The sequence below is a fragment of the Nymphaea colorata genome, chromosome 6 (genome assembly GCF_008831285.2).
Source record: "Nymphaea colorata isolate Beijing-Zhang1983 chromosome 6, ASM883128v2, whole genome shotgun sequence".
Lineage (NCBI taxonomy): Eukaryota > Viridiplantae > Streptophyta > Magnoliopsida > Nymphaeales > Nymphaeaceae > Nymphaea > Nymphaea colorata.
This window is the reverse complement of record NC_045143.1, coordinates 305,097-358,981: the sequence shown is the minus strand read 5'-3', so window position 1 is coordinate 358,981 and position 53,885 is coordinate 305,097. Positions and strand designations below refer to the sequence as shown.

Here is a 53,885-nt window from a genome sequence, read left to right as displayed (position 1 = left end):
CCCCAGGCAATTGAAAAAAAAAAATTAAAAAATTTGAAAATTTTTAATTGTGTTATGTATTATTTGGATTTGGGTTCAGTTTGGTACTACTCAGATCTAAAGGTCGGACTATTGGCCCACCCCTAAAAGAAATCCTGACTCCACCACTACTTCCAACACGATCGAAATAGTCGTGGAAATACTTGTACGATAGAAATAGTCTAGAGACGACTTCTCTGCGATGACCTCTCCATTGTAGAAAGAATGTGGAAAAAAAATTATCGCCTGTAAAACTGAGGGCCTCCTGATGGTTACGCACTATCATTCTCCTGGGGTAGCTGATTGCATGAACTATTTCATTTTGATGTAAAAGTTCAAGCAGAAAACCAATGCGACTTGGTCAAGCCACTTGAGGCTCTTCACCAACCTTCATTGAATCCATCAATTTGCAAAATATTAAAATATGAACCCCAACATAATCATCACGATGAGAAATGTGAAAGTTGAAATGTAAGCCACTAAAGGCGTTAGATCTTATATGTGAACCACTAAGGATGTAATATATTGTTACAATGGAGAGGACTTTAATACCCAAACATTCCATCTATAATTTCATAATGTTATAATATCATCAGTTGTTGTCAGTTAATTATGACATTCCAATATCACAGGTGAAATGAGATAAAATTAAAAGGAAATTGCTCAAATAAGTCAAATAAATATTGTTAAGAAAAAAAAAAGAAAATTCCCAAAGCTTGTTTATTTTTCAAAATGAGGAACTTGAGATTATGCTGGGCATAAAAAACACTATTTTTTTATAAAGTTGTGGATGTTCTGTGACCAAGCTCGAAGTATTGTAATTTTTTGTGAAATCATTTATGAGAGCCGAATAATTCAAATTTGAAACGATCATGTGAAATTGGAATTTTTCCATGAGCCGTATATATAGCCTTTTTTCTGGACCGGTTGAACCTATTCCCACATTAAAACCTTTGGGCTTTTTCATACGTTTGAATTCGTCCATGCCTCCATTTGAATTTTGGAGAGTTAGAAAATTCAACGAGTTCGTGCCCTTCAACTAATGTAGAATGGAACCAAATTTCTCAGCCGCCCGTAGCCATTCATTCGGATAAATCTGAACATGCTCGATGAAACATAAAGATAAATTGATGGAAACTTGTCAAATGACTGATTCAATGCTATAAATTGGTTTATATATATATAAATATAAATATATATATATATATATATAATATAATTTTTATTTTTTTTTAACTTAAAATAATTTATTTATTTTCGAATGAGAAACGGGAAGCCAAATGGATTGCTTCCCATATGGATCGCCAGCGAAAGGTATGGGCATCAGTAACGCCCCCATGCAAGTTCACGTGAGTCTGTCGTAGCGAATGGCTGCAGACCAGGGTGCAAATGCATTAGTTTTAAACCAGACATATAAAGGTTGGTGTAGGCAATTGCCTACATCAGCTTCTCAATTTTCTTTCACTTTTACATAAAATCTTTTAATATTTAAGCGCCTCTTCAAATATAAAAACCTGTGAATCTATCATTGTTTTAAACTGATACCCAACCCGAAACTGCTGAACTGTTTTTTCAATATTTGGATGGTGAAAGTGAAAACAAATTGAATCTGTGGATCTGACCCATCTTTTAAAATCAGGGGCGGAACCAGCTGATCATGTCCGGAGGCTGTTACTACTCATGCAAGAATTTCCTTCTGTGGATCCGATCATACAAATGCTCTGATCTGGGGTCTAGACTGGGACCGTGGATCAAAGAGTTTAGAGACGTTGGTTGTGGTTCTGGAGAGGGCTTCAACGTGCATGGCTTCCTTGAATTCATCTGATTAAGTTTGGATAGTTATAATATAGGGTTTCATCAATATCACTTGCCACAGTCAAGGCTGACAGAGCAAGGGCTGGTGGGAGTAGCAGGTTAATATCTGATTGAAGCTCGGACAACATCAAATCTTTATGTTATAAAGGTATCGATATACAAGTTGAAGCATTGTGCGAGGTATTTTTGTGAAAACTGACCCGATACCCTGAAAAGTTTGGGAGAAAAGTGGGGGGCTTCGGCTTTCTTGTTAAGTGGTAGAATAAAATACTCCTCCTTTTCATCATCGAATAATATGGCTTCATATTAGATTGGTTTGATATAACCAACACCTATTTTTTATGCTTGAACTCCACTAAATTCGCACTAGCTTTGGGATATAGTTCCAGATTCATACACCTCTGCTTGAGTCATTCACCAGGTGGACAACACATGGCATTATTACAGTCCCCCTATCCACATGTTTGAAGCCCAGCAAGAAAGTGGGTGTCTATGTCAGAGACTCCACTTGAGGCAGACCATCCAATTTTGTCACCATGACAAGGAAAACCACCAAGCTTTTTTGTGGCAATTGGAATCCTAATTGGGAGCTGCATGTTTACCAAGCTTTATCTAGTTGCTTCTTTTTCTCTTTGTCATGTTTGGAAAGTCACTTTGTTACTTTGGGCTTGTGGCCAGGGATGCACATCATTGGAGTCTTTAAAAGCCAATTCAAAGTGATAATAATTGGACATGATGTTCTTGTCTTACTAGTTCCACTTTCGGTGCTTAATTTCTAGCCATCGCTCATTTTATCAGACGTGTGTTTATTCGAGAAGCTTCTTTAGTTCTTATGCATAAATGCAACTCCAAGTGATGGTGGTAGAGAAAGAAAGAAAGGATCGAGTTTCTGGATAGTTGATGATAACAGACAAATGACAATTGTGGCACAAGAAATTAAGAGCAAACACATTTAATTCACATACTTCCAAGCAAAGGAGACACAACAAGAGATCATGTTGCTACTTGCACTTTACTTTCATAGCACATGACCATACATATGAAAGGAGATCTCAATGATCAGGCAGTGGCGATGGGATCCATTTGAATGGTCTCCACGGCCTTCAAGGCCAGGAACCTTGGCTCCTTGGCGTGGAATTTCTCCCGCGCATAGAGCTTCATGTAGTCCTCGAACACGAACTTGGGGTACGTGCTCAGGCAGCTCCTGCTCTTCTCTTCCTTTTTCACCAGTTGGGGAGCTGGGTATATGACTGCATCGCTCCCCGGGTTGTAGAAGGAAGCGATGGACATCCTCTCTCCGTCTGTCTGCGCGATCACCCGGTGATCCACGCTCTTGTACCTTCCATTTGTGATCACCTGCCATCATACAATTTCCGAACAAATCGATCAGAAGAAGAAAGATGCTTGAATCGAGTAGTCAATTGGCGTACTATCGTTCATAAGAACACAGAATCTTGTGGGTGGGTTTTTTTAACAGTAGTTGGGTATGATCCACATGCCCATCAATTCTTGTGTTTCTATATGGAACAGTAATGAGCTACTCGATTCGAGTACTCCAACATCACTTCAACTAGCTTACGTTACCTCCAGTTGGTCACCAATGTTGACGACGATGGCGTGGCGCATGGGGGGAACGTCTATCCACTCGCCGTCCTTGAGGAATTGCAGACCGGGGACCTTGTCGTCCTGGAAGAGAAGGATGACGCCGCCGGCATCGGTGTGAGACCGGAGACCCTTGACGAGGTCGGGGCGAGGGCAAGCCGGGTAGTTGCTGACCTTGGTACCGAAGGTGGGTCCATTCTTGCTCCAGAACATGTTCTTTAGGTACCCCTGCTCCAGTCCAAGATTCTCGCAGAAGAGGTCTAGGAGTTGCTCTGCAACCGCCTGCAGTTTCTTGGCAAAATCCTTCATGGCCATTCTGTTCAAGAAACAAAAAAGTAGTGACCTTAAGAAGAGCCGAATGTTACATTATAGCTAGCGCTTGGTGAAGAGAGCCGTCCCAGCTTTCTTTTCCTTCCTTGGGAAGGATGAGATCAACTGTTCATGACCACAGGAGTATGAGATCAACATTCCATGACACCAGATGTAAATGGATTGGATATATCTAATTAACCATCTGTTTTTTAATTCATTTAACTAGTTCTAACAAAACAAAAAAAAGGATCCCTTTGCTAAACATATTGAATTTCAGCATGTAGTTTCATAATCGAATCTTCATCGAAGTCTCCTATCTGATCGGAATTTGATAAATATCTGACCTCATTAGATATAAATATCCGAGATCATGTTACAGTAAAATTAGAAACCAGTTTTAAAAGGTAAGAAACCTGACCCCGCAGGCCGCATACGGTTCTCATCAATGGCTTTATCAAGATTTGGTGGACTCTTACATCTCGAATCTAAAGACAGCGGAAAACATAGAAACTGGCTCACTACATTTATTTTAGTGTTTTTCTTTCGTAAGGATCAAGGGAAAGTGGGTTGATTAATTACCTGAATTCCTGGCTGAGATTGGGGACATCAGACATGTTCGAAACGGGGAGGTGGCGCAGGAAGAAGGTACTCTCCCAATCAACGTCATTCAATGGCTGATCCCCTTCTTCTAGCCTTTTGCTGGAAGCGAACTCCTTGAACTTCTCCTCCATTCTCAACTTGTAATGCTCCCTGAACAGCCTCTGCACCTCGTCCATCAGTTCATGAGGAATGCCATGGTTCAGTACCTTCACAAAAGCCAAAAGCAAAGTACTTTGATCAGCAATATATGAATGCACCAACCATATTTTATATGGTTCTCAACTTTAATTTAACTTATTCTACTCTCTCTCTCTCGTTCTCTCTGATGATGATGAGTTAAAGCATCATAACAGGTAGAAGAAAATACATCTCCATTTTATGGTTGATTATGAAATGCAGAATGAACAGAGCGAACGGTGAAATGCAAAGAATTAGGTTCCTGTATAGCCCTCTTAAGAGGATAGTCCTTGAGGCAAAATCTACTGAGAAAAAGTGCAGTCCCCAATGGATCATGGAGTGCTTAAATTATATACTGTTTCACAAGATCGATCCAGTTATGGCGGCCATGCAGCATTTGGATAGCTGAGAGCCTGCAGATGGACATGTATATACCTCGAAGAATCCCCAATTCTCACAGGCATCTTTTATGAGCTCCATTGTAGCTACCTTCTCTTTCCCATTGAGCTTCCCCATGTCAACAATTGGGAATGTTTCCATCTCTCTTTCTCTCTCTCTCTCTCTCACTCTCTTGATTGTTAACTACAGCTGGTGATAACTCAAGGGTGGCGGCCCAGGTCTTTATAGACTTTGGTGAGGAGAGAGAGATTGTTGGTGGCAGTTGCTATTGAAGAAAGAGATGACATCATTTTCCTACCTTGTTTTCATGAGCAGATCAGGTGAACTGTATACAACTCAACTGATATTCATGCTCAGTTTCCACCACATGTCTGTGCTTAGCATAGACCTGTAAGGGACCGCCCTCCAACACCCCGATTGTGGTACCAAATGGATCAGTCATTACTAGGTAACACTACCAGCTAAACACATATGGTAGTTGGATTCGGTTCGGCCCCGGCAGTGTTCTTGGTCATGAAGCAAGTAAATATGGCAATACGAAGGTGGGCTGCTATAACAGAGAGGGAGAGAGGGAAGTTATATTACTCGAACCCAGCAGTACTTTCAGTACATTGCCCTCCATTAGTAGCACAATAATGTCAATAACATTGCACATTGTATTTTTTTTAAAAATCTTTTTGACATTTTTAGAAGAAAATTACTTTTTTTGAGGGAAAAAATGAACAGCCTCACGATGAGATTTTGATGTCAACATTTAGTTTCTGTTGTTACCTTTCTTTTTGTATTCTTTTATATTTGGTTTACATCTTGATGCATTTATGTTCAACAATCCTTTCCTTCTCGATAACCGGTCAAATTAGTTCCAAAAACCTCTACCATAAGATTGCAGAAGTAAATATTCCATTTGAAAGGAAAAGCAAGGTGACTTGCATGCATATATCCTCAACCTGCTCTATGGCCAGCAGTGATTAGGAGGTGAGCATTCTTATGATTCATTTTTCTTTTCTTTCGGTTCATTCCTTGGCATTTCTGCGTCCACGTACCAGCTCCGGACAATGGTCCGGGCTTCTTTCGGCTTTTTCAGAAACAGCAAAATCGGTCCCACATTTGCACCAGAAAATGAAAGTCCGGCGTCATACATGCATCTTGACACGTAATGTTGCTTCATTCGAGATATTCGTGTAATATGTAGATCTATGCAGGTTCCAGCAATATAATATTCCAATAATCAACAGTAAGAAAGCTGCCTGGCATTCCAATGATTTGGCAACTTTAATATGATATATAGAGCAACATTGCACAGCCACACAAGTAAAAGGTGAAATGAAGCATTAAGGAAGAATATTTTTGGATATTAATCTCAACCCTTCGATGCATATGATTGAACAAACTAATAAGTCGACATGCTTAAAGTATAAAAGATCAATTACAGTAACCTAATTAATTCCATTTGAGTTGGTAATGTAGCCTTTATAAACATCGATCTAGCACAGTCAAATAATCGAGATAAGTGCACAACTAATTCTTGTATTTTCATTTATCAAAAAGTACTCTCTCTCTCTCTCTCTCTCTTTTATATATTATATATATATATATATCAGCATTGTGGACTTTGGGATAAGTTTTCGATTGGATTGATGGCTCTGTCTAGGTTCATGAACTTACCCATGCAAAGGAATAGGAGAAATGACCAAATGTTCTGAACAGTTCGAGTGCTTGAAAAGACAAAAACACATCATCTATAATATAAAAGACCGACGAATAAGTACAGCCCTCCTAAGGACAAGACTGTAACACCAAAAACTTGTCCTTTTCACATCTGACGCTGTATCTGACGACGGGTGTAAATGGTTTGCAGGTGCAGATTGAAGATTTTGAGTTTCTTCGGCTGTATCAATCTAATTCAAATATGATTTTCTATGTATTTGGCTGTCGGAATCTGATCACATTTAGACTTCTACCCGTAACACAACTTTTACTGCTAACCAGAGGGAAAACTTTTAAAGTGCGTGTAAGAGAAATGTGTGGACGCATTGACGATGGAGTAGCAAGCACAAAATGGAATCAACCGATCACTTTAATTCACTTTGATGCGAGTACCAAATTTGTTTGTGAAACTTTTCCTGAAGGGTGGAGTAGAAGTCCGCAGGGGCTATATGGTTCTTTAGATTGGTTGAGTGGAAACCTTAGGTAGAAGGAATGAAGTCTATGAATATTCATTAGCAAAGTCTTCGTCGACCATTACTGTAATAGGAAAAGGATGAAGAGAGTCTCTTGTAAACAGAAATTTTACATCAAGTGGGAGCTCAAATAAAACAGGGTAAGCCTGCAACTTCTTTAGGATCAGCAGACAGCAAGTATGACACGTCAATGGTTTCCACCATAATGGGAAAGAAAACCAATGAAAGTATGTGAGGATAGTAAGAGAATGTGGAAAGATCACAGGATAAGATAAACTTGAAATTGGCATTCTGAAAAGTGCTTCGGTTCTGAGGCGCAAAAACCAAGCAGGAAGAGGACAAAGTGCAACTTCCCTGGTCCAGGTTGCACGGCGTGCACAAACAGTAGTGCATGAATCTGAAAGGACTGAAGATGGAATTAGCACCAACGAGATCTGTAGGGGCCGAATGCTTGGGCGCTTGTGCAGGTTCATTTCAAATGGGTTTGTCTTTCCTTTCTCTTTTCTTTTGAGAGAGAGAGAGAGAGAGAGAGAAAGAGGAAGTCTTATTCTCTCATGCAGTAGCATATAAGTTTAATCCTAGGCTGTCCTGATTGGTATCTCTCTCACTATAGATTACGAGTCTCTCTCTCTCTCTCTCTCTCTCTCTCTCTCTCTCTCTCGTTTGTCTGTTGTGTTGTTTTGAGAGTTACCAGCCATGCACGAGTGGCTGAGACATGGGATATATATATATATATATATATATATATATATCATGACTTTTGTTCCTGATGCATGGTTTGAGACAAACCAGATGCATAATTGATAGTTCCACTGCCACCACGGCATCCCATGTCTCAGCCACTCGTGCATGGCTGGTAACTCTCAAAACAACACAACAGACAAACGAGAGAGAGAGAGAGAGAGATGCCTGGATCCATGCCAACTACAAAATAGTGACCACAGAGCCTGTATTCGCTTTCATTTGCTCTCACCTCCTTGTCTGCATTGTTCAAGATTTTGACCTGTTATCCACTGAATTGGGCTCTCGCCAAGAAAGAATTAAAGAAAAAGAACCTCACTATGACGTGTAAAGCAAATCGATTCATAGATATGTTTTGGCATATCCGCCGTCTCCAAATGCATGGTCAATGTCCCCTCATGCGACATGTCAAGTCGTCACCGCCGACAGTCCTGGGGAGGATCCATTTGCCGTTTGATAGGTCATCGTCTCATGATGTGAGTTGTTCTGAAACTATATATGGTTTCCCCGACAGATTCTTCCACGCAAGGAGTTTTATATTGCAATCCTTATTTTCCTCCAAGAATTTGGCACATATGAGTGGATCACACACCAAGTTTAAAAACTAAACAAGACCTGCCCACATGAAGTAATGGAAAAGATTCATTTTCAGTATGCGATTCAGAGCTGCTGCAAATGCGTACAAAAACAATTTTTTTAGTAAACAGGCAAACATCAAGCTGGAAATCCACAGATTCATGCAAGAAAAAAGAAAGATGTACTCAAATCCAAATTGAATGAAACGCGTTCTTGTGTCTCTTTACGTAGTTGTTTGCTGCTGGAACAGAAGGAGGGAGGTGGAAAGTCATCTCTGTATGCAAATGTGAAGATCTTTGCAAGTTAAGAGGGAAGAAGTATGGCACAATCTATTAGGAGTCTGTCCAACGTTCAAAGAGAGGAACAACCATGGGGGCTCAAAGGACGACCATAAACTTGAATAATCCACGGTCAAGTTGGACTGAGTGGTTCAGGGAGATGAACAGTTCCATGGCAGCGGCATCTGCATCTGGGCACGTCTTGGTTCTGTTCATAAAGTTGCCAAATGAGGCAGAAAGCTGAGAGGATGGAGAGAGTACGCACCAATAGATCAGAGCGCTACCGACTGTCGTTAAACAGTAGCCATTTTGGCATGTCTTTCATTTCCTGCGTTATAGGACGTTTAATTGAATCAACCACGAGAAAGGGAGACATGCTCTGACCAGTCAGATTTTCTACAACTTCAAGGAGGTCTGCACAAAAAAGGTTGATTAATCTGAGCTTCAACTTAGTTGATCGAGGCCATAGCTACAGAAAACTCCCTTTTCAAAAAAAAAAAAAAAAAACTCATTAAATGCATTAAAAACAGGTCAGCGGAAAAAAGTGTTAACAAACGTAAAAACACATTCTTTCAGGTTTTTTTTTTCATTTTTCAAGTTTTTTCTTTTTTTTCGCACTTTTTTACTGTTTTTATTTACCAGACTTTTGTTTTTGTATTTTTCGAATTTTATTTTTGAGATGTTAGACATCTTTTTCTCTTTTTTGCCAAAAGTTTTAATTGTTTTAAAATTTACCCATTTTCCTTTTGAAAAAAAATATTGTCAATTTAAATTTGAAAAAGAAAACAAAAAATGATATTTGTGGTTATGATGGAGACTTTTGTTGGGCGGTGTAATCACTCCCTTTATAAAGATTATGCATCTCTATCTCTAGTACTTTTTACTCAAATTATAAACAAATTTTACTTCTTCTTCTACAATGTGAAAAGAATAAAAAAGCAACTTGCTTACTCCTTTTGTTACTTTACTCCGTAAAAAAAAAGCTTCTTCAACTCATAGATGTCAGATCGGACTAACCAAAGATCTTGGTTTGCCCTTCTCCTCCGATGGTCCTCCTGGAGACCATTAAGCAATGCAATTTAAATTTTGTGCAGGCTCCAGTAGATTGCTTCAACTTGTTGTACGATCCTCAAGAAAAGTAATTCCAGAAAACGAGCACAACTGAGAGCAGAGAAAGAGGCTAACTATTGGAGAGCTGAACTGGCCCTCTCTCTCTCTCTCTCTCTCTTTCTCTTTATACATATATATATATATATATATATGAAAGTAAAAATTAGAACACTTGAAAAAAAAAAGTCAATAAAATGAGAATGTATATCAAAATTTGATGACAAGAAGTCCTTTAGTTAGGAAAATTGGAGACAAAAAATTTCTTAATTACAGTAACAAACCGCAAGACAGAAACAAAAGACGAAATATACATTACAACTCACAAAAAATAAAAGAAAAGAGGTGAAGAGAGAGTGGAAGGACGGAACGACACCATCATCCAGCCGCAAAAGGAGGATGCCACCGCAGCCAAATAGCAAAATGGACATTTTCCTACACAAAACGAACTACAGACTCCAAGTGCCCCTCAAAATCACTTGGGAGAGAGAAAAAGAAAGAGGGGCACCATAAGAAAAAAGGATACATCGTCTTCATTTCCATCGACTTTAAGTTCTTATTCGATCAGTCTAACAAAGTGAATATGTTAATATAGACTCAAGTCTAATCTGTATTTTAGGTTTTAGGTCTAGTTGAAGAGCATCAATCGGTGCCCGGAAGCACATGTGCCTGTACCTAAACGTACTAAAAAATATGACGCTTACCATCCACATTTCCTTGCCAGCTGATGATTTTTTTTTTTTAGTAAATTCAGCTGTACGAATGTATTCAAAATGTCTGAAAGAGCAAAAAAGAAAAAAAAAACTGATATCTAAATAAAGTTTCATAAACTGAGAACGTTGAACCCGTTAATTAAACTCAATATTTTATAAAAATAGAACCTACCATTTTTTTTTAATTTTGACTTTGAAATTTTTTAAACTTATAATTTTGAGTGTTCCAAATACATCCGTATAGTTTGATTCTTCAAAAAGAACTGTAAATTAATGGCTAAAAATCTTACTTTTTTTTAAAAAACTTTGGCCACTACATCCTTATAGTTTGATTCTTTAATTTTAATTGAACTGGCCTTTGAATGGCGAAGGAAAACCTTTTATGTATTTCCCCACTAATATATGCGGGGGCGGAGCCAGGGGTTCCCCTTAGGCTATCGCTACACTTCAAATTTTTTTTTTTTAAAAAATACGTGTAAATTTTAAAAAAAATTATTTGTTTCATATAAAAATTTTAAAAAAATGATATTTCAACTCTCGTGTAAAATTTAAAAACTTTAATTCAGTATTTTTCATAAAAAAAATTCTAGCTCTGCTCTCAATGAATGCCATCAAATTCTGTTATAAAAAGCAGTTTTGTATATAACACAATCTTTATTAAGTTCTACCAAAATATATAAAGAAAGAAAAGGCCATGGAAACATTCAATTCGAGAATAGGCAGGTGGACCACCAGGTGTATGAATGTGGATAGCAAAAGCAAATTTTATTTAAGGGTGAAACTATAATAAAGGGGATATTTCTGTTCATTTGGTGATTATGAAAGCGAATTGAATTTCTTTGTCGTATAGAATCCATCGTTGTGCCAATAAATAGCGATCTGCAACATCAAGCCGTTAATTTTCCAATAGCAAGATAAACTATTATTTATGACATGTGATATCTCAGGCTTTTTTTAATAAATGAAGCGAAAACTACTCCCAATTTGCATCGTCATATGGCTGACGTTCATTTGGTGCCTTCTTTTTGAGCCCTAGGTGATGTCAAACTTTATCTCTAAAATATCTTGGTTTTAGTCTGTCAAAACCCATGAAATAAATTTCAAAGTTTAGTGGGAAAGAAAACCCAAAGATTTTTTTTTAAAAAAAAGAGTTTCCTTTTTCTTTATCTGAATTTTTTTTCCCTTTTCATGATTCAGTTTTTTTTTTTATTGGAAAAATTACAACAAAGATGTCTAATCGTTTGATTGCTGCTCAACTTTGAAAATTCAGGAAATATTCAACTGTTGAGATAAATCTTGAAAAGGCAGCCTACTAAAAGACAAACAAATTAGCTTTATATATATATATATATAATGATAAAAAAATCATTTTATGGTATCTGATTTCATAAATTAAAAAGTACCACCCTTCCCTTGGTTGAAGAAAAAAAAAATCTTTCCCAGGATTCTAATTTGACATTATTAGATTTGTCATTTTATACGAAAGATTATGACATGGATTTCAGGCAATCTATCTATCATCCGAAAGTGGAAATGTGGATCTCAGAATTCCCATCGCAGCTATCGCCTGATCTTCAAAAATCTCATCCGCTATCATCTTCAAATGGGATGGGACCTTCCAAGCATTTTATCATGATTGGATGTCCTGACACCTTCATACAACACTAGATCTTGCCTACCCATAGTTACTCCATTTATTTTATCTTCTTTTTAATTTTTAGTTTGATGGCTTGAAAATATATTTTTGAAAATATAGGAAATGAAAAAATGAAATAAAATTATTTTTTTTCTGAAAATATAGGAAATGTAAGCAAGGCTGCTGCTACCCATCACATATAATGTGGTTTATAAGATTACTATTTAGATAAAGAAGAGCCCAATAACAACACTAGTTCATTGATGATTCATCTGCATACATAACTATGACGCAACAAGCGGATCAAGATCACAATTTTTTTTTTTCCTTTTTTTTTGTTGGATATTCGACACCACTTTCCTTTTGGGAAGTAGACACAGAATAAGAGGAGGAACAGTACCACAACATATAACGACCAATACACAACATATACGTCGTCATACAGATAAAGAAAGAGATCTCGATCAGGCAGTGGCGATGGGATCCATTTGAGTGGTCTCCAAGGCCTTCAAGGCCACGAACCTTGGCTCCTTGGCGTGGAACTTCTCCCGCGCATACAGCTTCATGTAGTCCTCGAACACGAACTTAGGATACGTGCTCGGGCAGCTCTTCTCTTCCTTCTCCACCAGTTGGGGAGCTGGGTATATGACTGCATCGCTCCCCGGGTTGTAGAAGGAAGCGATGGACATCCTCTCTCCGTCTGTCTGCGCGATCACCCGGTGATCCACGCTCTTGTACCTTCCATTTGTGATCACCTGCCATCATAAAATTTCCCAACAGATCAAACACAAGAAGAAAGATGCTTGAATCGAGTAGTCGATTGGCGTTCTATCTGTTCATAAGAACACAGAATCTGGGTGGGCTTTTACGTTTTACAGTAGTTAGTAAACATCCACATGCTCATCAGTTCTTGGTTTCCTATAAGAAACAGTGATGAACTACTAGATTCGAGTACTCTAATGTCACTCCAACTAGCTCAGGTTACCTCCAGTTGGTCACCAATGTTGACGACAATGGCGTGGCGCATGGGGGTAACCTCTACCCACTCGCCGTCTTTGACGAATTGCAGGCCGGGAACTTTGTCGTCCTGGAAGAGAAGGATGACGCCGCCGGCGTCGGTGTGAGCTCGGAGTCCCTTGACGAGCTCGGGGCGAGGGCAAGCCGGGTAGTTGCTGACCTTGGTGCCGAAGGTGGGTCCGTTCTTGCTCCAGAACATGTTCTTCAGGTAGCCTTGCTCCAGCCCAAGATTCTCACAGAAGAGGTCTAGGAGTTGTTCTGCAAGGTCCTGAAGCTTTTTGGCGAAGTCTTTCATCGCCGCCCTGTTTGTGTTTGTGTGAAAACAAAAGAACATGGCGATTGGTGAAAACCATGTGTGCTTGCAAGCTGGAAAAGTTGTACAGCAAGCTTGAAAAATAAAAAGGAAAAATACCATAAAAATATGCTAAGCTTTGAAAAAAAGTAAAAATGAAGAAAAAATAAAGTAAATGAGAAACTAATAATACAAGTATAAAAATAAGTACACAGATTGGCATTAAAAAAAGTGAAAAAAAAAGCTAAAAGACCCATTTTTTTGCAAAAAAAAAAACAGTGATTTTTAAAGTTTTAAACGGCTATTTTATTTATCATGTCTTTACTTTTAGCCAGTGCTTCAAAAGAAACAAAGATTTTACGTGAATACTGGCCCAGGAACAAGTTTAGAAATGCTAAAATGATAAAAAGAATTGGAATTTTGTGACAAATAATCTATGGGCTTCTTTTCATGGTAGAAATGAAAGACAACTTTTTATATGGAAAGGTTTCAGAGAGTTCAAAGTTTGTCTGTGGAGATTAGAAACTTTTCAGCTTCATCTCCTCCCTCGCTCTCTCTAATGAAAGAGACCTGTTTAAAAACATGTAATGGAGTCGCTAGTACAAGTACTTTAGCATAAATTAAGGCCAACATGCGTGAAGAGTTATATATATACTTGTAGTCATCGCTGAGGTTGGGGATGCCATCGATGTTGGAGAGGGGGAGGTGGCGGAGGAAGAAGGTGCTCTCCCAGTCTATTTGATCCCATTCCCTCTCCCCTTCTTCTAGCTTTGTGCTGGTAGCGAACTCCTTGAATTTCTCCTCCATTTTCAACTTGTAATGTTCCTTGAACAGCCTTTGCACCTCGTCCATCAGCTCATGAGGAATCCCATGGTTGAGCACCTTCACAACCAAGAGTCCCCAAAAAACAAGTTAAGAACCAGTAAAGAATCTCCCGTTCTATCTTCCACAGAGAAATTACCAAGGATCATACAAGATGAATCAGAGCAAGATTGCCGAAACTCGAAACTATAAAAGGAAACCATAAGTAGAAATTAAGTTTCTTTTCATGGGCAGCCTCTATTAATGTAAAAATGCAGGAGTACATCTGAAAGTTTACGTGTTTACTAAGATGTGTCCAAGCAATCCTTTCTGTAAGCAGAAATTAAGCACGAACTGCGAGTATATACCTCAAAGAAACCATAGTTCTCACAACCATCTTTTATGAGCTCCATTGTAGCTCCTCTCTCCTCACCACTGAGTTTCGCCATGTCAATGATTGGAAGCTGGGTTGCCATTTCTCTCACTCTCTCTCTCTCTCTCTCTCTCTCCTTTGCCTGCCTAGTTGCTTGCTGCTGATAACTCAATGGTGGTAGCTCGGCAATTTATAGACATTAGCAGAGGGGAGAGATTGTTGGCAGCAGTTGCTATTGGAGGAGGGGTCGCATCATCAATATTAGAGTTATGTGCATGGACGCCTTCGCCACTGTAATCTTTTCATTTACCGCCTTCATTCTTCACGACTCGGTTCTCAGGGGAATCCCATCAGTATGCGGAAGAAGCAATCTGATCGACTAAGGTGAACTCAGCTGCACTTGTATTTTCCTTTTCTACCTCAACTTTTTTGTTCATTTCTTTCCCATATCTCACAGATCTTAAAGTTATCAAGCAAATGTTTTCGAATTTCCATCGATTCATTATTTTCTTAAACATGGATATTTCTGAATGAATGGCAATGGCTCAGCGGATGGTTGTTATCACAATTTTTGAACTCATTTGCTTTCTAATTCATGAATGAGAAGGGGAAGGCATCAGGCTCAATCTCATGGTTTACATGTATTTCTTTTTTTTTTTTTTACCTTTATTCATTCCTAACATCTAAATAGAGAAGAAGGAACACTTCAGGATACACAATTCCCTTGGATCAAATGATTTTTTCTTTTTTAGTGAACAAAATCTTAAGTAGCCTTCACAAGTCTCTCTCTCACACGTACCAGGTAGCTACTTTTCCAAATGTGATACATATACACAAAATCTTTTCTTTTAACTCTTATTTCTGACGTGCTGACGTTTGTCATACATATCTTCAATATTGAAAAATAACTGTTTTTCCTTAAAGAAATTGTGGTTGCCAGGATGTATATTCGAGAGACGCACCTAGGGTTTTGAACTCAGGATCTTCTTCTACTTAGGCGTGCGCATATACCTATGATATCCTTAAAACCCTTTTATGGAATGTACTTTGGAAGAGCTTAACCATTCTCACTAATCAAATAATGAATTCAAAAACTTGAAAAAATTTTACAATTTCACATGCAAACAATGAAGTTTTTCTAAAATTCTAGCCGCAAATTTTAAGTCCTACTTGTTTGTTTGAAGAACTGTTTTAAAAAGTGCAGCTGAAATTTTTTTATCAGGTCCATTTAGATGCTCCATAAAAATTTTAAGTAGTTAAATTCAATCTCTTAGCCAGGTGGGGAAACCACTTATTCTGAAAATATATTGTATCTGCAACACTAATCAAGGGCGCGTCCAACTATGAGATTTTTCTAAAGGAATCAGGTGAGCATCCAAAACAGAAGCCTACCAAAGAACAGGTTCGAGAAAGTGAGAAGCGGGTTATGTGGTCTCTGCGGTGCACAAAATTTTAGTGCGTGAATACTATAATGGCAAAAATGTCCCTGATTAATAGAAAAATAGAACTGTTTTGTAAGGACAGAAAAAAAAAACCCGAAAAAATTAAAAGACTAAAAAAGCATTTCTTATTTAAATATTTTCCAAAATATCCCAACCCCTGCCTGTTTCCTTTTTGGCATATAGCGTCGTGCACCAACCAGCCCACGCAACTCACACTGCCAGCACTGGTTGTTCCAGTTTTTCAGAGATCTCTCTTTAGATCTTTCTCTTCTTACATTTTATGCACTCAGCTGCTATCGGTAGCAAGTCTAATAAGAATGTAACAAAGTACTGGGTCTTTAGCAATGTTCCATGTGCTTCTTTCTACTGGGAGCTTTGTTGTGGTGTTCATATCTCGCCCTTGAATCATTTGTTTTCATTGGTAATTGATCCCTCTTCTTCTTCTTCTTTGTTCTCCACTTTCCAAATTGCCTTCTTTTGTTTCTTGCTTCTATCTCTCTTTCGCGTTTAATTTTCTTTCTTTGTTTTCTGTAACAATGTTATGGTGTATCCTACCTCCCAGCAATCCATTATTGGAACAATGCGTTAGTTTAGCTTTCTTTTTTGTTAATGCATTCTCATCTTTTTGGCTCTTTCTCTTTTCTTTTTTCTGATCCTTTTTTTTATACTAATATTGCTGTATATATTTTCCCCCTTTTTTGATACCTTTGGAGCTGCCTTGTTACCCATTTTTTTGTTGATTTATTACCATCTTTTCGGCCCGAAACTGGTTATATACATGCATACCGTGCACAGGCCCATGTGCATGACATGTGCTCCCCGAGGTGAACACATGGCATGTACCGGGACTTGTGCGTGGTGCACATAACTCTCTTGCTCATGATTATGAGTAAAAATCAATGATCAAACACACCATGATACCCGTCATTAGAAAAATTATCCACAGATAACTTTTTCTGTGAAACAGACTTGCCCCGAGTATGTGGCCTAAAACTCTATAATAAGCTCTGTTAAATCGAAATTCATTTGGTAATAAAGAAAAACTTATATTAAGTGCGTTGTCAAACTTCTCCACAGTTAAGATCATTTCCCTTTTCCCTTCTTTTTTTTTCGATTTTCGGTTGGAGCAACTTCACATGAGAATGTGGTTCTTGCAAGTAACCTGCAAGAGCCAACTCATACATCAAGAACAGTATCCTACAATGAATGGTCCACACCAGACAATGGAGGACAAAACGCTATCTTGGCATAGCGCTTCACATTTATTCAGGTATATTTGGCCAAGATTATCAAGAAATATGTGGGGTCCTTGTAAGATACATGAGATATTCCTTCAAATCAAGTGATTTGGTTGCTAAGTTAGGTTTTCTAATGAATGACACAAATTGATGGCTCGATATACATGCCCAAACAAATATTCGCATGAAATTGACTCGATGTAGGACATTTTTGGACATGCACATACGTGGGCACAAAGAGACAGACTTCCTGTAAAACCAGTCAAATATTGCCTCTCTTAGTTATTTTAATATAGCATTTATTCTTCTATTCCCTCGTCAGCATTTGCAATTGTTACATCAAAAAACATTTACATCTTCCTCTCTTTCTCGCAAGTAGATCCGCAGGTCGTCATCTTGGCATGAATGATCTCAAAAGTCTATGCAAGAGACGTACTTGACCAACAAATCAAGAATTTATAAATCTGTTCAATTATATTTGAATGGATCTTTGAATTTGCTAAGTTTTTTGACATCCTATATCTGAAGTTATCATAGAACCAACATAAATGAAAAATTTTCCAGCCGGTTATTTTTGTTAATTTTTTCATAATTTGTACCGAATTCCTCTTTTTATGACGCACGACTCACTAATATTCAGCAACATTATGGCCTGAGGAACGAATTATGACTTTAAGAGGGCGTTCTTGTTTGAGGAAACGACGTATCGTTACGCTGAAACCTTGATTGGTAGATCTAAAAATAGCGTCTATAACTACATCGTGCTTTGTAACATAATGTTCTTGGCCGATGATGATGTGTGTTCATTTCGGAGTGAAAGTAGATCCTGGTGGGAGTACATGTACATCCACAGAGAACCGATTCAACAATGAATTTACATGCATTAAGGAGATCAATACTTCATATATCAATGTAAAGAAAGAAGAAGATTTGGTTGTTCTTCAACAATTGACTGTCAAATCGAGTCAGCAATTCTTGAATCATGAAATGACGTGCCAAATGAGTCCATGATTTGATTTAGTCACCGATTGGAACGGCACGATTGCAGGCAGTGGCTGGACCAGAGCCGTCCATGCTGTAGGGCGTGACACTTGCTTGGGGCAATGCGGTAGGCTTTGTTCTCTTTCGTCTACAATTTTGTATTTTCTTATGCACGTAAAATCATGTGATTGTTATGTATTTCAGACAAGACAAGCAACTGTTCTAGTTACTGATAATGGGTAACTTGGCCTCGTCTTCAATATATCTTGAGGAAAAAACTGCCATAGGACAAATAAAAAGTTCTGGGTACAGTGACATTTTGTTGTCTCTCAAGGACAAAGATGCGAAGCAATGAGAGTTCAAGGCACAAATTTTCAACTTTTTTCTTCCACAAATAAAGGGAGAGACAAATTTTACTATTGAAACTAGAAAAAGGTATTCCTATTAAAAACTATTTTGAAATGTTAAACATTACCCAAGTGATTTGGATGTCGATGCATCACCTGGTTGCTTTCTCCTTCATTTCTTGAGAGAGAGAGAGAGAGACAGACAAAAATCATGTGGCCATGTTAAACAGCTTTTACTCTTATAATAGGAACGTAGTTTCTATTTTCCTAGTAAACAAGGAAGTGAGGATATATATATATATATATATATAATCTGACTTTCCAAGTCTAACAAGTTCAGAACTGATCGCCCTTTTCTCAGTTCATCCAAAAGATGAAACGTATTCTAAATGAGGATTGTTGATATACATGTAACTCTTACTTAAATACAAAATGTAAGCAATCTGCATCCAAATCAAAAGCATGAGCAAAGCGCAGGATTGTCAAACTTGCAGAGTGTCGCTTGGAATCTCATACAGGGAGTAGTGGGTGTGATGCATGATGACAAAAGTGTCTCGGTGTGGGCTGCTGTTGCACACTGTTTTAAAGGCGAAACCTTGCAGAGAAAGGACTGCAAGTGGCAGGAAGTACCTGAGCAGAAGAGTACCATCAGGACAGTGGGCAGGTTCAATGTCCGTCCTATGAGTTCCTGTTTTTCAAGGCAGATCCCTTTGTCTCTCTCCCCCCCTCTATTTTGTTGAACCAATTAAGTTTCAGATTTTTTTTTTTCTTTTTCTCCCTTGATTTGGGGTGTGAGAGAGATTCAATTCTTATGATATGTAGCAATCGGATTATCTGCTGATACTATAATTTTGTGATGGAAGAGAAAAGAGCGTCGATACAAAAACAACTACCATCTCATGTAATGCCTGTACTCTCTCTCTCAATCTCTCTCTCTCACTGTGTCCCTTGCTCCCGATGCGTGTCTTGAGACAAACCATCGCTAAGTTGATGGCGAAAGCAAGGCGTCTCTTCCTCAAAAAGTCCACCATGTAGCGTCTCTCTCATCTTAGTACTCGTGGCTGTCAAAGAGAGAGAAGGACGGAGAGGTGCCTGGATCCATGTCTAATCCTAATTGTGACCACACTATGCCTATGGCCTCTTACTGGGGTCGGCTGCCACCATTATAGCTGTCTGCTTTCCTCTCCTTTTCTCTTGGCTTTATCTCTCCTTTCGGGCTTTCCTGTCTTTGATGCTTCGAATTTCTGCGCCAGGTATAGTTGATCCATAGATCTGCAGATCTATAGCGCCTTCTTCATTCTTTGATCAATAGAAAACTCCTCTCATTAATGCGGTGTTAACGCCATTCTGTTATGGACTCTACTTCGTTCCTACGTCTCCAACATGATGCATCTACCAATCCACGAGCTCTAATCACAACATATGTGTTCTGTTATGCATATTTCTTAGTTGTGTTCTCATCAACTTGCTTGATTCTTGACAAGATGTCACATATATGAAGTTTAACGTTTATGTTCTGACTTTGAAAAAATTAGTGGAAGCATGAGACCCTGTCCTAGCTCAGAGTGCTGGCGTTGCACACCAATAATTGTGAGAGGCTTTTCTTTCATGAACAGTCGGCCCACCAGAAGCTAGAATTTTTCAAGGCCCCACAAATCGATAAGGTGGACCATGAGCGAAACTATCATTAAGCACCCAAAAGAAAGGCATATAACATCACCATATATCCTGCTAGGATTTCATGGCTACATGGGCCAACAAGTGTTCCATTTGCTTGATCAAGAGGATTTGACTAATTAAAATATTTTTCTTTACTTGGTTAAAGGAAGTCGAGTTCAGTTCGATGTTCAGTCTCGGCACAAAGATGTTAGACATAATTGTGTCTAAGTTTGCCAATGATAAAAGAAGATGGTAGTCATCATTGTGACTTAGACTTGCATCCTGCACAAGAGAGAGACACCTAGGGAGAGCAGAAACCAGTATATGAATTCCTCCTTTTTCTTCCTCTTTGATTGGCGATCTGGGATTAGACATGAAATCGGGAAACAGTCTGGAGCAAACAGTTTTTTACTGAATTATGACAAGTACAGAGGCACATCGTGTGAAGTTTCTAAATTAAAAAGAAGAAAGATTGAGATGAAGAACTAGCTTTGCATGAGAAGTGCATTCTATCTGGAAGAGGAGACTATAATTCTGTCATTTACAAATACGTAGGCGTTTTATGAAGTTTTTACGAGTGCTGAAGACAATCACAGTTTTAACTTGAAACAATGTTTCCGACGCAAGCAAGGTCTATGAATATCTCGCGAGAATCCTGTGATAATTTAACTACAAACGGCCAATTAAGTCTCAAATGCACTTATACTTCACCTGATCTTGTTTAACCCGTCGATTAGAGTAAAATTACATCAAGGTGAATTTTCTTGGTGTCTTGTCCGTGTTTCAGCAGTTTCTTCATGATAGAGATTCAAATTTTGCTGATCCTGCAATGATACACGCCGATCAAATTGACGAGGGAAAATGGACAAACATGCTTCCTGACTTCAACATCTCTAAATAAGGGCGCATCTCCGTATATACATACCAAAAATGCTTTAGTTCGTCTGGACATCTGAACCAGAAAAGCCAAAAAGGCTTCTAAAATTATGATTAGGTGAATAAAGAAGTCTTACATACTGAGCGTCAAATCATGCAACAACTTTAGTCCAATCCGCTCGAATAGTCCGCCTTTGATGATCAAACACTTGGAAAGCAGGCAGTCTGGTATGCCAGTTTTCGGCTAGAAGCGAGCGCAGACATGAAAAGAAACTCATCGTAATTTGACGGGTAGCAACAGATTCAGAAACCAGTCACGTCTTTGCAAGCAAAAGAAAGTATCTGTCGGAGACTAGTTGTTTATGCTTCCTGAATCACCATGGAGCACTGCCATATCAAGGTGAATAAACATATTGAATACAACCAGATCCGTGATCTGAACCGTTTTGCTTTGTCAGACATGAGTGCTTAGAGTATGTTGAGGTTGATCTGAAGGAAATCTACGAATCGGAGTGTCTTTATGATGAAATACTAGGCTTCCTCCAATTTTACAGTCAGGGCCCATCCACGTTTCCACCAGTACTCAATCATTCATTAGTCAGAAGGGTCACATGTCCAACGGAAATGGGAACACAGAAAAGAACCCAAAGAAAGTAAGGTCAATGATCACTCACCAAATTCACATGTGAAAGTAGGAAGAAATCATGTCAATAAAATATGAAGAACTCATGTAAAGAAAAAAAATTTGTGTCCCATCTGGAAAATTCTCGTGCCAAATATTAACTCTGAGAGAAAGAGAGAGAGAGTTCTCATCTCAGAACTGAAAACTGGATTGGATTTAAACCTCTAAAAATGGTTCTACTTTTCTGGTACAGATCAAGTTTAGTTCAGTATCTTAGGTCGTATCAGATTTGGACCGCAAACCGTCCTAATTGAAATCTCGACATGCAAAGAACATGCTATGTTCTTTTCTACATGATAAACCATGGCCACGTATTTTCCATTCTCGTCCAACTCTAGCTCTACAACTTGCTCCGACCATGACCAATTGACAGTTGCATCTTGAAATAACGTTCAGATCCAATTTTGTCCAATATAAATCAAATCCAACCACAAATTTGTAGCAAAAGCGAATCTGGCCACTAATTGTAGCAACTGGCGATCATGCTTTTCATTTCAGACTCGCATTTGCTCTGGGCTTCGACAAAGATGTGCTACCAACTTTCCCAGATCTTTCTGCAGGCTAGCCTTCTCTAGATTGCCACCCATCGTTCAGTCCTTCAGCATTTCTCATTAGCATGACACCGGAGATGAGAGGGACAACCTGGTTAATTCACTGCACATGCGATTCCTGCACCTCCCCTAAGATTTGCCTCTAGGGTCCACCCTACGTTTGTTACTTGCTCAGAAAGGTGACAAATATAATAGAAAAGAAACGAACATGCGAGCCCCATCCAAGTACAAGCAAGTGCTGAAAGAAAAGAATTTTACCTCACAATTCTCACATGAAAGCTTTTCCTTTGTTCTCGTGCTGTGAAAAATTGAAGAAAGTGAAGGCATTTACACGATAAGTTACTGCATCTCCCAAGAAACTTTTACATGAGAAAAAGAAAGGAATACCGAAAAATTATTCACATTTTTTGAGGCTGACAAGTAGCGTATTTTCACCACTTCCGTGTTTGCCCTGAGCATAGAAGCCATGAGGCTGAACATGGTTAAACGCGTATGTGGAAACTGCTACGTGATGGGCAGAAAATGCCCTGATTCCCTCCCCCCAGCAAGCACGCGAAAGGGACAGCCAGACTTGTCGTCTCAAACAGCTGGGAAGAAAATGCAGTCGAACGCAAGGCACGAAATATCCATTTTATCACTAATAAATTAAGTATTTAAGGCGCGAAACCCAACCTTCCACCATAATTGATTATATTCTAAAATATCGTATGAGGGTATCGTCAAATATGAAAAATAACACATCACCCATGGGAAGATGATACTTGTAAACCTTTGGTTTAGTCTGGGAAGAATGTTGTCAACACAAGACCGCCCCTGCTGCTCAATCTGATCCTTAGCTTTGGTTTTTGTTTTTTTTTTTGGTAGCTCTCCTTCTCTACAAGGCAAGAAAATTTGTGCTTTCATTAATTGCTTCGTTGTGTTTTTCTGTTTTTCTACAACCATGCTTCAATAGGGCAAGAGCCGCTCACATCCACACAAAAACATATATGGCTGTCTAGCTGTTGAATTTCAAAAATTTTGCATTCACGAGGCCCACTGCCATGGACCACCCAGTTTCAGTAAGTCTTCGACCAAAACCCTCTGAACAATCGACTTCAAACACTTCAAGGCGCAGTCTTGTCTCCCCGAGAACTACATATTTCACAGTGCTCGGCCATTAATTTTAGACTTTGCATTATGCGTGCTAGGCACCAGTAATGTGGACAACAATCTTGAGAAATCTGAAACCAAAATCCCTCAACTTCACAAAAGCATCAGCAAGTGTCCGTCGGAAAGATGCAACTTAATCCGCCGCAGGGAGAAATCAGAGCAATGACTCTCCAGGGCTCTCGAGGCCAACAGTTCAGCTCCAGGAAAAAGTAATAAACTGGAGTACCTTCAAGCGTTTAGAACAGAGGCCTTTGTTAATTAAAGAAATAACAGCTGGAAAGCTCTCGAAATACTACTTATATCTGTCGGATTAGAATGGCGATTCTACCACAACAATCAGACCTCAGGTTTTCTTAACCTAGTCCGGACATGTGAAGAGCAAACTCGTGTTAGTTCCACCAAAGCCAAATGAATTTGAGAGAGCAGATCTTATCGGCATCTTCTTGGAGCTACCAAGGGGCATGAAACCATCATAAAAAATTGCATCAGCATCAACAAGATTGAGATTCAGTGGAGCAACCCCCTGTATGAACACACACTCAAAAGATGGTAAAAGAGAACTTTATGGACAGCATGCTACTATGAATTAATTTTTTGCCCCACTCGTTTTGGAGGGGGAAATGAAAGTAGAAAACAGGCAAATGCATAAACATGAATAGATAGACACAGGCGCATATACATGATGCATTGCAAGTACTGTAAAAATGGCTTCCACAGCTCCAGCGGCTCCAAGCAGATGGCCAGTAGCTCCCTATAAAAAAGTATATCAGCAAAGCATTTCTTGCTTAAGGTAACAGTGCTGAACTGAAGAAACCAGTTAGATGCTGTGAAATACACCTTTGTTGAAGAGAAAGCTAAAGCACCCGATGACGCATGGTCTGAAAACACAGCTTTGATTGCCTTGGCTTCTATCAGGTCCCCTGTTAAAACACAGAGCAACTAAAGTAAAACATTTGGAAGGTTTTCAGACAAAATGGAGAATTGAAAAGCATACCCAATGGAGTCGACGTGGCATGGGCATTCACATAATCCACTTGATCTGCATGGATTCCTGACTGCATTATATGAAGAAAAGGAACATGTGAGCCAGAGAAATGCCACAAGTAAAGCAGCAAGTCATTGGAACTAACATATCTATGAAGCAATACAACTTGAACATAAACTGGAAAAAAAAATGTCAAGCAGGTCAGTCCTTTACAAGAACACAAGAGGTACACTAGAAGCATTTTTACCTGCAAACAATTAATATATCAGAAATGTTTTTCAGATGGAAGAAATACTGTACTTATCTTCCCATCATAGTGACTGCCACAATAATGGCATAATTACAATTCTGCAAGAACATGAAAAAAAAAATGCTGAAGATCGTGCATGATAACAGCCTTATGAAGATCCAACTTGTGATCTTTCCCCCATAAAGCAGGCTGAAAATACATCGCTCCAGAGTGAACCAGATAAATCCAGAATCCAGATCTGTCACTTTTCTCACATGGCCTTTTATCTGACAACAAAATGCCCGAAAAGACTGGGAAGAAAGGAAGAACCATCATTTGTCACAAGCTTATGATACAAATGGAGGTGAATTACATCCCATAATGCCTTCACCTAGACAGATACTTCCCTTAACCTAAGGGTTTCCCATAGACAGTATGTAAAAGTTGCCTTCAAAGATTCTCACGGTTTACCTAAAATACTCACCATTGCAGGAAGAAGGCTAGAAATTGGTGTTCCTTTCTGCAAAATATCTTTCAAACCAGAATAACCTTGAACCCCTGAGAAGTTCAGCATTTGAAGTCTCTAGGCAATAGCACAAGGATGTCTTGTGGTGTGTGAATGCCTAAAATCAAGTTCTACTTCATTTAGATGCTTTATCATATATTCTCTCTTTCTTTTCTCACTACTTTGAAGGTTGCTGATACTATCAGGTGAAAGGTTTGCACACAAATAGAGATATTTTAAGAGTTCGCTACATTCTTTCAATTTTTCATTTCATACTAATTTGCAGACAGTTACCTTTCATGCATATCTGACCTTTTCTTTTTTCTTCTCCTTTTTGTCTGGGTAGCAACCAATGTTATCCGTATCGTATGATACGGACGCGTATTGTATGATACGTATCATATAGGTCAAAGAAACCTATATGATACATCTTCGATACGCGTGCGTATCGTACGCGTATCGCATGTATCATGCGATACGGGCACCGTATCGCACGATACGTGCGATACACCCCCGTATCGCACGATACATGCGATACACCCCCGTATCGTACGATACGGGTTAAAACACAAAATGTTTTATTTTTTAAAGTTTTAACACTCCTCCCTCTCTCTCTTCTTGTATTTGAAGACTCCAAGAGACGTAGGAGGGAGAGATTTTGCACATTTTCATAAAAAATAACCAAGGATTCATCGATTTGGGAGATATTAATATTATCGTTAAATCATAAAAGATGATAACTATATGTTTTGAACTTATAAAATTGTGATGTAATCTAAGTCCTAAAACTCCAAGTCCTACGACTCTAAGTCTTAAGATTCTATAAAATTTTCAAGTTTAAAATTGTGATGGATGCTTATTATGTTTCTTTGAATATCTAATTTCTTATTTTTGAATGTGTTGTTGATACACATGAATGTTCCTTATGTATGATGATCTTTTTTATATTTGAATACATTTTTCTTGATTTCTGATTTTTTTGTTCATTTTTTCAGATTTTTAATGATTTTTCTCTATTTTTTCTGATTTTTAAATAATTTTTTAAAATTAAAAAATTAATTTTACGATACGCTACGTTACGTTTGCGATACGTTACGATACGGCGTATAGGTCGGCCCGACTGATACGCGATACGCTACGCCTTTTATAACATTGATAGCAACAACAGGGTTAGGCAGGACCCTTCCAGATTATACCAACAGAGCAGCACCTTGCGGCATCTTTATAAGAATTCGACTCAATCAGATGCAGGGGACAAGTCAAAGGGTTTGAAATATCTGCCAATTTTTTGCAGAATGGCCTGACTTGGGAGTGAATCAGCCAATCCAGAAGAATAGCCCATCATATAGCCCAACTCCATAGATGCACCTATAACAAAAAAGAAAGCTAATCACAATATTTGAAAAATTTTAAACACATTGATTATGTTTTTAATTTAGTAAATTTTACATAAAATTTTAGCTATTAAAAGTTGGCTTATAAACTTCAATATGGTTATACAATAAGGAGAAAAAGAGGGCTGCTTAAGTTTTGTATGTATAACTTTTAAATATATATAAAAAGTTCACTTATCACTTTGTAAATGAAAATCGATGGCTAGTAGACATTGTGACAAACAATCACAAAGTTGTAAGGAAGATTCCACTGGGTGCTGGACAGTGCTCAATTTCTTTTGTTTAATGCACATTTAGATTCCCAAAAAAAAAAACACAAACAAAATCCTTATAGGTTTTTTGACAGGAAAAAGAAAAGAGAAAGGAAAAGCATAAGCCCAAACATAAAGCTTGGATCATGCTAAAAGCCAAAATCTCATCATTGACAAAAAAAAAAAAAAATCTACTTGAGACCCAAAAAGAAAGGCAAAGCTGTGAATCCAACTTGACAGAAACCCAAACAAAATAAATCTCCTATATGTTAAAATCCGATTCCTAATGTATTTCATAACTGATTTGTTGTTTTCTGATATGTTCAAATAAGACAACTGATACATTGAAAATTGATTTCTTTTAAAGTATTTATGACTTCATATTAATTTTTAGTTTTTCTATTTCCTATATATTTAAAATACATTTTTTTAAATTTAAAAAATTTCTTTAGTTAACCCAATTAATAAACAATTCTAATTCAATTCAGCCAACTCATTGAAGCAATAGCCTATCCAATTCGATTGATCCACATATTGAGCTCTGAACCCTCTCCAAATTGAAGCTCTTACATCCAAAATCCTAGCAAAGTAGAAGAAGCTCTTGACATGCATCTCTCCTTGCACTTGCAGTTTGTGATGTCCATCATTTGACTAAATAATGTAAATCAGCCATTATTTTGCTTTTAATAGGCATGGATGATAGATTCACTTTTGTTGTAAACATTCTTTAACTGTTTCATAATTGTAAAATATCATGACAGAAGTAACACATGCATCAAATCATCCCATATCTTATCGAACATAAATGTCAGAATCCAAATACAACAAGCTATAATAGTACTGATGCCACAAACAGCATGTGATAATACTCCTATTATCATCAATTTTTGAATAACAAGAAGAGAAAGACCAGAAGTATCCCATAAAGGAAACTCATCTATGAAATATGTAAAAGATACACTACATGAATCATGAACCATCTGCAATACCATAAGCAGAGCTAAAAGCATGGAGCTACTTTTAGCAGAACAAAAAGACGTACAAAAGACAATTTTTGTGGTGCACCATATCATACCTGCTCTAGTGCACGCTGCATGGACAATATAGCACCTTCCCCATTGTCAGGTGGCTGTGTTATATGATGTGCATCACCTAACATGATACAGTAAGCTAATCAATTGCCAAACAAATATGGTCTACAAAATTGAACAAGAACTTTCATTGTAAAAGCTACCTGACATTCCATAGCCTCGAAGTTCCGCATAAATTTTTGCCCCCCGTTCTGTTGCATGTGTCAGTTCCTTCAATTCACACAGGAAGCATAATAAAGATGATAATTACAAAAAAGAAAAAGAAAATAAACATGCATACAGAAAATCAGGTTAATCATTAACAGGCACATGCATGCCTGTCAGCCAATGATCACTCCCATTTCAGTCTTTCAAGTACCTTCCATCTATACAATTTCATCTTCCTATCACCTTTCTACCAATGTAACCTAGTCTTCTCAGCCCCACTTCACGTCTTTCAGATATTGCATCCAAGTATCATATGTAAAGATGCTTGGATTTCAGGACTATCAAGACCCCATGTTGATCAAAGTAGGACTCAAATAATTTGTCCCAAAAGAAAGTATTAAGCATAGCCAATCAGTGGCCAGGCGAAGTTGTGAATTTGGAGAGACATCAGGCAAGAATTGAGTTTTCATCTTACAGGGTATCAACTAGAAATTTTCCCATAAATTATTTGAACTCACCTCTAGAACCATGAGACCACAACCTTCACCAATCCTATATGATCAATTAGAAGAAAAAGTATTAGGTGTAGATCCAACAAAATCAGGAATAGAGGACCAGATTTCAAGAAATTACAAGAAATGGCTTACACAAACCCATCTCGACCACTATCAAAAGGTCGTGACGCCTCTTGTGGAAGCATGTTATACTTTGTTGCCAATGCTCTCGATCTACAATTGAGAATCCATTAACACAACACCCACATGATCCACTAAAGATGATAAAATATAACAAAAGAATAAGGCGAATAGTCAAGGATTGAATGCTCTACAGTAATGAAACAAACAAAAGTATGACAAACCAAAAACACTAATATTTTCCACAACGATCAGAAAATCATGCCATTTTTCATCATCAAAATAGTTTTTTAAACAATAATAACAGGAGAGTGGTATGATGTTTTGAAATATTTTTGAAAAAAAAAATAGTGTTATATTGCTGCAAATGAAATCACAATGTCTTCCTTTTTGGAAAGAAAACACTTATGTTATATGCATTTTTTGTTTCATTAAGTTTGTTTTTTTAAAAAAAAACTATGAATGTCAATAATTTTGGAAAACAATGAATAGGTAATTATTTTGTAGTTTAATCTGGTAGAATTATATTTTGGGTAGAAATAAAATTATGGACAGTTTAGAAAAGCACCGAGGTTAGTTGCTTTTCAATTTTCATAAAAGAGTGCATCACCTGCAAAATCCAGCTATTGACAGAGCATCTATAGTGGACTCAGTTCCTCCAGCAATCATAACATCGGCATCACCAAAATGAATCATCCTCGCAGCATCCCCAATTGAGTGTGCACCAGTAGCACAAGCTGTAACCGAAGCATGATTTGGACCCTGGATTGAAGTTTGTGTTAAAGATTTTATACTAAAACAATTTTCCCAGGTCACTTTAGCTCAGCAACGTATCACACCGTCAGGAATTACAGAAATTCACAATCCCTTACAGATTAATTTAAGTACCTGCAGTCCATATTTCATGCTCACATGTCCCGCTGCCATGTTAATCAATATGCGAGGAATGAAAAATGGACTAAGCCGACGAAGACGCTAAGAAGAAGGTAAAACAAAACAGGGATCAGGTACAATTTCACAGAGATAATGAACCAGTCTGTACAAATCCACAAAGTAAATTATGGAGATAAGGTTAAAATTCAGATACGAAAGCAGGACCAAAATTAAGACTTCAGCAGATTATTATATCTGAGATTCTGAACAAACCTTTTCACATATCAACTTTGCTGCATCGAGAATATCACTGATGCTTCCAATACCCCCACCTATTGAAACGCCCTGGATTATCAAAATTTTGAGGCATAATGCCAAGCTAATAAAAAAATTTAGATTGTCAATAGTTAAGAGTATTTCATTACCGTCCTTTGTTTTTCTTTCCGCTCCTCTGGTAACCAATTTGCATCTTTCAGTGCCTCATCAGCACAACAAAGTGCATAGGCTATAAACCTTGCAATGGATCTCTGGTCCTGAGAAGGAAAAAAAAAAATGAGCGACGGGAAGAAAATTTTTGTGCAAGTGATGACCACACATGGAGACTCTCTCTCTCTCTCTCTCTCTCTCTCTCTTTCCCCTTTCTTTATAATTAACCAAGCAATTTTTCAAATTTGAAGAATTTCTCTATTGGCAGCATCTTAGCAATAAGGCTTGCAACCTACTCACCTAGTGCAGCACAAGAAAAACTCCCTCACCTTTTCTCATATTCCTTCATGAGATACTAGATTTTATGCTCATCAGACAACACTTCCACTAACAAAACAAAGTCCACAACGTAGTGAATTTTTGCCTGATATTTGTCACCAGCTTAACAACATGTACACTTTCCAGTTGGCTAGAGATATTAGTCAGTAAGAAACAGTATTAGTTAGAATTGGGTCAGGAAATTGATCCTAAATCTAAGATAATTGGTATCAGCTACAACTAAGTCAGCAAATCTTTGTTAAGCACAATTTCAATCGTATGAGAGTTCCATTCCATTTCTGCTCGCACAACCTATTGCGTTAAGTCCAACATTACAGATCACCTACTATTACAGGAACAAGTTTAGTACAAGACCAATACTCTACAAGTGATATCAGAGCTTGGGATTCTGCTCTAATATCATCAACACAACAAAAGAAACACCTCATGCAAGCAGACTCAGCCAATAACCCTAATTATCCGCTTGTAAAGAAAAACATGGGGAGAGAGATAGAGAGATAAAAAGATTACCCTGGAATGGATCCACAATTTTTCATTGAATTCACCGTCTGCAGAACCCGTAGGAACAACGGCAGCAACCTTGGATGTCAACTGTTGGAACGTCTGAGAAAGGGTGTCCTGATCGAAATCGTTCATCTTGAGATCCTCCGGTGACAGCACCCGGATCCCGCATTCTCCATTGATCAATCGTTTCCATGAGGTCTCAACCCCACAGCCAAGCGGAGTTACCATGCCTAGCCCTTTCCCCGCAACGTCAACAATTGAATAACCAAAGAGAGAGAAATAGAGAATTAAATAACCGCAGAGAGAGAGAGAGGGAGCAGAACAATTTTCTCAACATTACTAACAAAACACCCAACAAGAAGTTAGGAGCTTACACAGGTACCGAAAACAGACCAGTACAAACAGAACAAACCCAGAAAACCAAATACTCAAAACCTTGAGTGCAAAAGAGCAAGCCAAAAGCACAAGTACCTCATCATAAGCAAAAGAGCCCCCTCAAGAAGCAAAGCCTCAAACGAAGAGAGAGAGTGAGAGAGAGGGGTTACCAGTAACGACGACCCGCCTCTGAGGAATGGGCGGAGGAGCATTGAAGCACTGGAAGGCCGGCGACGAGGAGAACTGCCGAAGGCCGAGAAGAAGGCGGATGACTTTCCGGCGGGCGATTATCATTGCAGGTGGCAGACTTCACTCGACCCCCTCAGATGACCTGCTGCAGAACACTGCGTGTCGGATTGCGCGCCTTTTTTATTTGCAGAAACAGAAGCGGGCGAAATGCTTAAAGACTTGCCGCTCCCAAGTATAAAAGAGCGCGGTCACCCATTTTCCAAGGTCGATGAATGTCTTTTCGCCGATATTTTCATTTTTAAAGGAGAGGAATTGGAAAAAAAAAAAAATATGAAGATGATTAACCTTAGGTTACCAAAAAGAAGCTATCGGTGATCGGTCAAAATAATTGAAAGATTCTACCTGACATTTAATTTAAATATGAAAACGAAGTCTTATAACATGTTAGGATAAAAACTTAATTTTATAAAATACATCAAATTGATTGTTTTTTGTATATCATGAAAAATGTAACATATATAAGTTTGAATAAGCTCACTCAAACTTAAATGAGCTGAGCTCACTTGGCTCGAGCTCGATTCATAAAACTAATTTTTGTTTTTAATTTTAAGGAAGTTTGTTCAATAAACGACTCGAGCTCGATTTGCACACCTATAAATTACACCCACAAAGGGGCCTTGTTCTATACGTCACTAGCCTAAAACATTGAGAAGAATTAGACATCCTTATGTACCAAAAGTAATAAAAACAAACTTAAAGGCATGCCTTGCATTTTACTTACACGACTTAAGTGGACACTAACTTGAGTTGAGTAAATGAGATGAACATAAACTAGGTTTTTTTTTCGTTTTCTAATTTGCATTTGTGATTTTGATTTATTTTCAATAATCTTGGTCTACGTTGAATACATTTGAATTACTTATTTTTTATTTTCCATATGAATTAGCAAGTTGATTATTTCAACTTATAGAAAGTCAACAAATATAAGCTTACGCGCACTAGTATTCTGCATACCCTTTCATGTCGCACGATGATGATTTTTTATTAAATTTAACAATCGGCTATTAAAAAAAAGTGAATCAGCAAGTATTTTTAATTGATCAGTAGGAGTATTTTTGACAATATTTAAAAGTTAAGCGCACTTAGCGAAATTTCATGTGGTGCTTTCAGAAAACCTACAAGGTTAGTCGTGCATACAGGGAATTTCCATTTCTTAATCTTAATATAGAGTTGCAAATCTTAAGGGCTCGGTCATTTTGTGTTGAATCGGATGTGATTCCAGTCCTATTTTGCCTGTTAAAGGTACGACAGCTTGGATGGAGATAGAAATTTTTTATGAAGCGGATTAAATTAAAGTTTCTAAATTTTGACTAGGGTCGAAATAACAATTTTTAAAATTTTTATATGGAATAAGTGAAATTTTTTAAAATTTACATGTAAATTTAAAAAAAAAAATTGAGGTATGGTGAGGTCCAAGCGGGCCCTATCTTGGTTTTGCCCCTAGTCAGCTCTACTCGACTCATATCACGTTTGGTTTGAGGTCAAGTCAAGAACATGACCCAGCTCGATTCATATCTTGCTTGGGTCGAGTCGAGCTATACAAGGTCAGCTTGAGATTGACTCCATAGACCAAGTTTACATGCAAGGTTCCGCTTGACTGGATCCCTTTCATTGGTTTTAAGCTTGGATTTTTTTTTTAAAAAAAAAAAAACATAAATTGAACAAGCTTACACTCGACTTTGTGTAACTCAAACTCAACTTATTCATACTCGAGTCGAGTTTCAGTTAAGCTCAAGCATAATACTCGACTTTATGTAACTCAAACTCAACTTATTCATACTCGAGTTTCAGTTAAGCTCAAGCATAATTGAGCTAGTTTGAGTCGAGTTCGAGTTGATACAACTCATTATACAAGTCTAAAACTTGAAATATCTTAATTCTTTAATAATAAAAAAAATTCTAACTTTGCCACTGCCCTATCTTTAAAGTATATTGTCTAGATACAATTCATTTGCAATATTAGCATGCATTCTTGGACATATGTTCGATGAAGAATTAGTCCAAATAAAAAAATTATGATCCAATTGCACCAAACCAGTTAACCAATATGAGCCCACAAAACTTTGACCATTACCCATAACTGAACTTTGACCTGATCGAAATTGGAACCCTCGTCGGGTCAATCTTTTAAATGTAATTAAGAGAACTAATACGCGGATTTCAATCATCTGCTTTCGTCCACCAAAGGGCCTTCCCGTTATTTCGTCAAACGTCAAGTGTGTTTCCATAAAATATCGAAGGAGGCGGTCTAAAATGCCGGTTTCTTGCATTGACTAGTCCGCCTTGATGACCCAGGTCTAGATGTCAGTTTACTAAAATACCCCCGGGTTCCCCTATAAGGGAATTTTTTAATCCTCTGATCCATAATTATAACAACCTGTCATCTGTTCTAGTATCTCTCGGACCTTAACCTATTGCAATTTGGATCTCACATCATATCAGGTCTTTTCGTTACATGAAACTTCACAAATTGTGGATCTTAAACCAAAGGTCAGGTTCTGGATCATTTGTTTCGTTAAAACTTTTACTTTGGGTATGAAGGTTTTGCTGCACCTGATCATGGATCTCAAATACGGATTTAGGTTCTTATTGTGAGCCTGGTTTATAAGAACTGCCATGACAAAGTACCTCACCCCAAAAAAAAAAAAAAAAAAAATAGATTCCAGAAACTTTGGAACGTGTACAATCTTGAAATTTCATACGCTGAGAAGAAGAAAGAATGGCCATCTTGACCAGACGGCCACAATCCTGTCCCTTCCTCTTCTGGTTGACTATGGAATCGAAGAATAGAAGATATGTGCCTATATATGTAGATGGATTTTTGTATACGCTTCACCATTCGCTTCATCACACGTAGAGACCAGAGAAGAAGAAGAAGAAGAAGAAGAAGAAGAAGAAGAGAAGAGATCGAGAAGAAGAAGAAGAAGAAAAGATGGTTCGCGGGATCCTGGAAGTGTTGTTGGTCGATGCAAAGGGTCTCCACAACACCGAATTTCTTGGTGACCATCATTTCCTTTTCTATCTTCTTTATGGTCTCTCTCTCTCTATCTCACGTAGAGGGACAGGGGACTTCACATGCATCTTTTACAGTATCATAAGAAATTAGGAAGAAGACAATCTTATTAGCTTGCAACTTTTCCCGTTTCATATTCACTGCATGTGAACTTCTTTTATCTAACCCTTTTTTGTTTTCGGGGATGATGGGATTCTCTCTCTTTTTGTTTTTCTTTCTTGGGGCTTCTGATTTGTACATTTGGATATTAAATGATTCATTAATTGGTTAATCAGCGAAGATGGATCCATACGTGGTGATTCAATGCCGGAACTATGAACGCAAGAGCAATATCGCCAAAGGTCTCTCTCTCTCTCTCCATAAATACATATATATGTATGTATGTATTTGTCTGCTGATAAAATTAGAAAACTGCAAGATATGGGGACTTGCCTTTGATCAGTTTGCTTTAATAAGCTAGCTTATGTGCGCCTGTCATATGCGTAGCACGCATGAACTCCTTATGGTCTTGAATTTAAACCTTGAAATTGATAATAAATATTTACACTTATCATTTTCTTCTTCTCTTCTTTTTTCTTCTTTTGCATTGTATTCGCAAATGTAACATAAAATTAAACATAATTTTCTGCTTATTTATTTGATTATTTTGATGACAAAAGATCAAGGAAGCAACCCTGTGTGGAACGAGAAAATCAGTTTCCCGGTGCAACTTCCGTGTGTAGATGATCAGCTCAAGCTCGTGCTAAGGATTTTAGACAAGGATACGTTCTCCAGTGATGATTTCGTCGGCGAAACTACGTAAGCTTTTATTTTTCCTTTCTGTTATATGATATATAAGCAACTAATTAGTCAATCTTTTACTCCTAATCTCAAAAGCTGATTGAATACTCAAAAAACATGAACTCATGTTCACTCCGATAAGGTGTTGTTTGAAGTTCTCAACATTGATCTAACCCCCAAAAGAACTAACTTATACAATATAACCGAGTTTTTTAAACTTGATAAGGTCCTTCTTTTGGCATTTGTTCAGGAACTTGCTACCTAAACAGACAAGTTCATGAGAATTTTTTGAGAAGTAGGGATAGAAGGTCAACTCGCCAACGCAAATTTGTTTCTAATTTCAAGCTGTCTGACACATAATGAGTTTAGGAACCTAGTTCCTGTTTTCCTGGATCCAACACGATTTCACTGCTGTAACCGGAAAACCTTCAGTTCGTTTTCTCGATACCTTGCAAATTTTGTTGTGCTCAAGAATTGCATGAACTAAATTGCCCATGTCAGGATACATTTGAAAGAGTTGATTACGGAGGGAGAAGAAAATGGAGTTGCTGAAATAAAGCCATGCTCATACGCTGTCGTTTTAGCAGACAGAACTTACTGTGGTAAAATTCAAATCGGTGTGAAGTTTACGCTAAAGGTATAACTACAGCTTAGCTGCAGTTTGATTTTTCGTTGTTATCATTGCTAGACTTTCAAAGGGCACCAAACCATCGTGGAAACATGGTGAAATACCCTCAGCGAGAGTCTCTGCTAGGAAATGCATCTCAAAGATCTATTTTTTGAGTTGGAAATTGGCATTCATCGGTAAAGAGTTCTATCAATTTTTTGGTCCTTGATTACCAACTGATGGAATTCATCACTAAAGAAATCGATGAGGTCTTTTAATTTCACATGTTTTAGATTTAAGACTTGAATAGTAAGTAAGAAGAACAACTATTACCAATTGACTGTCATTTTCTTTTAGTTGTTGCCCCTAATCTTTATCCTGTTCGCATTGCAGGAAGTATAGGCAGAAAGAGAGAATGGTTATGCGGACCAAGATGATGATTTTGGAGGATGGAAAGAGAGTTGTAGCCTTGTAGGTAGTTTTTGAAGCTGGAAAACATGTGAAGTATGGACCTTTGTAGTGTTCATTCAAGCTCTGTTGTACCTTGGCCTGTTTATAGATTGATTGAAAGCCTAACAGTTGGCACTCGTGCCTCTGTCTGCAAGTTATGTTTCTCTTTGTATTGTTGAACGATTTCATGTAATTTAGTTGAAAGTAAGTAATCCCCAAATTATGTTCCATTTTTATCAATCACTCTTTAAATTAGTGAGCAATTTTCTCAATGCAGAATCTACATAATAGATGCGGTTTTTAGCTAAAATGAACCGAGCTGCAGGTCGACTAGAGTTCAGATCCCACGTGACTAGAAATGTTGATGCATTACCTTTATTGCATGGGTTTTCAGTTCGAGCTCTAATTTTAGATCCTAATACAAAACCGAAACTGAAATGGCAGATTAAGACCGGGATCCGGTAGGACAAGAATAAGATCCTTAACAGGTCTGGATCAAAACCACATTTTCTTGACTCAGATCCATAAGTCCATATTGGGTCTGATAAAAGGAACCTGAACTTACAAAATATTCAAAGTAGATCCATTTATCCTTCTTGGATCTAATTGAGCTTTTCATAAAGTCCAATATTAGCACTTAAATGCCTCAGCAAATGCTGATGAATAGACTTTTGAGAAAATCAAACCAAAAAATCATCTCAACCTATGAAACATGAGGCACCTCCATCAGTCTGGCAGACACCTGCTGCATCCATATTCATGCTTAGGTGCTTCGTGCATGGTTCAAAATCACGCTTTGGATTAAAAAGTAACAAACGCAGTTACATGTTGTTCTATTTTCGCTGTGCACTAATTATATTTTTTAGAATACTAGTACTTAATTTTTAATCTAAATTTAAGATTCACAACCCTCGAATTTTGAGTGCATTTTCCATTTTTGTTTCTTTTAGTTTATTTTTAAAAAACTTTTATGATTATATGTAGTTACTTTACAGTTTACACTTGCACCACTATATTTTGGTCTGGAGTAAAATTAAGGCAGTTTAGTCAACTGCAAAATCCCACTATTGAAAGAGCATCTATACTGGATTCAATTCGTCTAGCAATCATAACATCTGCATCACCAAAATGAATAAACCTAGCAGCATCCCCAATTGAATCTGCATCAGTAGCATAAGCTATGACAGAAGCATCATTTGGACCCCGGATTGAAGTTTGTTCTACAGATTTTTTATACTACAACTTTACCAGGCCACTCTAGCTCAGAAACGTATGAGACCATCAGGAACTACAGAAAGTCACAACCCCTCACAGATTGAATTAAGTATCTGCAGTCCATATCTCATGCTCACATGACTTGTACCATATTAATCCATATGCGAGGGATGAAAAATGGATTACAAGTTGCGGCAGACAAAATAAGGCCCTACTTCAACAAGCTTTCAATCTATTTACTACTCAAGAATCATGCTAATATTCCAAATTCAACATAGCTAAACTTTTGGTTGTCGCACAACCCCCACTTGGCTACTTCCTTTCAGTTTCTAAACATCAATCACGGTTCATGATAATCGGATATGTTTTGTAATGTTTTAAAAATTAAGAGTTATCCTCTTGAGACTACAAAAATGATTTTAGTCATCAAAATTTCATACAGTTTGCCTTGTTTCAACTTGCTTTCCATATGTTAGTGTCGACTTTATATGTATATTCGTTTCATGAATATCATATAATGAAAACTGCATCATAGTATGCTTGCTACATGATAGGTTTCAACTGCATCACATTTAAAAGTGTCAAGTAACCAATTTGCATCTGTAAGAGCCTCATCAGCACACCAAAGTGCATAGGCTATGAACCTTGCGATGTGTCATTACTTCATTTTATGAGGCCTTCTTATGCATGGATTGAAAAAGAACCTGCTGCCATATTCCAAAAAGAAAAGCAATACAAATCAACTTTAAAGGAGCATAAGAAAATGATAAGGAAGATTTTTATGTTTATTAACTTAAAAACTAACTTTCCAAATTTCCACATTACATTCTAAGTCGCATCACTAAGCAAGAATGGCCAGATACCTGAGTAATTACTTGGGTACCATAACAACCAGGTAAAGCTTGGATGGTGCCTGGGCAAGACCTTATTCAAACTGTAAAACTTTTAGAATGCTTAAACTTAAAAAAGGACAGTCATTTTTCCCTGCATCTATTGGGGTAAGTGAGAAAACGTGTGCACATGCTAATAGCATAAAAACAATGAAGAAAAGAGCATGGAATGGATTGGATGCCATATCTGCCAGGCTGCAATGCATCTTCAAGTTATTAGATTTGTAGACAGATTATGTAATGAGAAGAGATTATGTAATGAGAAGAGGACAAAAAGAATAATATTGCTTGGAAAAAAACAGAGGTAAAACAACACCAAGATACATCATTTAAATGCAAGGAAATGAATAAGCAAAATAATCATTTCCATGGTGCTGTAAGTAGTAAGAGATACCACCAACATATGGTGCTGTAAGTAGTAAGAGATACCACCAACATGAATAAACTTGCCACCTACATATTCAGAGATTCCTTCCATTTCCCAAGAAATTTCAAATGTACCTCTTGCAAAGCAACTGCAACAGGAAAAATACACAGGAGAAATGATAAAATGCTCTGAATCCATTTCTTCACAAACTCTTGGTTGAGCTTCATTGGCTAGCAATTTTCCTCAGTATGAAAATACAATGCATACAAAATGTCGGACATATCCATACGTCACACAAGATACATGATTAATGGCTCATGTTGGCTTCCAATGAATCCTCAGCTTAAAAGATGTCCTTTTTCACACACTCGTAAATTGAACCATAGAAAGAAATGCTCCTAATCCCTTTGTTCACAAGTTTTCATGCAAGGAAAAGCTTAAAAATCTATCAAAAAGAACTGGAAATTCAAAAAATCCTGAAATTTTTTCACAAAACACCAAGAATCAAATCCAAATTCAATTTTATTGCACAAGGCATACATTGAAGAGAGAAAGAAGAAAGAGATAATTGTCATGGTGCTGGTGTCTTGAAGGCCTCATTAGGCTCTATATTGGCATACAACTTGGCATATAACTAATGCATTCAAGTGTTTGAGGACAGCGCTAGGCATACACCTTAGCAGCAAGGAAAGCTAAGCATTAACAGAGAAAAGAAAAAAAAGAAAAGAAATAGATGATTGAGATGGTGCAGATGCACATACCTTGACAGTCTCATCTGGCAACCATAAAGCAGTGTTTGAAGACAGAGCTAGACATAGTGACATAGGGAGAATACAAAGCATTTTGCCAACAACACCATTACCTGATCTTATATGTGTATGTGTGAATTGTGAAACACACAAATCTTGTTTACCAAGAAGAACAGAAGAAAATGAAATTTATGATGATCCCAAATATTATTGAAAAGGGGATTAGTTTTCCACCCACGGTTGGACCTAGGAGGTGTAAAACCATTTTCAGGGTTTTCTTGAAATGTTTATATATTCAAGACTTACCTAGATCCCATGTTGTAATATTTACTTTTTCAATGTCAATAGAGGGAAGCCCAGAAGTGCCTAGCAATTAACGTTGCTTCAATATTAAACAAGTGGAAATGCAAACTAGCTGAACAATATGTGGACATGATAGCAAAGAATACTCACCACCTGAAAGACCAGCACCCATATGCTGAAAAGAAGAGATTTTCTGGTTGGAAGGAGACAAAGAGAGATGAACATGGCAAGTAAGGAGAAGAAGCATAAATGCACATAAAAAAAAATGAGAAAATATTCCAACGAGAAGAAAAAAACAATTGAATATGATAAGAGAACAATACTCACCTGAAGAGGGAAATCAATACCATGGAGAAAGAGAGACAGAGAGAGAGAGAGAGGAAGAGAGAGGGGAGACCCAATTTTGAGAAGTTTTTAACCCTCTACTTAAACCATGTAGACCCTTCACAATCAAAAAATATGGAGATCAAACACAGAAAAGCCAAAGCCAAGCATGGCCTAAATGTAATTCCAAACTGAACCAAACTCCACTAATTTCAGTCTGCCAAACTCCACTAATTTCAGTCTGCCATAAGAGAAGTTAACAAGAAGAAGAGAAATCAACCAAAAACAAAAAGAAAAAGGTTCTATCCTGCACCTCCTCCCCGGCAAACTAATTGGCCATCTCTCTTCCACTTCCCTAAAACCTCCAAAGAAAGCATTTTTGCTTGAAGTAGAAAATACATGGTTGCTTCTCATCAAGGACCCCTTCAAGCATCATAGTGTTGTCATTGATTTAAATAAAGGTTATGATTTAATACTCTAATAAGAACAAATAGCCTTAGGTTTGACAGCAGGGATTAATTGTGGGAAAAATAGTTCGATGCAAAGGGGGATGAATTTTGTTTGAAAACTTTGCTTACACTTTTTCATGAGCAAAAGGTGAGCAATATATCAATAGGATCACAACTTTATTTGCCAGAATCTCTAAGAATTTCAACTTGAGCTTTGTGAGTGCAAGTGTTTGTTCTCTTTTACCAAAAATATTTCATGAGTATTAAGATGTACCTCATGGCAATGCTATCAAGCTTCTTGAATGGAACTCTTTACATCTCTAGGATATGAACATAGAGGAGTAATTCTCATCCTCATAGAAAAGCACAACAAAAGAGTAAACATTGACTTGGAATCTCGCATGTACAAAAGATTGTTGCAATTGATACTTGAGATTTTGACCCCCATAATTTTACAATTCCTGACAGGTATCATTTTTTTTTCTTTTCTTCTTCTTTTTTTTAGCACTTCTGAGGTTTGCTTGGAGGAAAGACCATTCCATCACCTTCAGCTTAGTGACAGTACAGAAATTCCCCCCCTCTTGGTGCCTTTCTTTTTTGTTTTTTAAGCACTTTTGAGGTTTGCTTGGAAAAAGCTCATTCCATCACCTTCAACTTAGTGACAGTAGAGAAATTCCCTCGCGAGAAAACCCATTCCGTCACCTTCAGCTCAGTGACAGTACAGAAATCCTCCCTCTTGGTGCTCTCATATATATATATATATATATATATATATATATATATATATATATATATTTATAAGCACTTTGGTGGTTTGCTTGAAAAAATCTCATTCCATCACCTTCAACTTAGTGACAGTAGAGAAATTCCCTCGCGAGAAAGCCCATTCCATCACCTTCATCTCAGTGACAGTACAGAATTCCTCCCCCACGGTGCCCCCCTATATTTTTTTTTATAAGCACTTTTGAGGTTTGCTTAGAGGAAACTCATTCCATCTCCTTCAGCTCAATGACAGTAGAGAAATCCCCCAAGCCCCCTGCTCTAGGTGCTCTTGTTTTTTTGATATCCTGTCAGAATCTTATAGAATATGAGGGTTTCTTCTCATAGTATTTCCTTGTTGAACCCTTGCAAATGCCTGATTGTCAAAGTCAATGTAATATCCTTTGCCAAGCTTTCTCAACTTCATCGAACTTCACCTCATTGCTCATATCGAAGGTCATCCAAAATTCCATACAACCAACTGATAGCAACAACTTGAAATTTCTCCCCTTTCTCAAGGAAATATCAAGGGTAAATAAAGATATATCTTGATGTAGACATGGCACAGTGATGAAGCCCGAATAGAATTCTTAGAGATTACAAACAAAAGAAAAGCTCTCGACCATAGATTGGTATACTGCTCAACAGATTATCTCAGCTCATGAAATTAGAACTTTACAAAATCAAGATTTCGATGACAACAAAGAAACAAATTTGAGAAACCTTATTGGGAAGTGGGTTCCAAAATATTGAAACCGACCAATTTGAGAAAATTCACTCATTAGTCGGACTTGAACTTATATAATATATTAAAACTTTCTCAAGGCGAGCTACATCGACGCAGAAACTCTTCGCCTCAAGGTAGAGGGTTTTTCTGAAAAATCGTCCACCCCAAAGAGAAAGTTTCAAAGAAACTCTCTCAAGCCTCAAACCCTCTGCCTCGAAGGCAGAGGATTTGTAGAGGAAACCTTTTGCCATGAGGCAAGGGTTTTCTCTGAACTCTGAGACCCTCCGCTTGAGAGTGTTTCAGAGGAAACCCTCTGCCTCGAGGCAAAGGGCTTCCTCTGGTTTCAGAAACCCTCGAAAGAGGGTGTCTAGCATTGAGAGAGAGAGAGAGAGAGAGAGAGAGAGAGAGACATACCTCTTACCATGGTTTCGTGAGTGGTTGTCGGAGATCCGCTCCGGGGACGCTCCGGTGCATCGCTGGTTGCTGGTGCCACCCAAGACAGCTGCACCTCCCGCAGAATCGAGAGATGAGAGAGACCTTGAAAGATCGAGAGACGAGAGGGAAATTGACGTTGAAAATGAGGAAAGAAAACGAGGAAAGTATTGCTCAAAACAAAGAACCGTTGCGATAACCTTGTTTTTTCGTTTCCAATTTTATCTCTTAACATTTAATGGGAAAGGCTATAAAAGGGAAGTAAAGGCTTCCCTTGCATAAAACATTATCGAGAGTTTGAGAACTTTATGCACTCTTTTCATATGTTCTTTCACTGAATTTAATAGTCAAAATTAATGAATATGGATATAACTTCAAAAGCAAATTAAGGAGAATGTTCATGTTAGAATCCAGTTGGTTTATTATACATAAAGGAACTGAATCTGAATCTCAGTTAAATCAAAATATGTATCTTTTCTTGCTCTCGCTTTTAAAGATTGATCGGAGAACTCGGATCAAACTCCTTCATCATAGTCTGATCTGAGTCCCGATTACCAATTTTGGTAAGAGCCTGACCGGTGTACACAATTACTATTTATTTATCCACCGGCTGCCTTTTCTTAATATCTTTAAATGATGTTTTATTCATGAAAGTTGATTATTTTTCTCCCAAATTTTAAAAACAATGATGGTTTTTAAAACATTAAATTTTAATTAAATAAAAAAATATAAATGGGATCTCTATGTCTAGAAATATGAGCTTGTCTTACCAATATATGAAGAACAAGGTCGTTGACTTGAAAATCAAATCCATATGTGCAACTAGCTAGTTTTTATAAAATGACACTTGCAATAATATATGAGGAAGATTTTACATTTTATTTGTTCAAGTATCCTTGATCATGAAAATGTCTTTGCCTCCCTCTTGACGGAGTAACTCAAGTACCGAAAACAATCCATATGGAAGATACTACCAACTCAGTTGCCACCATCTTATGACTCAGGTCTCTCTCTTTCTTTTGTGATTAACGCTGTACCTTTGTCCTTTTTTTTTTTTTTACATATATAGATATATTTTTGTTTTGCTTACTTTTTTCTCAGCAGCATGGTATTACCTAATGCTGGATGAAATCGGTGAGCGTTGGATTTATTGAACATTGTCTGCTGAATCAAATCGTGGAACTTACAAATGTTGGATAAAATCACATAATTTAGTGAATTTATTGAACTTGGTTACCGCTGGATGAAACAAGTGCTCTCATAAGAATATTGTTTAAATTAAAGAAAGTAATGTTTTCCCTTCATCTACAATACTTGCAAGGTATTAAATATTACATAATCTTTGATACAAAATTGTTAATGACAGCTAAATTTTTTTTGTTTGCACAACAAATGGCAAAAGATATACACTCGATCATTCTGATGGTCGGCAGTCTTCATACATCGATCGGCAGTTCAACCTAATAGGTAGTAGGCAGCCGATCACTAGCTCAAGAGACATGGTCATCGCCGTCCTACTCCGTGAAACACCACGCCCATTGCGCTTGAGATGGGTACCCCCTTTCCTGCGGCGCAACTGTTTTCATCTAAAGATTTTCCCATCTATATTTACGACCCGGCTTGTTTTCGTTTAGGTTTTCCTGTCTGAGATGAGATGCAGGTTTCGCTATATAATATGGTAAAGTTTCGATTTTACAAATTAAGAGATCGCATGCGAATCTATGCAAACCGGCATATTAGTGACATTTGATTTATCCCGGGTACATGCTGCATTGTTGTCTTAAAAAACCAAGCCTCAAGCCTTAACTATTTGGACTAGATTTAAGTAGATTTTTCCTTGGGTATCTGACTCTGATATCTCTATCTCTCTTTACCAAATTAGCTTCATTTCAAATAGCTTACGATTTCATGTTTTTATCTAAATGCGGTTAAATCAGTTGAACTTCTAATCCGTGTAAATGCAAAAAATTTAATTTCAAACACAACAGTTATCGTCACATCAGCCATATTGCAATCTAGACGCCAACACTAGATTCATAATGTCTTCTGCTGGCAATAGAACCATCTATATAGATATATAATATATTATAACAAGGAAATATGTTAATCTTCAAAAGTGCAAAAAGGAAAGAAAAGGCAATGGTGAAAAATACTCACTTCATGTTTCAACTGCATCATGGCATTGCACATGGCAAACCCTTCATGATTACTTCATTTTTCTGCATTTTTTTGTTCCCTTGCAGATCAAACGAAAGGAACCACATTGAGACGCTCAAACAGATACCGGCATCAAGCTCTTTATAACAAGTTTCATTCCAACAATAAAAAAGGGATACAAATATGCAGTTTACGATGTCTATCACCTGCACCTGGTGAAAAAGATCAATGGAAAGCTTCCATTGGCCTCAATTTGTAAGGTAAACAGAAGGGCAAAAACAAGCTCTTTGATGCCCGTTAGAATACCATCTTTGCCTTACTACATGTTTTAGTGCCTTTGATGTCATACCCATGTGTCTTCTTCTCCCTCGAACGAGTAACAGGGCACATACAACCATGAATACACCTGCAATGGAGATTGGGATGATCACAATTCTCCCCAAACTTTTCTACCTTAACCTACATGATATGAAAGTTGATTATTTTTCTCCCGAGTTTAAAAAACAAGATGGTTTTTAAAACATTAAACTCGAACTAAAGAAAAAAGTATAAATGGGATCTCTATCTTTAGAAACGTGGTCTTGTCCTACCAATATACGAATAACTTAAAATTCAAGGTTGTTGACTTGGAAATCATATCCATATATGCAACTAGCTAGTTTAATAAAATCACAATTGCAATATATGACGAACATTTTACATTTTATTTATTTATGAATCCTTAAGCATGGAAATGCCTTTGATCTACCAAAAAAAAAAAAAAAAGGTCGAGGAACATGGATTTATGTCTAAAATATTTAGAAAAAAGACAAAAGTATGAGTCATGAAGTTATCCAGCGTCCATAAAGTCTATAGAAATCATTAAGTGCATGTATATGTCCCTTTAGTCCCTATAGAAATCGATAGTAGTTTGATAGGAAACATATTTTAGTCTCATCTCCCTCAATCTAAATGTGGTTTTAAATTATAAACGGCAAAAAATAAATAGTAAAACTGACCAACATTCCCAAAACCGATTTGAATTAAAGTTTCTTGGCTTAAATAAAAATTCAAAAACACGTTAGCATGTCAGCACTATGTCTAACATATTTTTTTTAAAAAGATGTACCCCCTTATTTCACAACAAAATTATAAGCCATGAAGTTATTCAACGTTGATAAAGTCTATAGAAATCGGTAACTGCATGTACATGTCCGTATAGTCCCCATTTCAAAGACTAGTTAGATTAAATGAACAGACAAAAATGGATTTGGAGCTCACATGTGGTTGCTGTTTTTGTGGGGGGACCTATAGCGGTGACAATTATAATCGGTATAGATCTATACTGGTGATAAAGGTAACCGCTACATGTTTGTAGCAGTGATTTTTGTCGCCGCTAGAGCGCCCTTATACCGGTGATAGTGGAGCCACCGCTATAGATCTATAGCAGTGCTTTTCACCACCGGTATATCTTAATAAAACCAAAAACAGAAAACGCTAGGCCTACACCCAAATATTATTTGAAGCGCACAACCCGCGTGCCTTCTTATGACTCAGCTCTCTCTCTCTCTCGAGCTCTCTCTGTTTTGTGGTAACGCTTGGGTATATTTTTATCATAGAGTTATATTGTTGTTTTGTTTATTACTTTTTTTCTCAGCAGCATGGTATAATTATCTCATGTTGGATGAAATCGGTGACCGTTGGATTTATTGAACACTGTCTGTTGAATTCAAACGTGGAATTTAATAAATGTTTGGTAGAATTGTAGAATTTAGTGATTTATTGAACTTGTAACCACTGCATGAAATAGGTCCTCTTAAGTATATTGTTTAAATTACAGAAAGTAATGTTTTTTCTTTCTTAACATTACATAACCTTTGATATAGAATTGTTAATAACAGCTAATTTATTTTTGTCTGCATAACAGCTGGCAAAACATGTCATCGTCCATTCTTAATTTTGACGTGAGAAAAAAAAAATGCAATTTTCATGTTGCTTTTTTATTTTTGACATGACCTTTGTGGATATTATATATTAGACCATTTTTGCCCTAAAACGTATGCTTCGCTATGCGTCGCTTACTTGCTAAAATATATAATATATTTTACCTATGCCTCACCAGATTCGCGAGCTTAGCTTCGTCTTGTTGCTTACTACTGGCTAAAATTTAAAGATACAGCCAGACCAATGAAATTAGGCAACTGTTCGAAAAAAACTCTACGTGCACGAAGTGCATCCTGAGAAGATTATGACAAATAACTCAAATCCAAGCAATCAATTAATACTAAAATAACATTTAAATATTTACCTCAAGAAGAGACAACAAAAGGCTCCACATAATCAGGCTTTCCTCTCCTTTTTCTTTGGCTGACAAGACAAGGGTTAGGCAGAACCCTTCCAGATTATAGCAACAGAGTAGCACCCTGAAGTATTTTTATAAGAATTGGTCCAAATCAGAATGAATTGGCGAATCAGATGCAAGGGTTAAGTCCAAGGGTTTAAAAAAATCTATCAATTTTTGGCTGAATGGCCTGACTTGGGAGTGAACCAGCCAATCCAAAAAGAATCACCCATCATATAGCCCAACTCCATAGATGTACTTATTAATCACAATATTTGAAAAATTTTACAAAAACATTGATAATCCATTTTTACTTTAGTAAAATTTCCTAAAATTTTAGCAATTAAAAGTTGGCTTATCATTAACTTCAATATGATTACACAGTAAGAGGGAGACGATGAGGGCTGCTGAAGTTGTATGTATAACCTTTGATATTGATTGCTAGTAGACATTGTGAAAGATAATCACAAAGCTGTAAGGAAGATTCCAATGGGTCCTCCGCAGTGCTGAATTTCTTTTGCTTTGTGCACATCTACATTCCAAAAAAAAAAAAGCACAAACAAAATCCTTGTAGTTTTTTTGCGGAAAAAGGAAAAGAAATGAGAAAGGAAAAGCACAAGCTCAGAGATAAAGACGCTAAAAGCCAAAATCTCAACCATTGGCTAAAAAACTTTCTATTTGAAACACAAAAAGAAAGGCAAACCTGTTAATCCAACTTGATAGCAACCGAAACAAAAAATTCTCCGACATGTTCAAATCGCTTCACGTATGACTATTAATTTCATATGTTGAAATAATTGATATGTTCAAACTTCAAATAGGACAACTGATACAATGAAAATAGATTTCTTTAAATTGTTCATGATTTCATATTAATGTTTTGAATTTTTTACTGCATTTATTTTCCTATTTTTATTTAAATAACATTTTTAAATTTAAAACACATTCTTTAATTAACTAAATTCATAAACAATTCTAACTCAATTCAACTGATTCATTGAATCAATAGCCTATCCAATTCAATTAATCTACGAATTGAGCTCTGGACCCTCTTAAGCTGGCAGCTCTTACATTCAAAACCCTAGCCAAATGGATGAGCTCTTGAGATGCATCTCCCCTAGCACTTGCTGTATGTGATGTTCATCATTCTACTAAATAAAGTAAATAAGCAATTTGACATGCAACTCTCCATGCACTTGTGCTTTGGGGTGTTCATCATTTTACTAAATAATGTAAATCAGCCATTATTTTGCTTATTTAAGCATAGCAAATCAGCGATCAGGAGAAGTTGTGAATTTGGACAAACATCAGGCAACAATTAAGCTTCATCTAACAGGGTATCAACTAGAAAATTTTCCAATAAATATTTTAACTCACCTCTAGAACCATGAGACCCCAACCTTCAACTATCCTATATGACCAATCAGAGGAAAAAGTATGAGGTTTAACTCCGACAAAAGGCAGGAAAGGATACCAAATTTCAAGAAGTTACAAGAGATGGCTTACACAAATCCGTCTCAACCGCTATCAAAAGGTCGTGATGCCTCTTGTGGAAGCATGTTAAACTTTGTTGGCAATGCTCTTCATCTGCAATTGAGAATCCATTAACACAGCACCCAAATCATCCACTAAAGGTGATAAAATGTAACAAAACAAGATTAATAGTCAAGGAACAGAACAAAAGTATGACGAACCACAAACACTGATATTTTTCACGATGCTCAGAAAATTTTGCCATTTTTTACCAACAAAATGGTTTTCAAACAATAATAACAGGTGAGAGCCAATTGATATTTTGCAATCTTTTCCAAACCAAAAAAGTGTGTTATATGAATTTTGAGTCCATTTTTGTTTCTTTTAGTTTATTTTTAAAAAACTTTTATGATTATATGTAGTTACTTTACAGTTTACACTTGCACCACTATATTTTGGTCGGGAGTAAAATTAAGGCAGTTTAGTCACCTGCAAAATCCCACTATTGAAAGAGCATCTATACTGGACTCAATTCGTCTAGCAATCATAACATCTGCATCACCAAAATGAATAAACCTAGCAGCATCCCCAATTGAATCTGCATCAGTAGCATAAGCTATGACAGAAGCATGATTTGGACCCCGGATTGAAGTTTGTTCTACAGATTTTATACTACAACAAGTAACTACAGAAACGTATGAGACCATCAGGAACTACAAAAATTCACAATCCCTCACAGATTGATTTAAGTACCTGCAGTCCATATTTCATGCCCACGTGTCTTGTACCATATTAATCAATATCCGAGGGATGAAAAATGGAGTAAGCCGACGAAGGCGCTATCAAGAAGGTGAAACAAAAAAGAGATCAGGTACAACCTCACAGAGAAAATGAATCAGTCTGCACGAATCCACAAACTACAACATGGAGATAAGAGTAAAATTCATATATGAAAGCAGGATGAAAAATCAAGATTTCAGCAGATCATTTAATCTGAACAAACCTTTTCACAGATCAACTTTGCTGCGTCAAGAGTCCCACTGATGCTTCCAATAACCCCACCTATTGAAACGCCCTAGATTATCAAATTTTTGAGCCAAATAACGCCAAGCTAGTCAAGAAATTTAGATTTCCAATAGTTGAGATTATTTCATTACCGCCTTTGTTTTTCTTTCTGCTCCTCTGGTAACCAATTTACATCTTTCAGAGCCTCAGCGGCACACCAAATTGCATAGGCTATGAACCTTGCGATGGATCTCTGGTCCAGCGAAGGAAAACGAAATGAGGGGAAGCGGCAAAATTTGTGTGCAAGTGGTGACCACACAAGGAGACTCTCTGTATGCCAACACACACACTCTCTCTCTTTCTCTCTTTGTTGTCTCTTTTATAATTAACCAAGCAATTGCTCAAATCTGAAGAACCCTAATCTATCCGCTTGTAAAGAAAAAAATGGGAGAGAGAGAAAGTTTACCCTGGAATGGATCCACGTTTATTCATCGATTTCACCGTCTGCGGAACCAGGAACGATAGCGGCAACCTTGGACGTCAACTGTTGGAACATCTGAGAAGTGAGCAAGGGTGTCTTGATCGAAACCGTCCATCTTGGAAATCCTCCGGTGACAGACGCCGCATTGCCCGTTGATCAACCATTTCACCTATATGCCGCATTCCCCGTTGATCAACCGTTTCCATGAGATCTCAAACCGGCAGAGAATCCGAATTACAAGCCTAGCCCTTTCCCCACACCGTCAACAATTAAAAAAGCATACACACACACACACACACACACACAGAGAGAGAGAGAGATTACCGGTAACGACGACACGCTGCTGGGCAGAGAGGCATCGAAGCATTGTCGAAAGGGCAGACGACTATCTGGCGGTCGATTATCATTGCAGGCAGCGTACTTCACTCGATCGAACCCCTAGACCACCTGCTGCAGCACACTGCACTGCGCTCCTCTTTGCAGATACACAAGGCGGGCGGCCAGGCGGGCGAAATGTTCTTTACCGGTAACGACGACACGCTGCTGGGCAGAGAGGCGTCGCCAGCTTACGAACACATTTTCGCCGATATTTTAAAAGGCACGAAATCGAGAAAAGTTTAAAAAAGGGATTTAACGTTAGGTTACAAAAATGTTTTTGGAGATTAATCAACGTAATTGAACATTGTACATGAAATTTAATTTAAATAGGAAAATGAAGTCTTAATAATATACCAACTCGATTGTCTTGTTTCTGGACAAATGTAATATTTATAAGTTCTAAACAAATTCACTCAAACTTAAATGAGTTGAGCTCACAGGGCTCGCTCGATTCACGTGTAAACTAGTTATGGTTTTTAATTTGAAGTTGGTTGGTTTAATAAATGAGTCTAGCTTTGTTTGGACACCTACATTATCCCGATCTTCTTTGTTGTATACGTCACTAGCCTAGCACATTGACAAAAAGTAGACATCCTCCTATATCAGAAATAATAAAAGCAAACATGGGTTTTTCGATATTTGCATGCCACTTGACTAATTTTTAATAATCTTGCTACATGTTTAATACATTTGAGTTAGTTATTTCTGAATTAGCAAGTTGAATTTTTCAATTTCTGGAAAGTTACCCAAGATAAACGTAGGTATACTACCAATTGTTGTTGCAAGATATTTTCTATGCCAAGGCGAACTCAGGTGTGGCCTAAGGGCATTTGGCTACATGGAGCCCAAAAACTTCTTATTTCTATATTCATATTTACGAACAATTTTTCTCATTTACATCTTGGCAACCCTTAAAATTTTAAAATTTTACATCTTGACATGACCTTTGTGGATATTAATGGCTCATGTTGGCTTCCTCGAACTTAAAAAAGGTCCTTCTTCATGCACTCTTACATTGAAGCATAGAAAGAAATGATAAAATGCTCCTAATCCCTTTCTTCACTACTTTTCATCTTTGGTTGAGCATCACTAGCAAAAAATTTTTCTCACTACCAAAATAAAATAAAAACTATAAAATTTGACAAAACACTCAGAGAAAGTAGAATTGAAAAAATCTCTTTAATAGATAGAATTAAAAAAACGAGAATTGAGCTTGGTTTTCAGAATTTTGGTTGGTGACAAACAAAAACAGGGAATAGCTTAAAATGTATAAAAAATAACTGGAAGTTCAAAAAATCCTGAAATTTTGTTGGCTAATTTTCACACAACACCAATAATCGAATCCAAATTCAATTTTATCGCACAAGGCATACATTGAAGAAAGAAAGAAGAAAGTATTATTGTAATGGTGCTGGTAAAAGCGTTTGAGGACAGCGCTAGGCATACACCTTGGCAGCAAGGAAAGCTAAGCATGAACATAGAAAACAAAAGAAAGAGATGATTGTGATGGTGCAGCATCTTGAAGGTCTCATCTGGGCAATATAAAGCAGTGTTTGAAGACATAGCTGTTTGAAGACAGACAAAGCTAGGCATACACCTTGGCAGCATATTTCTTATAAAGCATTTTGCCAACTAGAACACTAACTAGTACGTGATCTTTTATGTGTATGTGTGAATTGTGAAACACACAAATCTTGTCTACCAAGAAGAACAGAACAAAATGAAATTTATGATGATCCGAAACAACATTGAGAAGGGGACTAGGTTTCCACCCATGGTCTAATTTTTCTTTTAATTTTGAGAATTTGTGTGGATTATTGTGTGTGTGTATATATATATAATGTATACATTTATATATATATCCTATCTCCTACCCCATACCCAAATTTTCTAAAAATCGTCGTACCAAAACTCGTTTCACCATTCACCATACCCGTAGCCAAACCCGCACCCATACCCAGGTGACTTAGGTCAAAACAAGTTTTCAAACGTCACCAAAACACATAAAGATATTGTTCTGAGAAGAAAGGTAAAATTTGGCAAACTCAGATAAATTTGTGAAATTTTGAGTTTCTGCACCTGACTTTGAAAAACCAAATGAAAAATCGGCCCTATCCTGTTCAAAATCAGCCTGCAACCTTCTGTCCAAAAATAGCAGTCTTTTAGCAGTTTGGGGAAAATAAATTAGAAGTTGAAATTTTGAAACAGAAAGACCCCCCATTTTACATACATAGAAGAAGTTACAGATAAAAAAGCAGAAATTTGGAAGGTGGTTTTAACATTTAAACAATTTTTTAATGTGATGAAAATTCTGTCAAAAACACAGAACAACAGCAACAATTCCTAGACCACTTTGAAAATGATCCTAAAAATAAAAAATTATAGGTTCTAAAAAAAATTTAGCAAAATAAAAGCAAAAATAAACAATCAAATTCAAAAATCAAACACAAAGTCATTTTTACTTTATCCCCACCCAAGGATTCAAGAATTCAAACAAAAAGAAAAGCAATACAAAACAACTAGGAATATAAAAACACCAAGAAAATAAATAAGTGAACCTATATTTAATAACTAAATTGAAACCTGTTTTCACTAATCACAAGATATATAATCTCACACCCAAAAAGAAAACAATAAAGTAAGAATGCAAACCTTTCCACCAGTGCCCTACGAGGTAAAGAGACATTGAAAATTCTAAAAGGGAAACTATGGATACTAAATAATGCTGCAAATTCAACCTAAGAGTCCCAATCGAAAGATGGCTTCCATTTTACAGATATCAAATAAGTTCCAATAAGCTGTTACCTGTATCCATACTGATGTGACACAGGCATCCATGCAACATATTAAGAGGAAAAGAGAAAGGACAAAATATACCAGATAATGCTCCAGGAAGCCCATGCCTCTCAGCTCCTTGAATTGGTGACTGTAACAGACCTGTAAGGCACTGATAGAGAGATAACTCATCAACATTTAACTTTCAACAAACTAAGTAGCGTTGGGAACAAAAACTACAAATAATTCTGACTGGAGCTAGATGATGCACATGTTAGGAACTAAGAAACTTGAGAAATTTAAAGATACAGCCAAACCAATGAAATTGGGCAACCGTTGGAAAAAAAATTGCAACGTTTTTTCTTTTTTAAAAACATGCAATTCAATGGTAGCCAACTTACAATTTTTTTTTAAACTTGTTTTTCTTGCTTTTGCACTTTTCTTTGTTGTTGATTAGGGGTAGAGTGGTCATTATAGGATGGTCACACACCTACCTGTTGTCCTGTTACTAGAGTTCTAGCTGCAGAAAGGAGCCAGGTGATTATAAGGGCTGAGTTTGGCCATGTAAATGGTCTTATATCTTCTTCACAATGTGCATTATGCACATCATAAGTGTGACCCTTTTGAGCTTTGATTCTTCTTATGCGAGTTTTTTCACATTTAGAC

At 37.3% G+C, this 53,885-nt stretch overlaps 3 protein-coding genes and 1 long non-coding RNA gene across 9 annotated transcripts; 1 reads left to right on the top strand and 3 right to left on the bottom strand.

Annotated features, from left to right (window-relative positions):
- Positions 1–2,769: 2,769 nt before the first annotated feature.
- Positions 2,770–14,820, bottom strand: LOC116255862 (uncharacterized). The gene is made up of 8 exons (XM_031631942.2): positions 14,633–14,820; positions 14,119–14,345; positions 13,140–13,473; positions 12,625–12,909; positions 4,960–5,106; positions 4,327–4,553; positions 3,418–3,751; positions 2,770–3,189 (listed from the first exon to the last, which is right to left on the bottom strand). The coding sequence occupies exons 1-8, from the start codon at positions 14,738–14,740 to the stop codon at positions 2,893–2,895; spliced, it is 1,959 nt and encodes a 652-aa protein (XP_031487802.1). The 5' UTR covers positions 14,741–14,820; the 3' UTR covers positions 2,770–2,892.
- Positions 14,821–23,184: 8,364 nt separating this feature from the next.
- Positions 23,185–31,702, bottom strand: LOC116255539 (3-oxoacyl-[acyl-carrier-protein] synthase, mitochondrial). Of its 6 annotated transcripts, none has more exons than XR_007573510.1 (15): positions 31,487–31,702; positions 30,948–31,177; positions 30,098–30,205; positions 29,946–30,017; positions 29,688–29,774; positions 29,410–29,561; positions 28,812–28,892; positions 28,683–28,716; positions 28,161–28,227; positions 28,002–28,078; positions 24,557–24,617; positions 24,400–24,482; positions 24,242–24,313; positions 23,891–24,011; positions 23,186–23,788 (listed from the first exon to the last, which is right to left on the bottom strand). XR_007573510.1 is itself a non-coding variant. In XM_031631400.2 (15 exons), the coding sequence occupies exons 1-14, from the start codon at positions 31,608–31,610 to the stop codon at positions 23,952–23,954; spliced, it is 1,308 nt and encodes a 435-aa protein (XP_031487260.1). In that variant the 5' UTR covers positions 31,611–31,702; the 3' UTR covers positions 23,187–23,788; positions 23,905–23,951. The 6 variants fall into 6 exon arrangements, 5 of the variants coding, with proteins under 5 accessions (XP_031487259.1, XP_031487260.1, XP_049934095.1 ...); XM_031631400.2 differs by having other exon boundaries at positions 23,187–23,788; positions 23,905–24,011; XM_050078138.1 differs by having other exon boundaries at positions 23,191–23,788; positions 23,891–24,085.
- A 2,717-nt stretch (positions 31,703–34,419) lies between these two features.
- Positions 34,420–36,621, top strand: LOC116256692 (elicitor-responsive protein 1-like). Its single transcript, XM_031633105.2, has 5 exons — positions 34,420–34,564; positions 34,854–34,919; positions 35,238–35,376; positions 35,860–35,995; positions 36,359–36,621. The coding sequence occupies exons 1-5, from the start codon at positions 34,498–34,500 to the stop codon at positions 36,365–36,367; spliced, it is 417 nt and encodes a 138-aa protein (XP_031488965.1). The 5' UTR covers positions 34,420–34,497; the 3' UTR covers positions 36,368–36,621.
- A 10,346-nt stretch (positions 36,622–46,967) lies between these two features.
- On the bottom strand, positions 46,968–50,579 carry LOC116256888 (uncharacterized). Its single transcript, XR_004173245.2, has 9 exons — positions 50,391–50,579; positions 50,052–50,235; positions 49,738–49,838; positions 49,584–49,642; positions 49,334–49,419; positions 48,614–48,694; positions 48,485–48,518; positions 47,534–47,639; positions 46,968–47,189 (listed from the first exon to the last, which is right to left on the bottom strand). It is a non-coding gene; the product is annotated as an uncharacterized LOC116256888 (long non-coding RNA).
- Between the last annotated feature and the right edge of the window lie 3,306 nt (positions 50,580–53,885).

What these genes read in the sequence shown, in the direction of transcription:
- LOC116255862 (XM_031631942.2), bottom strand. Translation starts at nt 14,740, where the DNA reads ATGGCAACCCAGCTTCCAATCATTGACATGGCGAAACTCAGTGGTGAG. An exon ending in ACATTGGTGACCAACTGGAG is followed by an intron (nt 12,910 to 13,139) that starts GTAACCTGAGCT and finishes TTATGATGGCAG; the next exon opens with GTGATCACAAATGGAAGGTA. An exon ending in AGAATTGGGGATTCTTCGAG is followed by an intron (nt 4,554 to 4,959) that starts GTATATACATGT and finishes GCTTTTGTGAAG; the next exon opens with GTACTGAACCATGGCATTCC.
- LOC116255539 (XM_031631397.2), bottom strand. Translation starts at nt 31,610, where the DNA reads ATGATAATCGCCCGCCGGAAAGTCATCCGCCTTCTTCTCGGCCTTCGG. An exon ending in TCAATAGCTGGATTTTGCAG is followed by an intron (nt 28,893 to 29,409) that starts GTGATGCACTCT and finishes TCTCAATTGTAG; the next exon opens with ATCGAGAGCATTGGCAACAA. An exon ending in TGCAGCGTGCACTAGAGCAG is followed by an intron (nt 24,618 to 28,001) that starts GTATGATATGGT and finishes CATATAATGCAG; the next exon opens with TCAGGAATCCATGCAGATCA.
- LOC116256692 (XM_031633105.2), top strand. Translation starts at nt 34,498, where the DNA reads ATGGTTCGCGGGATCCTGGAAGTGTTGTTGGTCGATGCAAAGGGTCTC. An exon ending in CCACAACACCGAATTTCTTG is followed by an intron (nt 34,565 to 34,853) that starts GTGACCATCATT and finishes TTGGTTAATCAG; the next exon opens with CGAAGATGGATCCATACGTG. An exon ending in GATTTCGTCGGCGAAACTAC is followed by an intron (nt 35,377 to 35,859) that starts GTAAGCTTTTAT and finishes TGCCCATGTCAG; the next exon opens with GATACATTTGAAAGAGTTGA.